Source organism: Acomys minous (assembly GCF_964271855.1).
Source record: "Acomys minous genome assembly, chromosome: 9".
Classification (NCBI taxonomy): domain Eukaryota; kingdom Metazoa; phylum Chordata; class Mammalia; order Rodentia; family Muridae; genus Acomys; species Acomys minous.
In genome coordinates, this window is record NC_140490.1 from 78,433,506 (window position 1) to 78,505,594 (window position 72,089).

Sequence of the window (72,089 nt, forward strand, 5' to 3'; positions counted from 1 at the left end):
GCACTTTTCTCCCAGAAATACACTGTTTCTAAGGAAATGGCAACACACTGAGGAGACACTTGTGGGAGTTACAGTGACTAAAACTGAGCTTCCCTACGCATAGGGAAGCAAGAGAAATGCTGATTTCATCAAGCCCAGTTACATACTCAGAATCTGTACTACTGCGCAAATAGGCATGTCTCTTTAGGCAAAAAACTCATTTCTGACAAAGTTGTCCAAATGCATCTCAGAAGTGTGCAACGTGTTCCCTGAGTTAGAACACGCCGAGAAACGTTCGTTTCCGCTAGCGCTGTGCTTCTACACATGTATTTGCTGAACGGTGAAAGCGCACAGCAATGCACTTTTCTCCCAGCAAATACACTGTTTCTAAGGAAATGGGAACACACAGAGGAGACACTTGTGGGAGCTACAGTGACTAAAACTGAGCTTCCCTACGCACAGGGAAGCAAGAGAAATGCTGATTTCATCAAGCCCAGTTACATACTCAGAATCTGTACTACTGCGCAAATAGGCATGTCTCTGTAGGCAAAAAACTCATTTTTGACAAAGTTGCCCAAATGCATCTCAGAAGTGTGCAACTTGTTCCCTGAGTTAGAAAACGTCGAGAAACGTTCGTTTCTGCTAGGGCTGTGCTTCTACACATGTATTTGCTGAACGGTGAAAGCGCAGAGTAATGCACTTTTCTCCCAGCAAATACACTGTTTCTAAGGAAATGGGAACACACTGAGGAGACACTTGTGGGAGCTACAGTGACTAAAACTGAGCTTCCCTACGCACAGGGAAGCAAGAGAAATGCTGATTTCATCAAGCCCAGTTACATACTCAGAATCTGTACTACTGCGCAAATAGGCATATCTCTTTAGGCAAAAAACTCATTTCTGACAAAGTTGCCCAAATGCATCTCAGAAGTGTGCAACTTGTTCCCTGAGTTAGAAAACGTCGAGAAACGTTCGTTTCTGCTAGCGCTGTGCTTCTACACCTGTATTTGCTGAACGGTGAAAATGCACAGTAATGCACTTTTCTCCCAGCAAATACACTGTTTCTAAGGAAATGGGAACACACTGAGGAGACACTTGTGGGAGCTACAGTGACTAAAACTGAGCTTCCCTACGCACAGGGAAGCAAGAGAAATGCTGATTTCATCAAGCCCAGTTACATACTCAGAATCTGTACTACTGCGCAAATAGGCATGTCTCTTTAGGCAAAAAACTCATTTCTGACAAAGTTGTCCAAATGCATCTCAGAAGTGTGCAACTTGTTCCCTGAGTTAGAACACGCCGAGAAACGTTCGTTTCCGCTAGCGCTGTGCTTCTACACATGTATTTGCTGAACGGTGAAAGCGCACAGTAATGCACTTTTCTCCCAGCAAATACACTGTTTCTAAGGAAATGGGAACACACTGAGGAGACACTTGTGGGAGCTACTGTGACTAAAACTGAGCTTCCCTACGCACAGGGAAGCAAGAGAAATGCTGATTTCATCAAACTCAGTTACATACTCAGAATCTGTACTACTGCGCAAATAGGCATGTCTCTTTAGGCAAAAAACTCATTTCTGACAAAGTTGCCCAAATGCATCTCAGAAGTGTGCAACTTGTTCCCTGAGTTAGAAAATGTCGAGAAACGTTCGTTTCTGCTAGCGCTGTGCTTCTACACATGTATTTGCTGAACGGTGAAAGCGCACAGCAATGCACTTTTCTCCCAGCAAATACACTGTTTCTAAGGAAATGGCAACACACTGAGGAGACACTTGTGGGAGCTACAGTGACTAAAACTGAGCTTCCCTACGCACAGGGAAGCAAGAGAAATGCTGATTTCATCAAGCCCAGTTACATACTCAGAATCTGTACTACTGCGCAAATAGGCATGTCTCTGTAGGGAAAAAACTCATATCTGACAACGTTGCCCAAATGCATCTCAGAAGTGTGCAACTTGTTCCCTGAGTTAGAAAACGTCGAGAAACGTTCGTTTCTGCTAGCGCTGTGCTTCTACACATGTATTTGCTGAACGGTGAAAGCGCACAGTAATGCACTTTTCTCCCAGCAAATACACTGTTTCTAAGGAAATGGGAACACACTGAGGAGACACTTGTGGGAGCTACAGTGACTAAAACTGAGCTTCCCTACGCACAGGGAAGCAAGAGAAATGCTGATTTCATCAAACTCAGTTACATACTCAGAATCTGTACTACTGGGCAAATAGGCATGTCTCTTTAGGCAAAAAACTCATTTCTGACAAAGTTGCCCAAATGCATCTCAGAAGTGTGCAACTTGTTCCCTGAGTTAGAAAATGTCGAGAAACGTTCGTTTCTGCTAGCGCTGTGCTTCTACACATGTATTTGCTGAACGGTGAAAGCGCACAGTAATGCACTTTTCTCCCAGCAAATACACTGTTTCTAAGGAAATGGGAACACACTGAGGAGACACTTGTGGGAGCTACTATGACTAAAACTGAGCTTCTCTACGAACAGGGAAGCAAGAGAAATGCTGATTTCATCAAGCCCAGTTACATACTCAGAATCTGTACTACTGCGCAAATAGGCATGTCTCTTTAGGCAAAAAACTGATTTCTGACAAAGTTGTCCAAATGCATCTCAGAAGTGTGCAACGTGTTCCCTGAGTTAGAACACGCCGAGAAACGTTCGTTTCCGCTAGCGCTGTGCTTCTACACATGTATTTGCTGAACGGTGAAAGCGCACAGCAATGCACTTTTCTCCCAGCAAATACACTGTTTCTAAGGAAATGGGAACACACAGAGGAGACACTTGTGGGAGCTACAGTGACTAAAACTGAGCTTCCCTACGCACAGGGAAGCAAGAGAAATGCTGATTTCATCAAGCCCAGTTACATACTCAGAATCTGTACTACTGCGCAAATAGGCATGTCTCTGTAGGCAAAAAACTCATTTTTGACAAAGTTGCCCAAATGCATCTCAGAAGTGTGCAACTTGTTCCCTGAGTTAGAAAACGTCGAGAAACGTTCGTTTCTGCTAGGGCTGTGCTTCTACACATGTATTTGCTGAACGGTGAAAGCGCAGAGTAATGCACTTTTCTCCCAGCAAATACACTGTTTCTAAGGAAATGGGAACACACTGAGGAGACACTTGTGGGAGCTACTGTGACTAAAACTGAGCTTCCCTACGCACAGGGAAGCAAGAGAAATGCTGATTTCATCAAGCCCAGTTACATACTCAGAATCTGTACTACTGCGCAAATAGGCATATCTCTTTAGGCAAAAAACTCATTTCTGACAAAGTTGCCCAAATGCATCTCAGAAGTGTGCAACTTGTTCCCTGAGTTAGAAAACGTCGAGAAACGTTCGTTTCTGCTAGCGCTGTGCTTCTACACCTGTATTTGCTGAACGGTGAAAATGCACAGTAATGCACTTTTCTCCCAGCAAATACACTGTTTCTAAGGAAATGGGAACACACTGAGGAGACACTTGTGGGAGCTACAGTGACTAAAACTGAGCTTCCCTACGCACAGGGAAGCAAGAGAAATGCTGATTTCATCAAGCCCAGTTACATACTCAGAATCTGTACTACTGCGCAAATAGGCATATCTCTTTAGGCAAAAAACTCATTTCTGACAAAGTTGCCCAAATGCATCTCAGAAGTGTGCAACTTGTTCCCTGAGTTAGAAAACGTCGAGAAACGTTCGTTTCTGCTAGCGCTGTGCTTCTACACCTGTATTTGCTGAACGGTGAAAATGCACAGTAATGCACTTTTCTCCCAGCAAATACACTGTTTCTAAGGAAATGGGAACACACTGAGGAGACACTTGTGGGAGCTACAGTGACTAAAACTGAGCTTCCCTACGCACAGGGAAGCAAGAGAAATGCTGATTTCATCAAGCCCAGTTACATACTCAGAATCTGTACTACTGCGCAAATAGGCATGTCTCTTTAGGCAAAAAACTCATTTCTGACAAAGTTGTCCAAATGCATCTCAGAAGTGTGCAACTTGTTCCCTGAGTTAGAACACGCCGAGAAACGTTCGTTTCCGCTAGCGCTGTGCTTCTACACATGTATTTGCTGAACGGTGAAAGCGCACAGTAATGCACTTTTCTCCCAGCAAATACACTGTTTCTAAGGAAATGGGAACACACTGAGGAGACACTTGTGGGAGCTACTGTGACTAAAACTGAGCTTCCCTACGCACAGGGAAGCAAGAGAAATGCTGATTTCATCAAACTCAGTTACATACTCAGAATCTGTACTACTGGGCAAATAGGCATGTCTCTTTAGGCAAAAAACTCATATCTGACAACGTTGCCCAAATGCATCTCAGAAGTGTGCAACTTGTTCCCTGAGTTAGAAAATGTCGAGAAACGTTTGTTTCTGCTAGCGCTGTGCTTCTACACATGTATTTGCTGAACGGTGAAAGCGCACAGTAATGCACTTTTCTCCCAGCAAATACACTGTTTCTAAGGAAATGGGAACACACTGAGGAGACACTTGTGGGAGCTACTATGACTAAAACTGAGATTCTCTACGAACAGGGAAGCAAGAGAAATGCTGATTTCATCAAGCCCAGTTACATACTCAGAATCTGTACTACTGCGCAAATAGGCATGTCTCTTTAGGCAAAAAACTGATTTCTGACAAAGTTGTCCAAATGCATCTCAGAAGTGTGCAACGTGTTCCCTGAGTTAGAACACGCCGAGAAACGTTCGTTTCCGCTAGCGCTGTGCTTCTACACATGTATTTGCTGAACGGTGAAAGCGCACAGCAATGCACTTTTCTCCCAGCAAATACACTGTTTCTAAGGAAATGGGAACACACTGAGGAGACACTTGTGGGAGCTACAGTGACTAAAACTGAGCTTCCCTACGCACAGGGAAGCAAGAGAAATGCTGATTTCATCAAGCCCAGTTACATACTCAGAATCTGTACTACTGCGCAAATAGGCATGTCTCTGTAGGGAAAAAACTCATATCTGACAACGTTGCCCAAATGCATCTCAGAAGTGTGCAACTTGTTCCCTGAGTTAGAAAACGTCGAGAAACGTTCGTTTCTGCTAGCGCTGTGCTTCTACACATGTATTTGCTGAACGGTGAAAGCGCACAGTAATGCACTTTTCTCCCAGCAAATACACTGTTTCTAAGGAAATGGGAACACACTGAGGAGACACTTGTGGGAGCTACTGTGACTAAAACTGAGCTTCCCTACGCACAGGGAAGCAAGAGAAATGCTGATTTCATCAAACTCAGTTACATACTCAGAATCTGTACTACTGGGCAAATAGGCATGTCTCTTTAGGCAAAAAACTCATTTCTGACAAAGTTGCCCAAATGCATCTCAGAAGTGTGCAACTTGTTCCCTGAGTTAGAAAATGTCGAGAAACGTTCGTTTCTGCTAGCGCTGTGCTTCTACACATGTATTTGCTGAACGGTGAAAGCGCACAGTAATGCACTTTTCTCCCAGCAAATACACTGTTTCTAAGGAAATGGGAACACACTGAGGAGACACTTGTGGGAGCTACTATGACTAAAACTGAGCTTCTCTACGAACAGGGAAGCAAGAGAAATGCTGATTTCATCAAGCCCAGTTACATACTCAGAATCTGTACTACTGCGCAAATAGGCATGTCTCTTTAGGCAAAAAACTCATTTCTGACAAAGTTGTCCAAATGCATCTCAGAAGTGTGCAACGTGTTCCCTGAGTTAGAACACGCCGAGAAACGTTCGTTTCCGCTAGCGCTGTGCTTCTACACATGTATTTGCTGAACGGTGAAAGCGCACAGCAATGCACTTTTCTCCCAGCAAATACACTGTTTCTAAGGAAATGGGAACACACAGAGGAGACACTTGTGGGAGCTACAGTGACTAAAACTGAGCTTCCCTACGCACAGGGAAGCAAGAGAAATGCTGATTTCATCAAGCCCAGTTACATACTCAGAATCTGTACTACTGCGCAAATAGGCATGTCTCTGTAGGCAAAAAACTCATTTTTGACAAAGTTGCCCAAATGCATCTCAGAAGTGTGCAACTTGTTCCCTGAGTTAGAAAACGTCGAGAAACGTTCGTTTCTGCTAGGGCTGTGCTTCTACACATGTATTTGCTGAACGGTGAAAGCGCAGAGTAATGCACTTTTCTCCCAGCAAATACACTGTTTCTAAGGAAATGGGAACACACTGAGGAGACACTTGTGGGAGCTACTGTGACTAAAACTGAGCTTCCCTACGCACAGGGAAGCAAGAGAAATGCTGATTTCATCAAGCCCAGTTACATACTCAGAATCTGTACTACTGCGCAAATAGGCATATCTCTTTAGGCAAAAAACTCATTTCTGACAAAGTTGCCCAAATGCATCTCAGAAGTGTGCAACTTGTTCCCTGAGTTAGAAAACGTCGAGAAACGTTCGTTTCTGCTAGCGCTGTGCTTCTACACCTGTATTTGCTGAACGGTGAAAATGCACAGTAATGCACTTTTCTCCCAGCAAATACACTGTTTCTAAGGAAATGGGAACACACTGAGGAGACACTTGTGGGAGCTACAGTGACTAAAACTGAGCTTCCCTACGCACAGGGAAGCAAGAGAAATGCTGATTTCATCAAGCCCAGTTACATACTCAGAATCTGTACTACTGCGCAAATAGGCATGTCTCTTTAGGCAAAAGACTCATTTCTGACAAAGTTGTCCAAATGCATCTCAGAAGTGTGCAACTTGTTCCCTGAGTTAGAACACGCCGAAAACGTTCGTTTCCGCTAGCGCTGTGCTTCTACACATGTATTTGCTGAACGGTGAAAGCGCACAGTAATGCACTTTTCTCCCAGCAAATACACTGTTTCTAAGGAAATGGGAACACACTGAGGAGACACTTGTGGGAGCTACAGTGACTAAAACTGAGCTTCCCTACGCACAGGGAAGCAAGAGAAATGCTGATTTCATCAAGCCCAGTTACATACTCAGAATCTGTACTACTGCGCAAATAGGCATGTCTCTTTAGGCAAAAAACTCGTTTCTGACAAAGTTGCCCAAATGCATCTCAGAAGCGTGCAACTTGTTCCCTGAGTTAGAAAACGTCGAGAAACGTTCGTTTCTGCTAGCGCTGTGCTTCTACACATGTATTTGCTGAACGGTGAAAGCGCAGAGTAATGCACTTTTCTCCCAGCAAATACACTGTTTCTAAGGAAATGGGAACACACTGAGGAGACACTTGTGGGAGCTACAGTGACTAAAACTGAGCTTCCCTACGCACAGGGAAGCAAGAGAAATGCTGATTTCATCAAGCCCAGTTACATACTCAGAATCTGTACTACTGCGCAAATAGGCATGTCTCTTTAGGCAAAAAACTCATTTCTGACAAAGTTGTCCAAATGCATCTCAGAAGTGTGCAACGTGTTCCCTGAGTTAGAACACGCCGAGAAACGTTCGTTTCCGCTAGCGCTGTGCTTCTACACATGTATTTGCTGAACGGTGAAAGCGCACAGCAATGCACTTTTCTCCCAGCAAATACACTGTTTCTAAGGAAATGGGAACACACTGAGGAGACACTTGTGGGAGCTACAGTGACTAAAACTGAGCTTCCCTACGCACAGGGAAGCAAGAGAAATGCTGATTTCATCAAGCCCAGTTACATACTCAGAATCTGTACTACTGCGCAAATAGGCATGTGTCTGTAGGGAAAAAACTCATATCTGACAACGTTGCCCAAATGCATCTCAGAAGTGTGCAACTTGTTCCCTGAGTTAGAAAACGTCGAGAAACGTTCGTTTCTGCTAGCGCTGTGCTTCTACACATGTATTTGCTGAACGGTGAAAGCGCACAGTAATGCACTTTTCTCCCAGCAAATACACTGTTTCTAAGGAAATGGGAACACACTGAGGAGACACTTGTGGGAGCTACTGTGACTAAAACTGAGCTTCCCTTCGCACAGGGAAGCAAGAGAAATGCTGATTTCATCAAGCCCAGTTACATACTCAGAATCTGTACTACTGCGCAAAGAGGCATGTCTCTGTAGGCAAAAAACTCATTTTTGACAAAGTTGCCCAAATGCATCTCAGAAGTGTGCAACTTGTTCCCTGAGTTAGAAAACGTCGAGAAACGTTCGTTTCTGCTAGCGCTGTGCTTCTACACATGTATTTGCTGAATGGTGAAAGCGCACAGTAATGCACTTTTCTCCCAGCAAATACACTGTTTCTAAGGAAATGGCAACACACTGAGGAGACACTTGTGGGAGTTACAGTGACTAAAACTGAGCTTCCCTACGCACAGGGAAGCAAGAGAAATGCTGATTTCATCAAGCCCAGTTACATACTCAGAATCTGTACTACTGCGCAAATAGGCATGTCTCTTTAGGCAAAAAACTCATTTCTGACAAAGTTGTCCAAATGCATCTCAGAAGTGTGCAACGTGTTCCCTGAGTTAGAACACGCCGAGAAACGTTCGTTTCCGCTAGCGCTGTGCTTCTACACATGTATTTGCTGAACGGTGAAAGCGCACAGCAATGCACTTTTCTCCCAGCAAATACACTGTTTCTAAGGAAATGGGAACACACTGAGGAGACACTTGTGGGAGCTACAGTGACTAAAACTGAGCTTCCCTACGCACAGGGAAGCAAGAGAAATGCTGATTTCATCAAGCCCAGTTACATACTCAGAATCTGTACTACTGCGCAAATAGGCATGTGTCTGTAGGGAAAAAACTCATATCTGACAACGTTGCCCAAATGCATCTCAGAAGTGTGCAACTTGTTCCCTGAGTTAGAAAACGTCGAGAAACGTTCGTTTCTGCTAGCGCTGTGCTTCTACACATGTATTTGCTGAACGGTGAAAGCGCACAGTAATGCACTTTTCTCCCAGCAAATACACTGTTTCTAAGGAAATGGGAACACACTGAGGAGACACTTGTGGGAGCTACAGTGACTAAAACTGAGCTTCCCTACGCACAGGGAAGCAAGAGAAATGCTGATTTCATCAAGCCCAGTTACATACTCAGAATCTGTACTACTGCGCAAATAGGCATGTCTCTTTAGGCAAAAAACTCATTTCTGACAAAGTTGTCCAAATGCATCTCAGAAGTGTGCAACTTGTTCCCTGAGTTAGAACACGCCGAGAAACGTTCGTTCCCGCTAGCGCTGTGCTTCTACACATGTATTTGCTGAACGGTGAAAGCGCACAGTAATGCACTTTTCTCCCAGCAAATACACTGTTTCTAAGGAAATGGGAACACACTGAGGAGACACTTGTGGGAGCTACTGTGACTAAAACTGAGCTTCCCTACGCACAGGGAAGCAAGAGAAATGCTGATTTCATCAAACTCAGTTACATACTCAGAATCTGTACTACTGGGCAAATAGGCATGTCTCTTTAGGCAAAAAACTCATTTCTGACAAAGTTGCCCAAATGCATCTCAGAAGTGTGCAACTTGTTCCCTGAGTTAGAAAATGTCGAGAAACGTTCGTTTCTGCTAGCGCTGTGCTTCTACACATGTATTTGCTGAACGGTGAAAGCGCACAGTAATGCACTTTTCTCCCAGCAAATACACTGTTTCTAAGGAAATGGGAACACACTGAGGAGACACTTGTGGGAGCTACTATTACTAAAACTGAGATTCTCTACGAACAGGGAAGCAAGAGAAATGCTGATTTCATCAAGCCCAGTTACATACTCAGAATCTGTACTACTGCGCAAATAGGCATGTCTCTTTAGGCAAAAAACTGATTTCTGACAAAGTTGTCCAAATGCATCTCAGAAGTGTGCAACGTGTTCCCTGAGTTAGAACACGCCGAGAAACGTTTGTTTCCGCTAGCGCTGTGCTTCTACACATGTATTTGCTGAACGGTGAAAGCGCACAGCAATGCACTTTTCTCCCAGCAAATACACTGTTTCTAAGGAAATGGGAACACACTGAGGAGACACTTGTGGGAGCTACAGTGACTAAAACTGAGCTTCCCTACGCACAGGGAAGCAAGAGAAATGCTGATTTCATCAAGCCCAGTTACATACTCAGAATCTGTACTACTGCGCAAATAGGCATGTCTCTTTAGGCAAAAAACTCATTTCGGACAAAGTTGTCCAAATGCATCTCAGAAGTGTGCAACGTGTTCCCTGAGTTAGAACACGCCGAGAAACGTTCGTTTCTGCTAGCGCTGTGCTTCTACACATGTATTTGCTGAACGGTGAAAGCGCACAGCAATGCACTTTTCTCCCAGCAAATACACTGTTTCTAAGGAAATGGGAACACACTGAGGAGACACTTGTGGGAGCTACAGTGACTAAAACTGAGCTTCCCTACGCACAGGGAAGCAAGAGAAATGCTGATTTCATCAAGCCCAGTTACATACTCAGAATCTGTACTACTGCGCAAATAGGCATGTCTCTGTAGGGAAAAAACTCATATCTGAAAACGTTGCCCAAATGCATCTCAGAAGTGTGCAACTTGTTCCCTGAGTTAGAAAACATCGAGAAACGTTCGTTTCTGCTAGCGCTGTGCTTCTACACATGTATTTGCTGAACGGTGAAAGCGCACAGTAATGCACTTTTCTCCCAGCAAATACACTGTTTCTAAGGAAATGGGAACACACTGAGGAGACACTTGTGGGAGCTACTGTGACTAAAACTGAGCTTCCCTACGCACAGGGAAGCAAGAGAAATGCTGATTTCATCAAACTCAGTTACATACTCAGAATCTGTACTACTGGGCAAATAGGCATGTCTCTTTAGGCAAAAAACTCATTTCTGACAAAGTTGCCCAAATGCATCTCAGAAGTGTGCAACTTGTTCCCTGAGTTAGAAAATGTCGAGAAACGTTCGTTTCTGCTAGCGCTGTGCTTCTACACATGTATTTGCTGAACGGTGAAAGCGCACAGTAATGCACTTTTCTCCCAGCAAATACACTGTTTCTAAGGAAATGGGAACACACTGAGGAGACACTTGTGGGAGCTACTATGACTAAAACTGAGCTTCTCTACGAACAGGGAAGCAAGACAAATGCTGATTTCATCAAGCCCAGTTACATACTCAGAATCTGTACTACTGCGCAAATAGGCATGTCTCTTTAGGCAAAAAACTGATTTCTGACAAAGTTGTCCAAATGCATCTCAGAAGTGTGCAACGTGTTCCCTGAGTTAGAACACGCCGAGAAACGTTCGTTTCCGCTAGCGCTGTGCTTCTACACATGTATTTGCTGAACGGTGAAAGCGCACAGCAATGCACTTTTCTCCCAGCAAATACACTGTTTCTAAGGAAATGGGAACACACTGAGGAGACACTTGTGGGAGCTACAGTGACTAAAACTGAGCTTCCCTACGCACAGGGAAGCAAGAGAAATGCTGATTTCATCAAGCCCAGTTACATACTCAGAATCTGTACTACTGCGCAAATAGGCATGTCTCTGTAGGCAAAAAACTCATTTTTGACAAAGTTGCCCAAATGCATCTCAGAAGTGTGCAACTTGTTCCCTGAGTTAGAAAACGTCGAGAAACGTTCGTTTCTGCTAGCGCTGTGCTTCTACACATGTATTTGCTGAACGGTGAAAGCGCAGAGTAATGCACTTTTCTCCCAGCAAATACACTGTTTCTAAGGAAATGGGAACACACTGAGGAGACACTTGTGGGAGCTACAGTGACTAAAACTGAGCTTCCCTACGCACAGGGAAGCAAGAGAAATGCTGATTTCATCAAGCCCAGTTACATACTCAGAATCTGTACTACTGCGCAAATAGGCATATCTCTTTAGGCAAAAAACTCATTTCTGACAAAGTTGCCCAAATGCATCTCAGAAGTGTGCAACGTGTTCCCTGAGTTAGAAAACGTCGAGAAACGTTCGTTTCTGCTAGCGCTGTGCTTCTACACCTGTATTTGCTGAACGGTGAAAATGCACAGTAATGCACTTTTCTCCCAGCAAATACACTGTTTCTAAGGAAATGGGAACACACTGAGGAGACACTTGTGGGAGCTACAGTGACTAAAACTGAGCTTCCCTACGCACAGGGAAGCAAGAGAAATGCTGATTTCATCAAGCCCAGTTACATACTCAGAATCTGTACTACTGCGCAAATAGGCATGTCTCTTTAGGCAAAAGACTCATTTCTGACAAAGTTGTCCAAATGCATCTCAGAAGTGTGCAACTTGTTCCCTGAGTTAGAACACGCCGAAAACGTTCGTTTCCGCTAGCGCTGTGCTTCTACACATGTATTTGCTGAACGGTGAAAGCGCACAGTAATGCACTTTTCTCCCAGCAAATACACTGTTTCTAAGGAAATGGGAACACACTGAGGAGACACTTGTGGGAGCTACAGTGACTAAAACTGAGCTTCCCTACGCACAGGGAAGCAAGAGAAATGCTGATTTCATCAAGCCCAGTTACATACTCAGAATCTGTACTACTGCGCAAATAGGCATGTCTCTTTAGGCAAAAAACTCGTTTCTGACAAAGTTGCCCAAATGCATCTCAGAAGTGTGCAACTTGTTCCCTGAGTTAGAAAACGTCGAGAAACGTTCGTTTCTGCTAGCGCTGTGCTTCTACACATGTATTTGCTGAACGGTGAAAGCGCAGAGTAATGCACTTTTCTCCCAGCAAATACACTGTTTCTAAGGAAATGGGAACACACTGAGGAGACACTTGTGGGAGCTACAGTGACTAAAACTGAGCTTCCCTACGCACAGGGAAGCAAGAGAAATGCTGATTTCATCAAGCCCAGTTACATACTCAGAATCTGTACTACTGCGCAAAGAGGCATGTCTCTGTAGGCAAAAAACTCATTTTTGACAAAGTTGCCCAAATGCATCTCAGAAGTGTGCAACTTGTTCCCTGAGTTAGAAAACGTCGAGAAACGTTCGTTTCTGCTAGCGCTGTGCTTCTACACATGTATTTGCTGAATGGTGAAAGCGCACAGTAATGCACTTTTCTCCCAGCAAATACACTGTTTCTAAGGAAATGGCAACACACTGAGGAGACACTTGTGGGAGTTACAGTGACTAAAACTGAGCTTCCCTACGCACAGGGAAGCAAGAGAAATGCTGATTTCATCAAGCCCAGTTACATACTCAGAATCTGTACTACTGCGCAAATAGGCATGTCTCTTTAGGCAAAAAACTCATTTCTGACAAAGTTGTCCAAATGCATCTCAGAAGTGTGCAACGTGTTCCCTGAGTTAGAACACGCCGAGAAACGTTCGTTTCCGCTAGCGCTGTGCTTCTACACATGTATTTGCTGAACGGTGAAAGCGCACAGCAATGCACTTTTCTCCCAGCAAATACACTGTTTCTAAGGAAATGGGAACACACTGAGGAGACACTTGTGGGAGCTACAGTGACTAAAACTGAGCTTCCCTACGCACAGGGAAGCAAGAGAAATGCTGATTTCATCAAGCCCAGTTACATACTCAGAATCTGTACTACTGCGCAAATAGGCATGTGTCTGTAGGGAAAAAACTCATATCTGACAACGTTGCCCAAATGCATCTCAGAAGTGTGCAACTTGTTCCCTGAGTTAGAAAACGTCGAGAAACGGTCGTTTCTGCTAGCGCTGTGCTTCTACACATGTATTTGCTGAACGGTGAAAGCGCACAGTAATGCACTTTTCTCCCAGCAAATACACTGTTTCTAAGGAAATGGGAACACACTGAGGAGACACTTGTGGGAGCTACTATTACTAAAACTGAGATTCTCTACGAACAGGGAAGCAAGAGAAATGCTGATTTCATCAAGCCCAGTTACATACTCAGAATCTGTACTACTGCGCAAATAGGCATGTCTCTTTAGGCAAAAAACTGATTTCTGACAAAGTTGTCCAAATGCATCTCAGAAGTGTGCAACGTGTTCCCTGAGTTAGAACACGCCGAGAAACGTTTGTTTCCGCTAGCGCTGTGCTTCTACACATGTATTTGCTGAACGGTGAAAGCGCACAGCAATGCACTTTTCTCCCAGCAAATACACTGTTTCTAAGGAAATGGGAACACACTGAGGAGACACTTGTGGGAGCTACAGTGACTAAAACTGAGCTTCCCTACGCACAGGGAAGCAAGAGAAATGCTGATTTCATCAAGCCCAGTTACATACTCAGAATCTGTACTACTGCGCAAATAGGCATGTCTCTTTAGGCAAAAAACTCATTTCGGACAAAGTTGTCCAAATGCATCTCAGAAGTGTGCAACGTGTTCCCTGAGTTAGAACACGCCGAGAAACGTTCGTTTCTGCTAGCGCTGTGCTTCTACACATGTATTTGCTGAACGGTGAAAGCGCACAGCAATGCACTTTTCTCCCAGCAAATACACTGTTTCTAAGGAAATGGGAACACACTGAGGAGACACTTGTGGGAGCTACAGTGACTAAAACTGAGCTTCCCTACGCACAGGGAAGCAAGAGAAATGCTGATTTCATCAAGCCCAGTTACATACTCAGAATCTGTACTACTGCGCAAATAGGCATGTCTCTGTAGGGAAAAAACTCATATCTGAAAACGTTGCCCAAATGCATCTCAGAAGTGTGCAACTTGTTCCCTGAGTTAGAAAACATCGAGAAACGTTCGTTTCTGCTAGCGCTGTGCTTCTACACATGTATTTGCTGAACGGTGAAAGCGCACAGTAATGCACTTTTCTCCCAGCAAATACACTGTTTCTAAGGAAATGGGAACACACTGAGGAGACACTTGTGGGAGCTACTGTGACTAAAACTGAGCTTCCCTACGCACAGGGAAGCAAGAGAAATGCTGATTTCATCAAACTCAGTTACATACTCAGAATCTGTACTACTGGGCAAATAGGCATGTCTCTTTAGGCAAAAAACTCATTTCTGACAAAGTTGCCCAAATGCATCTCAGAAGTGTGCAACTTGTTCCCTGAGTTAGAAAATGTCGAGAAACGTTCGTTTCTGCTAGCGCTGTGCTTCTACACATGTATTTGCTGAACGGTGAAAGCGCACAGTAATGCACTTTTCTCCCAGCAAATACACTGTTTCTAAGGAAATGGGAACACACTGAGGAGACACTTGTGGGAGCTACTATGACTAAAACTGAGCTTCTCTACGAACAGGGAAGCAAGACAAATGCTGATTTCATCAAGCCCAGTTACATACTCAGAATCTGTACTACTGCGCAAATAGGCATGTCTCTTTAGGCAAAAAACTGATTTCTGACAAAGTTGTCCAAATGCATCTCAGAAGTGTGCAACGTGTTCCCTGAGTTAGAACACGCCGAGAAACGTTCGTTTCCGCTAGCGCTGTGCTTCTACACATGTATTTGCTGAACGGTGAAAGCGCACAGCAATGCACTTTTCTCCCAGCAAATACACTGTTTCTAAGGAAATGGGAACACACTGAGGAGACACTTGTGGGAGCTACAGTGACTAAAACTGAGCTTCCCTACGCACAGGGAAGCAAGAGAAATGCTGATTTCATCAAGCCCAGTTACATACTCAGAATCTGTACTACTGCGCAAATAGGCATGTCTCTGTAGGCAAAAAACTCATTTTTGACAAAGTTGCCCAAATGCATCTCAGAAGTGTGCAACTTGTTCCCTGAGTTAGAAAACGTCGAGAAACGTTCGTTTCTGCTAGCGCTGTGCTTCTACACATGTATTTGCTGAACGGTGAAAGCGCAGAGTAATGCACTTTTCTCCCAGCAAATACACTGTTTCTAAGGAAATGGGAACACACTGAGGAGACACTTGTGGGAGCTACAGTGACTAAAACTGAGCTTCCCTACGCACAGGGAAGCAAGAGAAATGCTGATTTCATCAAGCCCAGTTACATACTCAGAATCTGTACTACTGCGCAAATAGGCATATCTCTTTAGGCAAAAAACTCATTTCTGACAAAGTTGCCCAAATGCATCTCAGAAGTGTGCAACGTGTTCCCTGAGTTAGAAAACGTCGAGAAACGTTCGTTTCTGCTAGCGCTGTGCTTCTACACCTGTATTTGCTGAACGGTGAAAATGCACAGTAATGCACTTTTCTCCCAGCAAATACACTGTTTCTAAGGAAATGGGAACACACTGAGGAGACACTTGTGGGAGCTACAGTGACTAAAACTGAGCTTCCCTACGCACAGGGAAGCAAGAGAAATGCTGATTTCATCAAGCCCAGTTACATACTCAGAATCTGTACTACTGCGCAAATAGGCATGTCTCTTTAGGCAAAAGACTCATTTCTGACAAAGTTGTCCAAATGCATCTCAGAAGTGTGCAACTTGTTCCCTGAGTTAGAACACGCCGAAAACGTTCGTTTCCGCTAGCGCTGTGCTTCTACACATGTATTTGCTGAACGGTGAAAGCGCACAGTAATGCACTTTTCTCCCAGCAAATACACTGTTTCTAAGGAAATGGGAACACACTGAGGAGACACTTGTGGGAGCTACAGTGACTAAAACTGAGCTTCCCTACGCACAGGGAAGCAAGAGAAATGCTGATTTCATCAAGCCCAGTTACATACTCAGAATCTGTACTACTGCGCAAATAGGCATGTCTCTTTAGGCAAAAAACTCGTTTCTGACAAAGTTGCCCAAATGCATCTCAGAAGTGTGCAACTTGTTCCCTGAGTTAGAAAACGTCGAGAAACGTTCGTTTCTGCTAGCGCTGTGCTTCTACACATGTATTTGCTGAACGGTGAAAGCGCAGAGTAATGCACTTTTCTCCCAGCAAATACACTGTTTCTAAGGAAATGGGAACACACTGAGGAGACACTTGTGGGAGCTACAGTGACTAAAACTGAGCTTCCCTACGCACAGGGAAGCAAGAGAAATGCTGATTTCATCAAGCCCAGTTACATACTCAGAATCTGTACTACTGCGCAAAGAGGCATGTCTCTGTAGGCAAAAAACTCATTTTTGACAAAGTTGCCCAAATGCATCTCAGAAGTGTGCAACTTGTTCCCTGAGTTAGAAAACGTCGAGAAACGTTCGTTTCTGCTAGCGCTGTGCTTCTACACATGTATTTGCTGAATGGTGAAAGCGCACAGTAATGCACTTTTCTCCCAGCAAATACACTGTTTCTAAGGAAATGGCAACACACTGAGGAGACACTTGTGGGAGTTACAGTGACTAAAACTGAGCTTCCCTACGCACAGGGAAGCAAGAGAAATGCTGATTTCATCAAGCCCAGTTACATACTCAGAATCTGTACTACTGCGCAAATAGGCATGTCTCTTTAGGCAAAAAACTCATTTCTGACAAAGTTGTCCAAATGCATCTCAGAAGTGTGCAACGTGTTCCCTGAGTTAGAACACGCCGAGAAACGTTCGTTTCCGCTAGCGCTGTGCTTCTACACATGTATTTGCTGAACGGTGAAAGCGCACAGCAATGCACTTTTCTCCCAGCAAATACACTGTTTCTAAGGAAATGGGAACACACTGAGGAGACACTTGTGGGAGCTACAGTGACTAAAACTGAGCTTCCCTACGCACAGGGAAGCAAGAGAAATGCTGATTTCATCAAGCCCAGTTACATACTCAGAATCTGTACTACTGCGCAAATAGGCATGTGTCTGTAGGGAAAAAACTCATATCTGACAACGTTGCCCAAATGCATCTCAGAAGTGTGCAACTTGTTCCCTGAGTTAGAAAACGTCGAGAAACGTTCGTTTCTGCTAGCGCTGTGCTTCTACACATGTATTTGCTGAACGGTGAAAGCGCACAGTAATGCACTTTTCTCCCAGCAAATACACTGTTTCTAAGGAAATGGGAACACACTGAGGAGACACTTGTGGGAGCTACTGTGACTAAAACTGAGCTTCCCTACGCACAGGGAAGCAAGAGAAATGCTGATTTCATCAAGCCCAGTTACATACTCAGAATCTGTACTACTGCGCAAAGAGGCATGTCTCTGTAGGCAAAAAACTCATTTTTGACAAAGTTGCCCAAATGCATCTCAGAAGTGTGCAACTTGTTCCCTGAGTTAGAAAACGTCGAGAAACGTTCGTTTCTGCTAGCGCTGTGCTTCTACACATGTATTTGCTGAATGGTGAAAGCGCACAGTAATGCACTTTTCTCCCAGCAAATACACTGTTTCTAAGGAAATGGCAACACACTGAGGAGACACTTGTGGGAGTTACAGTGACTAAAACTGAGCTTCCCTACGCACAGGGAAGCAAGAGAAATGCTGATTTCATCAAGCCCAGTTACATACTCAGAATCTGTACTACTGCGCAAATAGGCATGTCTCTTTAGGCAAAAAACTCATTTCTGACAAAGTTGTCCAAATGCATCTCAGAAGTGTGCAACGTGTTCCCTGAGTTAGAACACGCCGAGAAACGTTCGTTTCCGCTAGCGCTGTGCTTCTACACATGTATTTGCTGAACGGTGAAAGCGCACAGCAATGCACTTTTCTCCCAGCAAATACACTGTTTCTAAGGAAATGGGAACACACTGAGGAGACACTTGTGGGAGCTACAGTGACTAAAACTGAGCTTCCCTACGCACAGGGAAGCAAGAGAAATGCTGATTTCATCAAGCCCAGTTACATACTCAGAATCTGTACTACTGCGCAAATAGGCATGTGTCTGTAGGGAAAAAACTCATATCTGACAACGTTGCCCAAATGCATCTCAGAAGTGTGCAACTTGTTCCCTGAGTTAGAAAACGTCGAGAAACGTTCGTTTCTGCTAGCGCTGTGCTTCTACACATGTATTTGCTGAACGGTGAAAGCGCACAGTAATGCACTTTTCTCCCAGCAAATACACTGTTTCTAAGGAAATGGGAACACACTGAGGAGACACTTGTGGGAGCTACTGTGACTAAAACTGAGCTTCCCTACGCACAGGGAAGCAAGAGAAATGCTGATTTCATCAAACTCAGTTACATACTCAGAATCTGTACTACTGGGCAAATAGGCATGTCTCTTTAGGCAAAAAACTCATTTCTGACAAAGTTGCCCAAATGCATCTCAGAAGTGTGCAACTTGTTCCCTGAGTTAGAAAATGTCGAGAAACGTTCGTTTCTGCTAGCGCTGTGCTTCTACACATGTATTGGCTGAACGGTGAAAGCGCAGAGTAATGCACTTTTCTCCCAGCAAATACACTGTTTCTAAGGAAATGGGAACACACTGAGGAGACACTTGTGGGAGCTACTATGACTAAAACTGAGCTTCTCTACGAACAGGGAAGCAAGAGAAATGCTGATTTCATCAAGCCCAGTTACATACTCAGAATCTGTACTACTGCGCAAATAGGCATGTCTCTTTAGGCAAAAAACTCATTTCTGACAAAGTTGTCCAAATGCATCTCAGAAGTGTGCAACGTGTTCCCTGAGTTAGAAAACGTCGAGAAACGTTCGTTTCTGCTAGCGCTGTGCTTCTACACATGTATTTGCTGAACGGTGAAAGCGCACAGTAATGCACTTTTCTCCCAGCAAATACACTGTTTCTAAGGAAATGGGAACACACTGAGGAGACACTTGTGGGAGCTACTGTGACTAAAACTGAGCTTCCCTACGCACAGGGAAGCAAGAGAAATGCTGATTTCATCAAACTCAGTTACATACTCAGAATCTGTACTACTGGGCAAATAGGCATGTCTCTTTAGGCAAAAAACTCATTTCTGACAAAGTTGCCCAAATGCATCTCAGAAGTGTGCAACTTGTTCCCTGAGTTAGAAAATGTCGAGAAACGTTCGTTTCTGCTAGCGCTGTGCTTCTACACATGTATTGGCTGAACGGTGAAAGCGCAGAGTAATGCACTTTTCTCCCAGCAAATACACTGTTTCTAAGGAAATGGGAACACACTGAGGAGACACTTGTGGGAGCTACTATGACTAAAACTGAGCTTCTCTACGAACAGGGAAGCAAGAGAAATGCTGATTTCATCAAGCCCAATTACATACTCAGAATCTGTACTACTGCGCAAATAGGCATGTCTCTTTAGGCAAAAAACTGATTTCTGACAAAGTTGTCCAAATGCATCTCAGAAGTGTGCAACGTGTTCCCTGAGTTAGAACACGCCGAGAAACGTTCGTTTCCGCTAGCGCTGTGCTTCTACACATGTATTTGCTGAACGGTGAAAGCGCACAGCAATGCACTTTTCTCCCAGCAAATACACTGTTTCTAAGGAAATGGGAACACACTGAGGAGACACTTGTGGGAGCTACAGTGACTAAAACTGAGCTTCCCTACGAACAGGGAAGCAAGAGAAATGCTGATTTCATCAAGCCCAGTTACATACTCAGAATCTGTACTACTGCGCAAATAGGCATGTCTCTGTAGGGAAAAAACTCATATCTGAAAACGTTGCCCAAATGCATCTCAGAAGTGTGCAACTTGTTCCCTGAGTTAGAAAACATCGAGAAACGTTCGTTTCTGCTAGCGCTGTGCTTCTACACATGTATTTGCTGAACGGTGAAAGCGCACAGTAATGCACTTTTCTCCCAGCAAATACACTGTTTCTAAGGAAATGGGAACACACTGAGGAGACACTTGTGGCAGCTACTGTGACTAAAACTGAGCTTCCCTACGCACAGGGAAGCAAGAGAAATGCTGATTTCATCAAACTCAGTTACATACTCAGAATCTGTACTACTGGGCAAATAGGCATGTCTCTTTAGGCAAAAAACTCATTTCTGACAAAGTTGCCCAAATGCATCTCAGAAGTGTGCAACTTGTTCCCTGAGTTAGAAAATGTCGAGAAACGTTCGTTTCTGCTAGCGCTGTGCTTCTACACATGTATTTGCTGAACGGTGAAAGCGCACAGTAATGCACTTTTCTCCCAGCAAATACACTGTTTCTAAGGAAATGGGAACACACTGAGGAGACACTTGTGGGAGCTACTATGACTAAAACTGAGCTTCTCTACGAACAGGGAAGCAAGACAAATGCTGATTTCATCAAGCCCAGTTACATACTCAGAATCTGTACTACTGCGCAAATAGGCATGTCTCTGTAGGCAAAAAACTGATTTCTGACAAAGTTGTCCAAATGCATCTCAGAAGTGTGCAACGTGTTCCCTGAGTTAGAACACGCCGAGAAACGTTCGTTTCCACTAGCGCTGTGCTTCTACACATGTATTTGCTGAACGGTGAAAGCGCACAGCAATGCACTTTTCTCCCAGCAAATACACTGTTTCTAAGGAAATGGGAACACACTGAGGAGACACTTGTGGGAGCTACAGTGACTAAAACTGAGCTTCCCTACGCACAGGGAAGCAAGAGAAATGCTGATTTCATCAAGCCCAGTTACATACTCAGAATCTGTACTACTGCGCAAATAGGCATGTCTCTGTAGGCAAAAAACTCATTTTTGACAAAGTTGCCCAAATGCATCTCAGAAGTGTGCAACTTGTTCCCTGAGTTAGAAAACGTCGAGAAACGTTCGTTTCTGCTAGCGCTGTGCTTCTACACATGTATTTGCTGAACGGTGAAAGCGCAGAGTAATGCACTTTTCTCCCAGCAAATACACTGTTTCTAAGGAAATGGGAACACACTGAGGAGACACTTGTGGGAGCTACAGTGACTAAAACTGAGCTTCCCTACGCACAGGGAAGCAAGAGAAATGCTGATTTCATCAAGCCCAGTTACATACTCAGAATCTGTACTACTGCGCAAATAGGCATATCTCTTTAGGCAAAAAACTCATTTCTGACAAAGTTGCCCAAATGCATCTCAGAAGTGTGCAACTTGTTCCCTGAGTTAGAAAACGTCGAGAAACGTTCGTTTCTGCTAGCGCTGTGCTTCTACACCTGTATTTGCTGAGCGGTGAAAATGCACAGTAATGCACTTTTCTCCCAGCAAATACACTGTTTCTAAGGAAATGGGAACACACTGAGGAGACACTTGTGGGAGCTACAGTGACTAAAACTGAGCTTCCCTACGCACAGGGAAGCAAGAGAAATGCTGATTTCATCAAGCCCAGTTACATACTCAGAATCTGTACTACTGCGCAAATAGGCATGTCTCTTTAGGCAAAAAACTCATTTCTGACAAAGTTGTCCAAATGCATCTCAGAAGTGTGCAACTTGTTCCCTGAGTTAGAACACGCCGAAAACGTTCGTTTCCGCTAGCGCTGTGCTTCTACACATGTATTTGCTGAACGGTGAAAGCGCACAGTAATGCACTTTTCTCCCAGCAAATACACTGTTTCTAAGGAAATGGGAACACACTGAGGAGACACTTGTGGGAGCTACTGTGACTAAAACTGAGCTTCCCTACGCACAGGGAAGCAAGAGAAATGCTGATTTCATCAAACTCAGTTACATACTCAGAATCTGTACTACTGGGCAAATAGGCATGTCTCTTTAGGCAAAAAACTCATTTCTGACAAAGTTGCCCAAATGCATCTCAGAAGTGTGCAACTTGTTCCCTGAGTTAGAAAATGTCGAGAAACGTTCGTTTCTGCTAGCGCTGTGCTTCTACACATGTATTTGCTGAACGGTGAAAGCGCACAGTAATGCACTTTTCTCCCAGCAAATACACTGTTTCTAAGGAAATGGGAACACACTGAGGAGACACTTGTGGGAGCTACAGTGACTAAAACTGAGCTTCCCTACGCACAGGGAAGCAAGAGAAATGCTGATTTCATCAAGCCCAGTTACATACTCAGAATCTGTACTACTGCGCAAATAGGCATGTCTCTGTAGGGAAAAAACTCATATCTGACAACGTTGCCCAAATGCATCTCAGAAGTGTGCAACTTGTTTCCTGAGTTTGAAAACGTCGAGAAACGTTCGTTTCTGCTAGCGCTGTGCTTCTACACATGTATTTGCTGAACGGTGAAAGCGCACAGTAATGCACTTTTCTCCCAGCAAATACACTGTTTCTAAGGAAATGGGAACACACTGAGGAGACACTTGTGGGAGCTACTGTGACTAAAACTGAGCTTCCCTACGCACAGGGAAGCAAGAGAAATGCTGATTTCATCAAACTCATTTACATACTCAGAATCTGTACTACTGGGCAAATAGGCATGTCTCTTTAGGCAAAAAACTCATTTCTGACAAAGTTGCCCAAATGCATCTCAGAAGTGTGCAACTTGTTCCCTGAGTTAGAAAACGTCGAGAAACGTTCGTTTCTGCTAGCGCTGTGCTTCTACACCTGTATTTGCTGAACGGTGAAAGCGCACAGTAATGCACTTTTCTCCCAGCAAATACACTGTTTCTAAGGAAATGGGAACACACTGAGGAGACACTTGTGGGAGCTACTGTGACTAAAACTGAGCTTCCCTACGCACAGGGAAGCAAGAGAAATGCTGATTTCATCAAACTCAGTTACATACTCAGAATCTGTACTACTGGGCAAATAGGCATGTCTCTTTAGGCAAAAAACTCATTTCTGACAAAGTTGCCCAAATGCATCTCAGAAGTGTGCAACTTGTTCCCTGAGTTAGAAAATGTCGAGAAACGTTCGTTTCTGCTAGCGCTGTGCTTCTACACATGTATTGGCTGAACGGTGAAAGCGCAGAGTAATGCACTTTTCTCCCAGCAAATACACTGTTTCTAAGGAAATGGGAACACACTGAGGAGACACTTGTGGGAGCTACTATGACTAAAACTGAGCTTCTCTACGAACAGGGAAGCAAGAGAAATGCTGATTTCATCAAGCCCAATTACATACTCAGAATCTGTACTACTGCGCAAATAGGCATGTCTCTTTAGGCAAAAAACTGATTTCTGACAAAGTTGTCCAAATGCATCTCAGAAGTGTGCAAGGTGTTCCCTGAGTTAGAACACGCCGAGAAACGTTCGTTTCCGCTAGCGCTGTGCTTCTACACATGTATTTGCTGAACGGTGAAAGCGCACAGCAATGCACTTTTCTCCCAGCAAATACACTGTTTCTAAGGAAATGGGAACACACTGAGGAGACACTTGTGGGAGCTACAGTGACTAAAACTGAGCTTCCCTACGCACAGGGAAGCAAGAGAAATGCTGATTTCATCAAGCCCAGTTACATACTCAGAATCTGTACTACTGCGCAAATAGGCATGTCTCTTTAGGCAAAAAACTCATTTCTGACAAAGTTGTCCAAATGCATCTCAGAAGTGTGCAACGTGTTCCCTGAGTTAGAACACGCCGAGAAACGTTCGTTTCCGCTAGCGCTGTGCTTCTACACATGTATTTGCTGAACGGTGAAAGCGCACAGCAATGCACTTTTCTCCCAGCAAATACACTGTTTCTAAGGAAATGGGAACACACTGAGGAGACACTTGTGGGAGCTACAGTGACTAAAACTGAGCTTCCCTACGAACAGGGAAGCAAGAGAAATGCTGATTTCATCAAGCCCAGTTACATACTCAGAATCTGTACTACTGCGCAAATAGGCATGTCTCTGTAGGGAAAAAACTCATATCTGAAAACGTTGCCCAAATGCATCTCAGAAGTGTGCAACTTGTTCCCTGAGTTAGAAAACATCGAGAAACGTTCGTTTCTGCTAGCGCTGTGCTTCTACACATGTATTTGCTGAACGGTGAAAGCGCACAGTAATGCACTTTTCTCCCAGCAAATACACTGTTTCTAAGGAAATGGGAACACACTGAGGAGACACTTGTGGGAGCTACTGTGACTAAAACTGAGCTTCCCTACGCACAGGGAAGCAAGAGAAATGCTGATTTCATCAAACTCAGTTACATACTCAGAATCTGTACTACTGGGCAAATAGGCATGTCTCTTTAGGCAAAAAACTCATTTCTGACAAAGTTGCCCAAATGCATCTCAGAAGTGTGCAACTTGTTCCCTGAGTTAGAAAATGTCGAGAAACGTTCGTTTCTGCTAGCGCTGTGCTTCTACACATGTATTTGCTGAACGGTGAAAGCGCACAGTAATGCACTTTTCTCCCAGCAAATACACTGTTTCTAAGGAAATGGGAACACACTGAGGAGACACTTGTGGGAGCTACTATGACTAAAACTGAGCTTCTCTACGAACAGGGAAGCAAGACAAATGCTGATTTCATCAAGCCCAGTTACATACTCAGAATCTGTACTACTGCGCAAATAGGCATGTCTCTTTAGGCAAAAAACTGATTTCTGACAAAGTTGTCCAAATGCATCTCAGAAGTGTGCAACGTGTTCCCTGAGTTAGAACACGCCGAGAAACGTTCGTTTCCGCTAGCGCTGTGCTTCTACACATGTATTTGCTGAACGGTGAAAGCGCACAGCAATGCACTTTTCTCCCAGCAAATACACTGTTTCTAAGGAAATGGGAACACACTGAGGAGACACTTGTGGGAGCTACAGTGACTAAAACTGAGCTTCCCTACGCACAGGGAAGCAAGAGAAATGCTGATTTCATCAAGCCCAGTTACATACTCAGAATCTGTACTACTGCGCAAATAGGCATGTCTCTGTAGGCAAAAAACTCATTTTTGACAAAGTTGCCCAAATGCATCTCAGAAGTGTGCAACTTGTTCCCTGAGTTAGAAAACGTCGAGAAACGTTCGTTTCTGCTAGCGCTGTGCTTCTACACATGTATTTGCTGAACGGTGAAAGCGCAGAGTAATGCACTTTTCTCCCAGCAAATACACTGTTTCTAAGGAAATGGGAACACACTGAGGAGACACTTGTGGGAGCTACAGTGACTAAAACTGAGCTTCCCTACGCACAGGGAAGCAAGAGAAATGCTGATTTCATCAAGCCCAGTTACATACTCAGAATCTGTACTACTGCGCAAATAGGCATATCTCTTTAGGCAAAAAACTCATTTCTGACAAAGTTGCCCAAATGCATCTCAGAAGTGTGCAACTTGTTCCCTGAGTTAGAAAACGTCGAGAAACGTTCGTTTCTGCTAGCGCTGTGCTTCTACACCTGTATTTGCTGAGCGGTGAAAATGCACAGTAATGCACTTTTCTCCCAGCAAATACACTGTTTCTAAGGAAATGGGAACACACTGAGGAGAAACTTGTGGGAGCTACAGTGACTAAAACTGAGCTTCCCTACGCACAGGGAAGCAAGAGAAATGCTGATTTCATCAAGCCCAGTTACATACTCAGAATCTGTACTACTGCGCAAATAGGCATGTCTCTTTAGGCAAAAAACTCATTTCTGACAAAGTTGTCCAAATGCATCTCAGAAGTGTGCAACTTGTTCCCTGAGTTAGAACACGCCGAAAACGTTCGTTTCCGCTAGCGCTGTGCTTCTACACATGTATTTGCTGAACGGTGAAAGCGCACAGTAATGCACTTTTCTCCCAGCAAATACACTGTTTCTAAGGAAATGGGAACACACTGAGGAGACACTTGTGGGAGCTACTGTGACTAAAACTGAGCTTCCCTACGCACAGGGAAGCAAGAGAAATGCTGATTTCATCAAACTCAGTTACATACTCAGAATCTGTACTACTGGGCAAATAGGCATGTCTCTTTAGGCAAAAAACTCATTTCTGACAAAGTTGCCCAAATGCATCTCAGAAGTGTGCAACTTGTTCCCTGAGTTAGAAAATGTCGAGAAACGTTCGTTTCTGCTAGCGCTGTGCTTCTACACATGTATTTGCTGAACGGTGAAAGCGCACAGTAATGCACTTTTCTCCCAGCAAATACACTGTTTCTAAGGAAATGGGAACACACTGAGGAGACACTTGTGGGAGCTACAGTGACTAAAACTGAGCTTCCCTACGCACAGGGAAGCAAGAGAAATGCTGATTTCATCAAGCCCAGTTACATACTCAGAATCTGTACTACTGCGCAAATAGGCATGTCTCTGTAGGGAAAAAACTCATATCTGACAACGTTGCCCAAATGCATCTCAGAAGTGTGCAACTTGTTTCCTGAGTTAGAAAACGTCGAGAAACGTTCGTTTCTGCTAGCGCTGTGCTTCTACACATGTATTTGCTGAACGGTGAAAGCGCACAGTAATGCACTTTTCTCCCAGCAAATACACTGTTTCTAAGGAAATGGGAACACACTGAGGAGACACTTGTGGGAGCTACTGTGACTAAAACTGAGCTTCCCTACGCACAGGGAAGCAAGAGAAATGCTGATTTCATCAAACTCAGTTACATACTCAGAATCTGTACTACTGGGCAAATAGGCATGTCTCTTTAGGCAAAAAACTCATTTCTGACAAAGTTGCCCAAATGCATCTCAGAAGTGTGCAACTTGTTCCCTGAGTTAGAAAACGTCGAGAAACGTTCGTTTCTGCTAGCGCTGTGCTTCTACACCTGTATTTGCTGAACGGTGAAAATGCACAGTAATGCACTTTTCTCCCAGCAAATACACTGTTTCTAAGGAAATGGGAACACACTGAGGAGACACTTGTGGGAGCTACAGTGACTAAAACTGAGCTTCCCTACGCACAGGGAAGCAAGAGAAATGCTGATTTCATCAAGCCCAGTTACATACTCAGAATCTGTACTACTGCGCAAATAGGCATGTCTCTTTAGGCAAAAAACTCATTTCTGACAAAGTTGTCCAAATGCATCTCAGAAGTGTGCAACTTGTTCCCTGAGTTAGAACACGCCGAGAAACGTTCGTTTCCACTAGCGCTGTGCTTCTACACATGTATTTGCTGAACGGTGAAAGCGCACAGCAATGCACTTTTCTCCCAGCAAATACACTGTTTCTAAGGAAATGGGAACACACTGAGGAGACACTTGTGGGAGCTACAGTGACTAAAACTGAGCTTCCCTACGCACAGGGAAGCAAGAGAAATGCTGATTTCATCAAGCCCAGTTACATACTCAGAATCTGTACTACTGCGCAAATAGGCATGTCTCTGTAGGCAAAAAACTCATTTCTGACAAAGTTGCCCAAATGCATCTCAGAAGTGTGCAACTTGTTCCCTGAGTTAGAAAACGTCGAGAAACGTTCGTTTCTGCTAGCGCTGTGCTTCTACACATGTATTTGCTGAACGGTGAAAGCGCACAGTAATGCACTTTTCTCCCAGCAAATACACTGTTTCTAAGGAAATGGGAACACACTGAGGAGACACTTGTGGGAGCTACTATGACTAAAACTGAGATTCTCTACGAACAGGGAAGCAAGAGAAATGCTGATTTCATCAAGCCCAGTTACATACTCAGAATCTGTACTACTGCGCAAATAGGCATGTCTCTTTAGGCAAAAAACTGATTTCTGACAAAGTTGTCCAAATGCATCTCAGAAGTGTGCAACGTGTTCCCTGAGTTAGAACACGGCGAGAAACGTTCGTTTCCGCTAGCGCTGTGCTTCTACACATGTATTTGCTGAACGGTGAAAGCGCACAGCAATGCACTTTTCTCCCAGCAAATACACTGTTTCTAAGGAAATGGGAACACACTGAGGAGACACTTGTGGGAGCTACAGTGACTAAAACTGAGCTTCCCTACGCACAGGGAAGCAAGAGAAATGCTGATTTCATCAAGCCCAGTTACATACTCAGAATCTGTACTACTGCGCAAATAGGCATATCTCTTTAGGCAAAAAACTCATTTTTGACAAAGTTGCCCAAATGCATCTCAGAAGTGTGCAACTTGTTCCCTGATTTAGAAAACGTCGAGAAACGTTCGTTTCTGCTAGCGCTGTGCTTCTACACCTGTATTTGCTGAACGGTGAAAATGCACAGTAATGCACTTTTCTCCCAGCAAATACACTGTTTCTAAGGAAATGGGAACACACTGAGGAGACACTTGTGGGAGCTACAGTGACTAAAACTGAGCTTCCCTACGCACAGGGAAGCAAGAGAAATGCTGATTTCATCAAGCCCAGTTACATACTCAGAATCTGTACTACTGCGCAAATAGGCATGTCTCTTTAGGCAAAAAACTCATTTCTGACAAAGTTGTCCAAATGCATCTCAGAAGTGTGCAACTTGTTCCCTGAGTTAGAACACGCCGAGAAACGTTCGTTTCCGCTAGCGCTGTGCTTCTACACATGTATTTGCTGAACGGTGAAAGCGCACAGCAATGCACTTTTCTCCCAGCAAATACACTGTTTCTAAGGAAATGGGAACACACTGAGGAGACACTTGTGGGAGCTACAGTGACTAAAACTGAGCTTCCCTACGCACAGGGAAGCAAGAGAAATGCTGATTTCATCAAGCCCAGTTACATACTCAGAATCTGTACTACTGCGCAAATAGGCATGTCTCTTTAGGCAAAAAACTCATTTCTGACAAAGTTGTCCAAATGCATCTCAGAAGTGTGCAACGTGTTCCCTGAGTTAGAACACGCCGAGAAACGTTCGTTTCCGCTAGCGCTGTGCTTCTACACATGTATTTGCTGAACGGTGAAAGCGCACAGCAATGCACTTTTCTCCCAGCAAATACACTGTTTCTAAGGAAATGGGAACACACTGAGGAGACACTTGTGGGAGCTACAGTGACTAAAACTGAGCTTCCCTACGCACAGGGAAGCAAGAGAAATGCTGATTTCATCAAGCCCAGTTACATACTCAGAATCTGTACTACTGCGCAAATAGGCATGTCTCTGTAGGGAAAAAACTCATATCTGAAAACGTTGCCCAAATGCATCTCAGAAGTGTGCAACTTGTTCCCTGAGTTAGAAAACGTCGAGAAACGTTAGTTTCTGCTAGCGCTGTGCTTCTACACATGTATTTGCTGAACGGTGAAAGCGCACAGTAATGCACTTTTCTCCCAGCAAATACACTGTTTCTAAGGAAATGGGAACACACTGAGGAGACACTTGTGGGAGCTACTATGACTAAAACTGAGCTTCTCTACGAACAGGGAAGCAAGACAAATGCTGATTTCATCAAGCCCAGTTACATACTCAGAATCTGTACTACTGCGCAAATAGGCATGTCTCTTTAGGCAAAAAACTGATTTCTGACAAAGTTGTCCAAATGCATCTCAGAAGTGTGCAACGTGTTCACTGAGTTAGAACACGCCGAGAAACGTTCGTTTCCGCTAGCGCTGTGCTTCTACACATGTATTTGCTGAACGGTGAAAGCGCACAGCAATGCACTTTTCTCCCAGCAAATACACTGTTTCTAAGGAAATGGGAACACACTGAGGAGGCACTTGTGGGAGCTACAGTGACTAAAACTGAGCTTCCCTACGCACAGGGAAGCAAGAGAAATGCTGATTTCATCAAGCCCAGTTACATACTCAGAATCTGTACTACTGCGCAAATAGGCATGTCTCTTTACGCAAAAAACTCATTTCTGACAAAGTTGCCCAAATGCATCTCAGAAGTGTGCAACTTGTTCCCTGAGTTAGAAAATGTCGAGAAACGTTCGTTTCTGCTAGCGCTGTGCTTCTACACATGTATTTGCTGAACGGTGAAAGCGCACAGCAATGCACTTTTCTCCCAGCAAATACACTGTTTCTAAGGAAATGGGAACACACTGAGGAGACACTTGTGGGAGCTACAGTGACTAAAACTGAGCTTCCCTACGCACAGGGAAGCAAGAGAAATGCTGATTTCATCAAGCCCAGTTACATACTCAGAATCTGTACTACTGCGCAAATAGGCATGTCTCTGTAGGCAAAAAATTCATTTTTGACAAAGTTGCCCAAATGCATCTCAGAAGTGTGCAACTTGTTCCCTGAGTTAGAAAACGTCGAGAAACGTTCGTTTCTGCTAGCGCTGTGCTTCTACACATGTATTTGCTGAACGGTGAAAGCGCAGAGTAATGCACTTTTCTCCCAGCAAATAAACTGTTTCTAAGGAAATGGGAACACACTGAGGAGACACTTGTGGGAGCTACAGTGACTAAAACTGAGCTTCCCTACGCACAGGGAAGCAAGAGAAATGCTGATTTCATCAAGCCCAGTTACATACTCAGAATCTGTACTACTGCGCAAATAGGCATATCTCTTTAGGCAAAAAACTCATTTCTGACAAAGTTGCCCAAATGCATCTCAGAAGTGTGCAACTTGTTCCCTGAGTTAGAAAACGTCGAGAAACGTTCGTTTCTGCTAGCGCTGTGCTTCTACACCTGTATTTGCTGAACGGTGAAAATGCACAGTAATGCACTTTTCTCCCAGCAAATACACTGTTTATAAGGAAATGGGAACACACTGAGGAGACACTTGTGGGAGCTACAGTGACTAAAACTGAGCTTCCCTACGCACAGGGAAGCAAGAGAAATGCTGATTTCATCAAGCCCAGTTACATACTCAGAATCTGTACTACTGCGCAAATAGGCATGTCTCTTTAGGCAAAAAACTCATTTCTGACAAAGTTGTCCAAATGCATCTCAGAAGTGTGCAACTTGTTCCCTGAGTTAGAACACGCCGAGAAACGTTCGTTTCCGCTAGCGCTGTGCTTCTACACATGTATTTGCTGAACGGTGAAAGCGCACAGCAATGCACTTTTCTCCCAGCAAATACACTGTTTCTAAGGAAATGGGAACACACTGAGGAGACACTTGTGGGAGCTACAGTGACTAAAACTGAGCTTCCCTACGCACAGGGAAGCAAGAGAAATGCTGATTTCATCAAGCCCAGTTACATACTCAGAATCTGTACTACTGCGCAAATAGGCATATCTCTTTAGGCAAAAAACTCATTTCTGACAAAGTTGCCCAAATGCATCTCAGAAGTGTGCAACTTGTTCCCTGATTTAGAAAACGTCGAGAAACGTTCGTTTCTGCTAGCGCTGTGCTTCTACACCTGTATTTGCTGAACGGTGAAAATGCACAGTAATGCACTTTTCTCCCAGCAAATACACTGTTTCTAAGGAAATGGGAACACACTGAGGAGACACTTGTGGGAGCTACAGTGACTAAAACTGAGCTTCCCTACGCACAGGGAAGCAAGAGAAATGCTGATTTCATCAAGCCCAGTTACATACTCAGAATCTGTACTACTGCGCAAATAGGCATGTCTCTTTAGGCAAAAAACTCATTTCTGACAAAGTTGTCCAAATGCATCTCAGAAGTGTGCAACTTGTTCCCTGAGTTAGAACACGCCGAGAAACGTTCGTTTCCGCTAGCGCTGTGCTTCTACACATGTATTTGCTGAACGGTGAAAGCGCACAGCAATGCACTTTTCTCCCAGCAAATACACTGTTTCTAAGGAAATGGGAACACACTGAGGAGACACTTGTGGGAGCTACAGTGACTAAAACTGAGCTTCCCTACGCACAGGGAAGCAAGAGAAATGCTGATTTCATCAAGCCCAGTTACATACTCAGAATCTGTACTACTGCGCAAATAGGCATGTCTCTTTAGGCAAAAAACTCATTTCTGACAAAGTTGTCCAAATGCATCTCAGAAGTGTGCAACGTGTTCCCTGAGTTAGAACACGCCGAGAAACGTTCGTTTCCGCTAGCGCTGTGCTTCTACACATGTATTTGCTGAACGGTGAAAGCGCACAGCAATGCACTTTTCTCCCAGCAAATACACTGTTTCTAAGGAAATGGGAACACACTGAGGAGACACTTGTGGGAGCTACAGTGACTAAAACTGAGCTTCCCTACGCACAGGGAAGCAAGAGAAATGCTGATTTCATCAAGCCCAGTTACATACTCAGCATCTGTACTACTGCGCAAATAGGCATGTCTCTGTAGGGAAAAAACTCATATCTGAAAACGTTGCCCAAATGCATCTCAGAAGTGTGCAACTTGTTCCCTGAGTTAGAAAACGTCGAGAAACGTTCGTTTCTGCTAGCGCTGTGCTTCTACACATGTATTTGCTGAACGGTGAAAGCGCACAGTAATGCACTTTTCTCCCAGCAAATACACTGTTTCTAAGGAAATGGGAACACACTGAGGAGACACTTGTGGGAGCTACTATGACTAAAACTGAGCTTCTCTACGAACAGGGAAGCAAGACAAATGCTGATTTCATCAAGCCCAGTTACATACTCAGAATCTGTACTACTGCGCAAATAGGCATGTCTCTTTAGGCAAAAAACTGATTTCTGACAAAGTTGTCCAAATGCATCTCAGAAGTGTGCAACGTGTTCACTGAGTTAGAACACGCCGAGAAACGTTCGTTTCCGCTAGCGCTGTGCTTCTACACATGTATTTGCTGAACGGTGAAAGCGCACAGCAATGCACTTTTCTCCCAGCAAATACACTGTTTCTAAGGAAATGGGAACACACTGAGGAGACACTTGTGGGAGCTACAGTGACTAAAACTGAGCTTCCCTACGCACAGGGAAGCAAGAGAAATGCTGATTTCATCAAGCCCAGTTACATACTCAGAATCTGTACTACTGCGCAAATAGGCATGTCTCTTTACGCAAAAAACTCATTTCTGACAAAGTTGCCCAAATGCATCTCAGAAGTGTGCAACTTGTTCCCTGAGTTAGAAAATGTCGAGAAACGTTCGTTTCTGCTAGCGCTGTGCTTCTACACATGTATTTGCTGAACGGTGAAAGCGCACAGTAATGCACTTTTCTCCCAGCAAATACACTGTTTCTAAGGAAATGGGAACACACTGAGGAGACACTTGTGGGAGCTACTATGACTAAAACTGAGATTCTCTACGAACAGGGAAGCAGGAGAAATGCTGATTTCATCAAGCCCAGTTACATACTCAGAATCTGTACTACTGCGCAAATAGGCATGTCTCTTTAGGCAAAAAACTGATTTCTGACAAAGTTGTCCAAATGCATCTCAGAAGTGTGCAACGTGTTCCCTGAGTTAGAACACGACGAGAAACGTTCGTTTCTGCTAGCGCTGTGCTTCTACACATGTATTTGCTGAACGGTGAAAGCGCACAGCAATGCACTTTTCTCCCAGCAAATACACTGTTTCTAAGGAAATGGGAACACACTGAGGAGACACTTGTGGGAGCTACAGTGACTAAAACTGAGCTTCCCTACGCACAGGGAAGCAAGAGAAATGCTGATTTCATCAAGCCCAGTTACATACTCAGAATCTGTACTACTGCGCAAATAGGCATGTCTCTGTAGGCAAAAAATTCATTTTTGAGAAAGTTGCCCAAATGCATCTCAGAAGTGTGCAACTTGTTCCCTGAGTTAGAAAACGTCGAGAAACGTTCGTTTCTGCTAGCGCTGTGCTTCTACACATGTATTTGCTGAACGGTGAAAGCGCAGAGTAATGCACTTTTCTCCCAGCAAATAAACTGTTTCTAAGGAAATGGGAACACACTGAGGAGACACTTGTGGGAGCTACAGTGACTAAAACTGAGCTTCCCTACGCACAGGGAAGCAAGAGAAATGCTGATTTCATCAAGCCCAGTTACATACTCAGAATCTGTACTACTGCGCAAATAGGCATATCTCTTTAGGCAAAAAACTCATTTCTGACAAAGTTGCCCAAATGCATCTCAGAAGTGTGCAACTTGTTCCCTGAGTTAGAAAACGTCGAGAAACGTTCGTTTCTGCTAGCGCTGTGCTTCTACACCTGTATTTGCTGAACGGTGAAAATGCACAGTAATGCACTTTTCTCCCAGCAAATACACTGTTTCTAAGGAAATGGGAACACACTGAGGAGACACTTGTGGGAGCTACAGTGACTAAAACTGAGCTTCCCTATGCACAGGGAAGCAAGAGAAATGCTGATTTCATCAAGCCCAGTTACATACTCAGAATCTGTACTACTGCGCAAATAGGCATGTCTCTTTAGGCAAAAAACTCATTTCTGACAAAGTTGTCCAAATGCATCTCAGAAGTGTGCAACGTGTTCCCTGAGTTAAAACACGCCGAGAAACGTTCGTTTCCGCTAGCGCTGTGCTTCTACACATGTATTTGCTGAACGGTGAAAGCGCACAGCAATGCACTTTTCTCCCAGCAAATACACTGTTTCTAAGGAAATGGGAACACACTGAGGAGACACTTGTGGGAGCTACAGTGACTAAAACTGAGCTTCCCTACGCACAGGGAAGCAAGAGAAATGCTGATTTCATCAAGCCCAGTTACATACTCAGAATCTGTACTACTGCGCAAATAGGCATGTCTCTGTAGGGAAAAAACTCATATCTGAAAACGTTGCCCAAATGCATCTCAGAAGTGTGCAACTTGTTCCCTGAGTTAGAAAACGTCGAGAAACGTTCGTTTCTGCTAGCGCTGTGCTTCTACACATGTATTTGCTGAACGGTGAAAGCGCACAGTAATGCACTTTTCTCCCAGCAAATACACTGTTTCTAAGGAAATGGGAACACACTGAGGAGACACTTGTGGGAGCTACTATGACTAAAACTGAGCTTCTCTACGAACAGGGAAGCAAGACAAATGCTGATTTCATCAAGCCCAGTTACATACTCAGAATCTGTACTACTGCGCAAATAGGCATGTCTCTTTAGGCAAAAAACTGATTTCTGACAAAGTTGTCCAAATGCATCTCAGAAGTGTGCAACGTGTTCACTGAGTTAGAACACGCCGAGAAACGTTCGTTTCCGCTAGCGCTGTGCTTCTACACATGTATTTGCTGAACGGTGAAAGCGCACAGCAATGCACTTTTCTCCCAGCAAATACACTGTTTCTAAGGAAATGGGAACACACTGAGGAGACACTTGTGGGAGCTACAGTGACTAAAACTGAGCTTCCCTACGCACAGGGAAGCAAGAGAAATGCTGATTTCATCAAGCCCAGTAACATACTCAGAATCTGTACTACTGCGCAAATAGGCATGTCTCTTTACGCAAAAAACTCATTTCTGACAAAGTTGCCCAAATGCATCTCAGAAGTGTGCAACTTGTTCCCTGAGTTAGAAAATGTCGAGAAACGTTCGTTTCTGCTAGCGCTGTGCTTCTACACATGTATTTGCTGAACGGTGAAAGCGCACAGTAATGCACTTTTCTCCCAGCAAATACACTGTTTCTAAGGAAATGGGAACACACTGAGGAGACACTTGTGGGAGCTACTATGACTAAAACTGAGATTCTCTACGAACAGGGAAGCAGGAGAAATGCTGATTTCATCAAGCCCAGTTACATACTCAGAATCTGTACTACTGCGCAAATAGGCATGTCTCTTTAGGCAAAAAACTGATTTCTGACAAAGTTGTCCAAATGCATCTCAGAAGTGTGCAACGTGTTCCCTGAGTTAGAACACGCCGAGAAACGTTCGTTTCTGCTAGCGCTGTGCTTCTACACATGTATTTGCTGAACGGTGAAAGCGCACAGCAATGCACTTTTCTCCCAGCAAATACACTGTTTCTAAGGAAATGGGAACACACTGAGGAGACACTTGTGGGAGCTACAGTGACTAAAACTGAGCTTCCCTACGCACAGGGAAGCAAGAGAAATGCTGATTTCATCAAGCCCAGTTACATACTCAGAATCTGTACTACTGCGCAAATAGGCATGTCTCTGTAGGCAAAAAATTCATTTTTGAGAAAGTTGCCCAAATGCATCTCAGAAGTGTGCAACTTGTTCCCTGAGTTAGAAAACGTCGAGAAACGTTCGTTTCTGCTAGCGCTGTGCTTCTACACATGTATTTGCTGAACGGTGAAAGCGCAGAGTAATGCACTTTTCTCCCAGCAAATAAACTGTTTCTAAGGAAATGGGAACACACTGAGGAGACACTTGTGGGAGCTACAGTGACTAAAACTGAGCTTCCCTACGCACAGGGAAGCAAGAGAAATGCTGATTTCATCAAGCCCAGTTACATACTCAGAATCTGTACTACTGCGCAAATAGGCATATCTCTTTAGGCAAAAAACTCATTTCTGACAAAGTTGCCCAAATGCATCTCAGAAGTGTGCAACTTGTTCCCTGAGTTAGAAAACGTCGAGAAACGTTCGTTTCTGCTAGCGCTGTGCTTCTACACCTGTATTTGCTGAACGGTGAAAATGCACAGTAATGCACTTTTCTCCCAGCAAATACACTGTTTCTAAGGAAATGGGAACACACTGAGGAGACACTTGTGGGAGCTACAGTGACTAAAACTGAGCTTCCCTATGCACAGGGAAGCAAGAGAAATGCTGATTTCATCAAGCCCAGTTACATACTCAGAATCTGTACTACTGCGCAAATAGGCATGTCTCTTTAGGCAAAAAACTCATTTCTGACAAAGTTGTCCAAATGCATCTCAGAAGTGTGCAACTTGTTCCCTGAGTTAGAACACGCCGAGAAACGTTCGTTTCCGCTAGCGCTGTGCTTCTACACATGTATTTGCTGAACGGTGAAAGCGCACAGCAATGCACTTTTCTCCCAGCAAAAACACTGTTTCTAAGGAAATGGGAACACACTGAGGAGACACTTGTGGGAGCTACAGTGACTAAAACTGAGCTTCCCTACGCACAGGGAAGCAAGAGAAATGCTGATTTCATCAAGCCCAGTTACATACTCAGAATCTGTACTACTGCGCAAATAGGCATGTCTCTTTAGGCAAAAAACTCATTTCTGACAAAGTTGTCCAAATGCATCTCAGAAGTGTGCAACGTGTTCCCTGAGTTAGAACACGCCGAGAAACGTTCGTTTCCGCTAGCGCTGTGCTTCTACACATGTATTTGCTGAACGGTGAAAGCGCACAGCAATGCACTTTTCTCCCAGCAAATACACTGTTTCTAAGGAACTGGGAACACACTGAGGAGACACTTGTGGGAGCTACAGTGACTACAACTGAGCTTCCCTAGGCACAGGGAAGCAAGAGAAATGCTGATTTCATCAAGCCCAGTTACATACTCAGAATCTGTACTACTGCGCAAATAGGCATGTCTCTGTAGGGAAAAAACTCATATCTGAAAACGTTGCCCAAATGCATCTCAGAAGTGTGCAACTTGTTCCCTGAGTTAGAAAACGTCGAGAAACGTTCGTTTCTGCTAGCGCTGTGCTTCTACACATGTATTTGCTGAACGGTGAAAGCGCACAGTAATGCACTTTTCTCCCAGCAAATACACTGTTTCTAAGGAAATGGGAACACACTGAGGAGACACTTGTGGCAGCTACTGTGACTAAAACTGAGCTTCCCTACGCACAGGGAAGCAAGAGAAATGCTGATTTCATCAAACTCAGTTACATACTCAGAATCTGTACTACTGGGCAAATAGGCATGTCTCTTTAGGCAAAAAACTCATTTCTGACAAAGTTGCCCAAATGCATCTCAGAAGTGTGCAACTTGTTCCCTGAGTTAGAAAATGTCGAGAAACGTTCGTTTCTGCTAGCGCTTTGCTTCTACACATGTATTTGCTGAACGGTGAAAGCGCACAGTAATGCACTTTTCTCCCAGCAAATACACTGTTTCTAAGGAAATGGGAACACACTGAGGAGACACTTGTGGGAGCTACTATGACTAAAACTGAGCTTCTCTACGAACAGGGAAGCAAGAGAAATGCTGATTTCATCAAGCCCAGTTACATACTCAGAATCTGTACTACTGCGCAAATAGGCATGTCTCTTTAGGCAAAAAACTGATTTCTGACAAAGTTGTCCAAATGCATCTCAGAAGTGTGCAACGTGTTCCCTGAGTTAGAACACGCCGAGAAACGTTCGTTTCCGCTAGCGCTGTGCTTCTACACATGTATTTGCTGAACGGTGAAAGCGCACAGCAATGCACTTTTCTCCCAGCAAATACACTGTTTCTAAGGAAATGGGAACACACTGAGGAGACACTTGTGGGAGCTACAGTGACTAAAACTGAGCTTCCCTACGCACAGGGAAGCAAGAGAAATGCTGATTTCATCAAGCCCAGTTACATACTCAGAATCTGTACTACTGCGCAAATAGGCATGTCTCTGTAGGCAAAAAACTCATTTTTGACAAAGTTGCCCAAATGCATCTCAGAAGTGTGCAACTTGTTCCCTGAGTTAGAAAACGTCGAGAAACGGTCGTTTCTGCTAGCGCTGTGCTTCTACACATGTATTTGCTGAACGGTGAAAGCGCAGAGTAATGCACTTTTCTCCCAGCAAATACACTGTTTCTAAGGAAATGGGAACACACTGAGGAGACACTTGTGGGAGCTACAGTGACTAAAACTGAGCTTCCCTACGCACAGGGAAGCAAGAGAAATGCTGATTTCATCAAGCCCAGTTACATACTCAGAATCTGTACTACTGCGCAAATAGGCATATCTCTTTAGGCAAAAAACTCATTTCTGACAAAGTTGCCCAAATGCATCTCAGAAGTGTGCAACTTGTTCCCTGAGTTAGAAAACGTCGAGAAACGTTCGTTTCTGCTAGCGCTGTGCTTCTACACCTGTATTTGCTGAACGGTGAAAATGCACAGTAATGCACTTTTCTCCCAGCAAATACACTGTTTCTAAGGAAATGGGAACACACTGAGGAGACACTTGTGGGAGCTACAGTGACTAAAACTGAGCTTCCCTACGCACAGGGAAGCAAGAGAAATGCTGATTTCATCAAGCCCAGTTACATACTCAGAATCTGTACTACTGCGCAAATAGGCATGTCTCTTTAGGCAAAAAACTCATTTCTGACAAAGTTGTCCAAATGCATCTCAGAAGTGTGCAACTTGTTCCCTGAGTTAGAACACGCCGAAAACGTTCGTTTCCGCTAGCGCTGTGCTTCTACACATGTATTTGCTGAACGGTGAAAGCGCACAGTAATGCACTTTTCTCCCAGCAAATACACTGTTTCTAAGGAAATGGGAACACACTGAGGAGACACTTGTGGGAGCTACTGTGACTAAAACTGAGCTTCCCTACGCACAGGGAAGCAAGAGAAATGCTGATTTCATCAAACTCAGTTACATACTCAGAATCTGTACTACTGGGCAAATAGGCATGTCTCTTTAGGCAAAAAACTCATTTCTGACAAAGTTGCCCAAATGCATCTCAGAAGTGTGCAACTTGTTCCCTGAGTTAGAAAATGTCGAGAAACGTTCGTTTCTGCTAGCGCTGTGCTTCTACACATGTATTTGCTGAACGGTGAAAGCGCACAGTAATGCACTTTTCTCCCAGCAAATACACTGTTTCTAAGGAAATGGGAACACACTGAGGAGACACTTGTGGGAGCTACAGTGACTAAAACTGAGCTTCCCTACGCACAGGGAAGCAAGAGAAATGCTGATTTCATCAAGCCCAGTTACATACTCAGAATCTGTACTACTGCGCAAATAGGCATGTCTCTGTAGGGAAAAAACTCATATCTGACAACGTTGCCCAAATGCATCTCAGAAGTGTGCAACTTGTTCCCTGAGTTAGAAAACGTCGAGAAACGTTCGTTTCTGCTAGCGCTGTGCTTCTACACATGTATTTGCTGAACGGTGAAAGCGCACAGTAATGCACTTTTCTCCCAGCAAATACACTGTTTCTAAGGAAATGGGAACACACTGAGGAGACACTTGTGGGAGCTACAGTGACTAAAACTGAGCTTCCCTACGCACAGGGAAGCAAGAGAAATGCTGATTTCATCAAGCCCAGTTACATACTCAGAATCTGTACTACTGCGCAAATAGGCATATCTCTTTAGGCAAAAAACTCATTTCTGACAAAGTTGCCCAAATGCATCTCAGAAGTGTGCAACTTGTTCCCTGAGTTAGAAAACGTCGAGAAACGTTCGTTTCTGCTAGCGCTGTGCTTCTACACATGTATTTGCTGAACGGTGAAAATGCACAGTAATGCACTTTTCTCCCAGCAAATACACTGTTTCTAAGGAAATGGGAACACACTGAGGAGACACTTGTGGGAGCTACAGTGACTAAAACTGAGCTTCCCTACGCACAGGGAAGCAAGAGAAATGCTGATTTCATCAAGCCCAGTTACATACTCAGAATCTGTACTACTGCGCAAATAGGCATGTCTCTTTAGGCAAAAAACTCATTTCTGACAAAGTTGTCCAAATGCATCTCAGAAGTGTGCAACTGGTTCCCTGAGTTAGAACACGCCGAAAACGTTCGTTTCCGCTAGCGCTGTGCTTCTACACATGTATTTGCTGAACGGTGAAAGCGCACAGTAATGCACTTTTCTCCCAGCAAATACACTGTTTCTAAGGAAATGGGAACACACTGAGGAGACACTTGTGGGAGCTACTGTGACTAAAACTGAGCTTCCCTACGCACAGGGAAGCAAGAGAAATGCTGATTTCATCAAACTCAGTTACATACTCAGAATCTGTACTACTGGGCAAATAGGCATGTCTCTTTAGGCAAAAAACTCATTTCTGACAAAGTTTCCCAAATGCATCTCAGAAGTGTGCAACTTGTTCCCTGAGTTAGAAAATGTCGAGAAACGTTCGTTTCTGCTAGCGCTGTGCTTCTACACATGTATTTGCTGAACGGTGAAAGCGCACAGTAATGCACTTTTCTCCCAGCAAATACACTGTTTCTAAGGAAATGGGAACACACTGAGGAGACACTTGTGGGAGCTACAGTGACTAAAACTGAGCTTCCCTACGCACAGGGAAGCAAGAGAAATGCTGATTTCATCAAGCCCAGTTACATACTCAGAATCTGTACTACTGCGCAAATAGGCATGTCTCTGTAGGGAAAAAACTCATATCTGACAACGTTGCCCAAATGCATCTCAGAAGTGTGCAACTTGTTTCCTGAGTTAGAAAACATCGAGAAACGTTCGTTTCTGCTAGCGCTGTGCTTCTACACATGTATTTGCTGAACGGTGAAAGCGCACAGTAATACACTTTTCTCCCAGCAAATACACTGTTTCTAAGGAAATGGGAACACACTGAGGAGACACTTGTGGGAGCTACTGTGACTAAAACTGAGCTTCCCTACGCACAGGGAAGCAAGAGAAATGCTGATTTCATCAAACTCAGTTACATACTCAGAATCTGTACTACTGGGCAAATAGGCATGTCTCTTTAGGCAAAAAACTCATTTCTGACAAAGTTGCCCAAATGCATCTCAGAAGTGTGCAACTTGTTCCCTGAGTTAGAAAACGTCGAGAAACGTTCGTTTCTGCTAGCGCTGTGCTTCTACACATGTATTTGCTGAACGGTGAAAGCGCAGAGTAATGCACTTTTCTCCCAGCAAATACACTGTTTCTAAGGAAATGGCAACACACTGAGGAGACACTTGTGGGAGTTACAGTGACTAAAACTGAGCTTCCCTACGCACAGGGAAGCAAGAGAAATGCTGATTTCATCAAGCCCAGTTACATACTCAGAATCTGTACTACTGCGCAAATAGGCATATCTCTTTAGGCAAAAAACTCATTTCTGACAAAGTTGCCCAAATGCATCTCAGAAGTGTGCAACTTGTTCCCTGAGTTAGAAAACGTCGAGAAACGTTCGTTTCTGCTAGCGCTGTGCTTCTACACCTGTATTTGCTGAACGGTGAAAATGCACAGTAATGCACTTTTCTCCCAGCAAATACACTGTTTCTAAGGAAATGGGAACACACTGAGGAGACACTTGTGGGAGCTACAGTGACTAAAACTGAGCTTCCCTACGCACAGGGAAGCAAGAGAAATGCTGATTTCATCAAGCCCAGTTACATACTCAGAATCTGTACTACTGCGCAAATAGGCATGTCTCTTTAGGCAAAAAACTCATTTCTGACAAAGTTGTCCAAATGAATCTCAGAAGTGTGCAACTTGTTCCCTGAGTTAGAACACGCCGAGAAACGTTCGTTTCCACTAGCGCTGTGCTTCTACACATGTATTTGCTGAACGGTGAAAGCGCACAGCAATGCACTTTTCTCCCAGCAAATACACTGTTTCTAAGGAAATGGGAACACACTGAGGAGACACTTGTGGGAGCTACAGTGACTAAAACTGAGCTTCCCTACGCACAGGGAAGCAAGAGAAATGCTGATTTCATCAAGCCCAGTTACATACTCAGAATCTGTACTACTGCGCAAATAGGCATGTCTCTTTAGGCAAAAAACTCATTTTTGACAAAGTTGCCCAAATGCATCTCAGAAGTGTGCAACTTGTTCCCTGAGTTAGAAAACGTCGAGAAACGTTCGTTTCTGCTAGCGCTGTGCTTCTACACATGTATTTGCTGAACGGTGAAAATGCACAGTAATGCACTTTTCTCCCAGCAAATACACTGTTTCTAAGGAAATGGGAACACACTAAGGAGACACTTGTGGGAGCTACAGTGACTAAAACTGAGCTTCCCTACGCACAGGGAAGCAAGAGAAATGCTGATTTCATCAAGCCCAGTTACATACTCAGAATGTGTACTACTGCGCAAATAGGCATGTCTCTTTAGGCAAAAAACTCATTTCTGACAACGTTGCCCAAATGCATCTCAGAAGTGTGCAACTTGTTCCCTGAGTTAGAAAACGTCGAGAAACGTTCGTTTCTGCTAGCGCTGTGCTTCTACACATGTATTTGCTGAACGGTGAAAGCGCACAGTAATGCACTTTTCTCCCAGCAAATACACTGTTTCTAAGGAAATGGGAACACACTGAGGAGACACTTGTGGGAGCTACTGTGACTAAAACTGAGCTTCCCTACGCACAGGGAAGCAAGAGAAATGCTGATTTCATCAAACCCAGTTACATACTCAGAATCTGTACTACTGCGCAAATAGGCATGTCTCTGTAGGCAAAAAACTCATATCTGACAACGTTGCCCAAATGCATCTCAGAAGTGTGCAACTTGTTCCCTGAGTTAGAAAATGTCGAGAAACGTTCGTTTCTGCTAGCGCTGTGCTTCTACACATGTATTTGCTGAACGGTGAAAGCGCACAGTAATGCACTTTTCTCCTAGCAAATACACTGTTTCTAAGGAAATGGGAACACACTGAGGAGACACTTGTGGGAGCTACTGTGACTAAAACTGAGCTTCCCTACGCACAGGGAAGCAAGAGAAATGCTGATTTCATCAAGCTCAGTTACATACTCAGAATCTGTACTACTGGGCAAATAGGCATGTCTCTTTAGGCAAAAAACTCATTTCTGACAAAGTTGCCCAAATGCATCTCAGAAGTGTGCAACTCGTTCCCTGAGTTAGAAAATGTCGAGAAACGTTCATTTCTACTAGCACTGTGCTTCTACACATGTATTTGCTGAACGGTGAAAGCGCACAGTAATGCACTTTTCTCCCAGCAAATACACTGTTTCTAAGGAAATGGGAACACACTGAGGAGACACTTGTGGGAGCTACTATGACTAAAACTGAGCTTCCCTACGCACAGGGAAGCAAGAGAAATGCTGATTTCATCAAGCCCAGTTACATACTCAGAATCTGTACTACTGCGCAAATAGGCATGTCTCTGTTGGCAAAAAACTCATATCTGACAACGTTGCCCAAATGCATCTCAGAAGTGTGCAACTTGTTCCCTGAGTTAGAAAACGTCGAGAAATGTTCTTTTCTGCTAGCGCTGTGCTTCTACACATGTATTTGCTGAACGGTGAAAGCGCACAGTAATGCACTTTTCTCCCAGCAAATACACTGTTTCTAAGGAAATGGGAACACACTGAGGAGACACTTGTGGGAGCTACTGTGACTAAAACTGAGCTTCCCTACGCACAGGGAAGCAAGAGAAATGCTGATTTCATCAAACTCAGTTACATACTCAGGATCTGTACTACTGGGCAAATAGGCATGTATCTTTAGGCAAAAAACTCATTTCTGACAAAGTTGCCCAAATGCATCTCAGAAGTGTGCAACTTGTTCCCTGAGTTAGAAAATGTCGAGAAACGTTCGTTTCTGCTAGCGCTGTGCTTCTACACATGTATTTGCTGAACGGTGAAAGCACACAGTAATGCACTTTTCTCCCAGCAAATACACTGTTTCTAAGGAAATGGGAACACACTGAGGAGACACTTGTGGGAGCTACTATGACTAAAACTGAGCTTCTCTACGAACAGGGAAGCAAGAGAAATGCTGATTTCATCAAGCCCAGTTACATACTCAGAATCTGTACTACTGCGCAAATAGGCATGTCTCTTTAGGCAAAAAACTCATTTCTGACAAAGTTGCCCAAATGCATCTCAGAAGTGTGCAACTTGTTCCCTGAGTTAGAAAACGTCGAGAAACGTTCGTTTCTGCTAGCGCTGTGCTTCTACACATGTATTTGCTGAACGGTGAAAGCGCACAGTATTGCACTTTTCTCCCAGAAATACACTGTTTCTAAGGAAATGGCAACACATTGAGGAGACACTTGTGGGAGTTACAGTGACTAAAACTGAGCTTCCCTACGCACAGGGAAGCAAGAGAAATGCTGATTTCATCAAGCCCAGTTACATACTCAGAATCTGTACTACTGCGCAAATAGGCATGTCTCTTTAGGCAAAAAACTCATTTCTGACAAAGTTGTCCAAATGCATCTCAGAAGTGTGCAACGTGTTCCCTGAGTTAGAACACGCCGAGAAACGTTCGTTTCCGCTAGCGCTGTGCTTCTACACATGTATTTGCTGAACGGTGAAAGCGCACAGCAATGCACTTTTCTCCCAGCAAATACACTGTTTCTAAGGAAATGGGAACACACTGAGGAGACACTTGTGGGAGCTACAGTGACTAAAACTGAGCTTCCCTACGCACAGGGAAGCAAGAGAAATGCTGATTTCATCAAGCCCAGTTACATACTCAGAATCTGTACTACTGCGCAAATAGGCATGTCTCTTTAGGCAAAAAACTCATTTTTGACAAAGTTGCCCAAATGCATCTCAGAAGTGTGCAACTTGTTCCCTGAGTTAGAAAACGTCGAGAAACGTTCGTTTCTGCTAGCGCTGTGCTTCTACACATGTATTTGCTGAACGGTGAAAATGCACAGTAATGCACTTTTCTCCCAGCAAATACACTGTTTCTAAGGAAATGGGAACACACTGAGGAGACACTTGTGGGAGCTACAGTGACTAAAACTGAGCTTCCCTACGCACAGGGAAGCAAGAGAAATGCTGATTTCATCAAGCCCAGTTACATACTCAGAATGTGTACTACTGCGCAAATAGGCATGTCTCTTTAGGCAAAAAACTCATTTCTGACAAAGTTGCCCAAATGCATCTCAGAAGTGTGCAACTTGTTCCCTGAGTTAGAAAACATCGAGAAACATTCGTTTCTGCTAGCGTTGTGCTTCTACACATGTATTTGCTGAACGGTGAAAGCGCACAGTAATGCACTTTTCTCCTAGCAAATACACTGTTTCTAAGGAAATGGGAACACACTGAGGAGACACTTGTGGGAGCTACTGTGACTAAAACTGAGCTTCCCTACGCACAGGGAAGCAAGAGAAATGCTGATTTCATCAAGCTCAGTTACATACTCAGAATCTGTACTACTGGGCAAATAGGCATGTCTCTTTAGGCAAAAAACTCATTTCTGACAAAGTTGCCCAAATGCACCTCAGAAGTGTGCAACTCGTTCCCTGAGTTAGAAAATGTCGAGAAACGTTCATTTCTACTAGCACTGTGCTTCTACACATGTATTTGCTGAACGGTGAAAGCGCACAGTAATGCACTTTTCTCCCAGCAAATACACTGTTTCTAAGGAAATGGGAACACACTGAGGAGACACTTGTGGGAGCTACTATGACTAAAACTGAGCTTCCCTACGCACAGGGAAGCAAGAGAAATGCTGATTTCATCAAGCCCAGTTACATACTCAGAATCTGTACTACTGTGCAAATAGGCATATCTCTTTAGGCAAAAAACTCATTTCTGACAAAGTTGCCCAAATGCATCTCAGAAGTGTGCAACTTGTTCCCTGAGTTAGAAAACGTCGAGAAACGTTCGTTTCTGCTAGCGCTGTGCTTCTACACATGTATTTGCTGAACGGTGAAAGCGCAGAGTAATGCACTTTTCTCCCAGCAAATACACTGTTTCTAAGGAAATGGGAACACACTATGGAGACACTTGTGGGAGCTACTATGACTAAAACTGAGCTTCTCCACGCACAGGGAAGCAAGAGAAATGCTGATTTCATCAAGCCCAGTTACATACTCAGAATCTGTACTACTGCGCAAATAGGCATGTCTCTTTAGGCAAAAAACTCGTTTCTGACAAAGTTGCCCAAATGCATCTCAGAAGTGTGCAACTTGTTCCCTGAGTTAGAAAACGTTGAGAAACGTTCGTTTCTGCTAGCGCTGTGCTTCTACACATGTATTTGCTGAACGGTGAAAGCGCACAGTAATGCACTTTTCTCCCAGCAAATACACTGTTTCTAAGGAAATGGGAACACACTGAGGAGACACTTGTGGGAGCTACTGTGACTAAAACTGAGCTTCCCTACGCACAGGAAAGCAAGAGAAATGCTGATTTCATCAAACTCAGTTACATACTCAGAATCTGTACTACTGGGCAAATAGGCATGTCTCTTTAGGCAAAAAACTCATTTCTGACAAAGTTGCCCAAATGCATCTCAGAAGTGTGCAACTTGTTCCCTGAGTTAGAAAATGTCGAGAAACGTTCGTTTCTGCTAGCGCTGTGCTTCTACACATGTATTTGCTGAACGGTGAAAGCGCAGAGTAATGCATTTTTCTCCCAGCAAATACACTGTTTCTAAGGAAATGGGAACATACTGAGGAGACACTTGTGGGAGCTACTATGACTAAAACTGAGCTTCTCTACGAACAGGGAAGCAAGAGAAATGCTGATTTCATCAAGCCCAGTTACATACTCAGAATCTGTACTACTGCGCAAATAGGCATGTCTCTTTAGGCAAAAAACTCATTTCTGACAAAGTTGCCCAAATGCATCTCAGAAGTGTGCAACTTGTTCCCTGAGTTAGAAAACGTCGAGAAACGTTCGTTTCTGCTAGCGCTGTGCTTCTACACATGTATTTGCTGAACGGTGAAAGCGCACAGTATTGCACTTTTCTCCCAAAAATACACTGTTTCTAAGGAAATGGCAACACACTGAGGAGACACTTGTGGGAGTTACAGTGACTAAAACTGAGCTTCCCTACGCACAGGGAAGCAAGAGAAATGCTGATTTCATCAAGCCCAGTTACATACTCAGAATCTGTACTACTGCGCAAATAGGCATGTCTCTTTAGGCAAAAAACTCATTTCTGACAAAGTTGTCCAAATGCATCTCAGAAGTGTGCAACGTGTTCCCTGAGTTAGAACACGCCGAGAAACGTTCGTTTCCGCTAGCGCTGTGCTTCTACACATGTATTTGCTGAACGGTGAAAGCGCACAGCAATGCACTTTTCTCCCAGCAAATACACTGTTTCTAAGGAAATGGGAACACACTGAGGAGACACTTGTGGGAGCTACAGTGACAAAAACTGAGCTTCCCTACGCACAGGGAAGCAAGAGAAATGCTGATTTCATCAAGCTCAGTTACATACTCAGAATCTGTACTACTGGGCAAATAGGCATGTCTCTTTAGGCAAAAAACTCATTTCTGTCAAAGTTGCCCAAATGCATCTCAGAAGTGTGCAACTTGTTCCCTGAGTTAGAAAATGTCGAGAAACGTTCATTTCTGCTAGCACTGTGCTTCTAAACATGTATTTGCTGAACGGTGAAAGCGCACAGTAATGCACTTTTCTCCCAGAAATACACTGTTTCTAAGGAAATGGGAACACACTGAGGAGACACTTGTGGGAGCTACAGTGACTAAAACTGAGCTTCCCTACGCACAGGGAAGCAAGAGAAATGCTGATTTCATCAAGCCCAGTTACATACTCAGAATCTGTACTACTGCGCAAATAGGCATGTCTCTTTAGGCAAAAAACTCATTTCTGACAAAGTTGCCCAAATGCATCTCAGAAGTGTGCAACTTGTTCCCTGAGTTAGAAAACGTCTAGAAATGGTCTTTTCTGCTAGCGCTGTGCTTCTACACATGTATTTTCTGAACGGTGAAAGCGCACAGTAATGCACTTTTCTCCCAGCAAATACACTGTTTCTAAGGAAATGGGAACACACTGAGGAGACACTTGTGGGAGCTACAGTGACTAAAACTGAGCTTCCCTACGCACAGGGAAGCAAGAGAAATGCTGATTTCATCAAGCCCAGTTACATACTCAGAATCTGTACTACTGCGCAAATAGGCATGTCTCTTTAGGCAAAAAACTCATTTCTGACAAAGTTGCCCAAATGCATCTCAGAAGTGTGCAACTTGTTCCCTGAGTTAGAAAACGTCTAGAAATGGTCTTTTCTGCTAGCGCTGTGCTTCTACACATGTATTTGCTGAACGGTGAAATCGCACAGTAATGCACTTTTCTCCCAGCAAATACACTGTTTCTAAGGAAATGGGAACACACTGAGGAGACACTTGTGGGAGCTACAGTGACTAAAACTGAGCTTCCCTACGCACAGGGAAGCAAGAGAAATGCTGATTTCATCAAGCCCAGTTACATACTCAGAATCTGTACTACTGCGCAAATAGGCATGTCTCTTTAGGCAAAAAACTCATTTCTGACAAAGTTGCCCAAATGCATCTCAGAAGTGTGCAACTTGTTCCCTGAGTTAGAAAACGTCTAGAAATGGTCTTTTCTGCTAGCGCTGTGCTTCTACACATGTATTTGCTGAACGGTGAAAGCGCACAGTAATGCACTTTTCTCCCAGCAAATACACTGTTTCTAAGGAAATGGGAACACACTGAGGAGACACTTGTGGGAGCTACAGTGACTAAAACTGAGCTTCCCTACGCACAGGGAAGCAAGAGAAATGCTGATTTCATCAAGCCCAGTTACATACTCAGAATCTGTACTACTGCGCAAATAGGCATGTCTCTTTAGGCAAAAAACTCATTTCTGACAAAGTTGCCCAAATGCATCTCAGAAGTGTGCAACTTGTTCCCTGAGTTAGAAAACGTCTAGAAATGGTCTTTTCTGCTAGCGCTGTGCTTCTACACATGTATTTGCTGAACGGTGAAATCGCACAGTAATGCAATTTTCTCCCAGCAAATACACTGTTTCTAAGGAAATGGGAACACACTGAGGAGACACTTGTGGGAGCTACAGTGACTAAAACTGAGCTTCCCTACGCACAGGGAAGCAAGAGAAATGCTGATTTCATCAAGCCCAGTTACATACTCAGAATCTGTACTACTGCGCAAATAGGCATGTCTCTTTAGGCAAAAAACTCATTTCTGACAACGTTGCCCAAATGCATCTCAGAAGTGTGCAACTTGTTCCCTGAGTTAGGAAACGTCGAAAAACGGTCTTTTCTGCTAGCGCTGTGCTTCTACACATGTATTTGCTGAACGGTGAAAGCGCACAGTAATGCACTTTTCTCCCAGCAAATACACTGTTTCTAAGGAAATGGGAACACACTGAGGAGACACTTGTGGGAGCTACTGTGACTAAAACTAAGCTTCCCTACGCACAGGGAAGCAAGAGAAATGCTGATTTCATCAAGCCCAGTTACATACTCAGAATCTGTACTACTGCGCAAATAGGCATGTCTCTTTAGGCAAAAAACTCATTTCTGACAAAGTTGCCCAAATGCATCTCAGAAGTGTGCAACTTGTTCCCTGAGTTAGAAAACGTCGAGAAACATTCGTTTTTGCTAGCGCTGTGCTTCTACACATGTATTTGCTGAACGGTGAAAGCGCACAGTAATGCACTTTTCTCCTAGCAAATACACTGTTTCTAAGGAAATGGGAACACACTGAGGAGACACTTGTGGGAGCTACAGTGACTAAAACTGAGCTTCCCTACGCACAGGGAAGCAAGAGAAATGCTGATTTCATCAAGCCCAGTTACATACTCAGAATCTGTACTACTGCGCAAATAGGCATGTCTCTTTAGGCAAAAAACTCATTTCTGACAAAGCTGCCCAAATTCATCTCAGAAGTGTGCAACTTGTTCCATGAGTTAGAAAACGTCGTGAAACGGTCGTATCTGCTAGCGCTGTGCTTCTACACATGTATTTGCTGAACGGTGAAAGCGCACAGTAATGCACTTTTCTCCCAGCAAATACACTGTTTCTAAGGAAATGGGAACACACTGAGGAGACACTTGTGGGAGCTACTGTGACTAAAACTGAGCTTCCCTACGCACAGGGAAGCAAGAGAAATGCTGATTTCATCAAACTCAGTTACATACTCAGAATCTGTACTACTGGGCAAATAGGCATGTCTCTTTAGGCAAAAAACTCATTTCTGACAAAGTTGCCCAAATGCATCTCAGAAGTGTGCAACTTGTTCCCTGAGTTAGAAAATGTCGAGAAACGTTCGTTTCTGCTAGCGCTGTGCTTCTACACATGTATTTGCTGAACGGTGAAAGCGCACAATAATGCACTTTTCTCCCAGCAAATACACTGTTTCTAAGGAAATGGGAACACACTGAGGAGACACTTGTGGGAGCTACTATGACTAAAACTGAGCTTCTCTACGAACAGGGAAGCAAGAGAAATGCTGATTTCATCAAGCCCAGTTACATACTCAGAATCTGTACTACTGCGCAAATAGGCATGTCTCTTTAGGCAAAAAACTCATTTCTGACAAAGTTGTCCAAATGCATCTCAGAAGTGTGCAACGTGTTCCCTGAGTTAGAACACGCCGAGAAACGTTCGTTTCCGCTAGCGCTGTGCTTCTACACATGTATTTGCTGAACGGTGAAAGCGCACAGCAATGCACTTTTCTCCCAGCAAATACACTGTTTCTAAGGAAATGGGAACACACTGAGGAGACACTTGTGGGAGCTACAGTGACTAAAACTGAGCTTCCCTACGTACAGGGAAGCAAGAGAAATGCTGATTTCATCAAACTCAGTTACATACTCAGAATCTGTACTACTGGGCAAATAGGCATGTCTCTTTAGGCAAAAAACTCATTTCTGACAAAGTTGCCCAAATGCATCTCAGAAGTGTGCAACATGTTCCCTGAGTTAGAACACGCCGAGAAACGTTCGTTTCCGCTAGCGCTGTGCTTCTACACATGTATTTGCTGAACGGTGAAAGCGCACAGCAATGCACTTTTCTCCCAGCAAATACACTGTTTCTAAGGAAATGGGAACACACTGAGGAGACACTTGTGGGAGCTACAGTGACTAAAACTGATCTTCCCTACGCACAGGGAAGCAAGAGAAATGCTGATTTCATCAAGCCCAGTTACATACTCAGAATCTGTACTACTGCGCAAATAGGCATGTCTCTGTAGGCAAAAAACTCATTTTTGACAAAGTTGCCCAAATGCATCTCAGAAGTGTGCAACTTGTTCCCTGAGTTAGAAAACGTCGAGAAACGTTCGTTTCTGCTAGCGCTGTGCTTCTACACATGTATTTGCTGAACGGTGAAAGCGCAGAGTAATGCACTTTTCTCCCAGCAAATACACTGTTTCTAAGGAAATGGGAACACACTAAGGAGACACTTGTGGGAGCTACAGTGACTAAAACTGAGCTTCCCTACGCACAGGGAAGCAAGAGAAATGCTGATTTCATCAAGCCCAGTTACATACTCAGAATCTGTACTACTGCGCAAATAGGCATATCTCTTTAGGCAAAAAACTCATTTCTGACAAAGTTGCCCAAATGCATCTCAGAAGTGTGCAACTTGTTCCCTGAGTTAGAAAACGTCGAGAAACGTTCGTTTCTGCTAGCGGTGTGCTTCTACACCTGTATTTGCTGAACGGTGAAAATGCACAGTAATGCACTTTTCTCCCAGCAAATACACTGTTTCTAAGGAAATGGGAACACACTGAGGAGACACTTGTGGGAGCTACAGTGACTAAAACTGAGCTTCCCTACGCACAGGGAAGCAAGAGAAATGCTGATTTCATCAAGCCCAGTTACATACTCAGAATCTGTACTACTGCGCAAATAGGCATGTCTCTTTAGGCAAAAAACTCATTTCTGACAAAGTTGCCCAAATGCATCTCAGAAGTGTGCAACTTGTTCCCTGAGTTAGAAAACGTCGAGAAACGTTCGTTTCCGCTAGCGCTGTGCTTCTACACATGTATTTGCTGAACGGTGAAAGCACACAATAATGCACTTTTCTCCCAGCAAATACACTGTTTCTAAGGAACTGGGAACACACTGAGGAAACACTTGTGGGAGCTACAGTGACTAAAACTGAGCTTCCCTACGCACACGGAAGCAAGAGAAATGCTGATTTCATCAAGCCCAGCTACATACTCAGAATCTGTACTACTGCGCAAATAGGCATATCTCTTTACGCAAAAAACTCATTTCTGACAAAGTTGCCCAAATGCATCTCAGAAGTGTGCAACTTGTTCCCTGAGTTAGAAAATGTCGAGAAACGTTCGTTTCTGCTAGCGCTGTGCTTCTACACCTGTATTTGCTGAACGGTGAAAATGCACAGTAATGCACTTTTCTCCCAGCAAATACACTGTTCCTAAGGAAATGGGAACACACTGAGGAGACACTTGTGGAAGCTACAGTGACTAAAACTGAGCTTCCCTACGCACAGGGAAGCAAGAGAAATGCTGATTTCATCAAACTCAGTTACATACTCAGAATCTGTACTACTGGGCAAATAGGCATGTCTCTTTAGGCAAAAAACTCATTTCTGACAAAGTTGCCCAAATGCATCTCAGAAGTGTGCAACTTGTTCCCTGAGTTAGAAAATGTCGAGAAACGTTCGTTTCTGCTAGCGCTGTGCTTCTACACATGTATTTGCTGAACGGTGAAAGCGCACAATAATGCACTTTTCTCCCAGCAAATACACTGTTTCTAAGGAAATGGGAACACACTGAGGAGACACTTGTGGGAGCTACAGTGACAAAAACTGAGCTTCCCTACGCACAGGGAAGCAAGAGAAATGCTGATTTCATCAAGCTCAGTTAAATACTCAGAATCTGTACTACTGGGCAAATAGGCATGTCTCTTTAGGCAAAAAACTCATTTCTGACAAAGTTGCCCAAATGCATCTCAGAAGTGTGCAACTTGTTCCCTGAGTTAGAAAATGTCGAGAAACGTTCATTTCCGCTAGCACTGTGCTTCTAAACATGTATTTGCTGAACGGTGAAAGCGCACAGTAATGCACTTTTCTCCCAGAAATACACTGTTTCTAAGGAAATGGGAACACACTGAGGAGACACTTGTGGGAGCTACAGTGAGTAAAACTGAGCTTCCCTACGCAAAGGGAAGCAAGAGAAATGCTGATTTCATCAAGCCCAGTTACATACTCAGAATCTGTACTACTGCTCAAATAGGCATGTCTCTTTAGGCAAAAAACTCATTTCTGACAAAGTTGCCCAAATGCATCTCAGAAGTGTGCAACTTGTTCCCTGAGTTAGAAAACGTCGAGAAACGGTCTTTTCTGATAGCGCTGTGCTTCTACACATGTATTTGCTGAACGGTGAAAGCGCACAGTAATGCACTTTTCTCCCAGCAAATACACTGTTTCTAAGGAAATGGGAACACACTGAGGAGACACTTGTGGGAGCTACTGTGACTAAAACTGAGCTTCCCTACGCACAGGGAAGCAAGAGAAATGCTGATTTCATCAAGCCCAGTTACATACTCAGAATCTGTACTACTGCGCAAATAGGCATGTCTCTTTAGGCAAAAAAATCATTTCTGACAACGTTGCCCAAATGCATCTCAGAAGTGTGCAACTTGTTCCCTGAGTTAGAAAACGTCGAAAAACGGTCTTTTCTGCTAGCGCTGTGCTTCTACACATGTATTTGCTGAACGGTGAAAGCGCACAGTAATGCACTTTTCTCCCAGCAAATACACTGTTTCTAAGGAAATGGGAACACACTGAGGAGACACTTGTGGGAGCTACTGTGACTAAAACTGAGCTTCCCTACGCACAGGGAAGCAAGAGAAATGCTGATTTCATCAAGCCCAGTTACATACTCAGAATCTGTACTACTGCGCAAATAGGCATGTCTCTTTAGGCAAAAAACTCATTTCTGACAAAGTTGTCCAAATGCATCTCAGAAGTGTGCAACGTGTTCCCTGAGTTAGAACACGCCGAGAAACGTTCGTTTCCGCTAGCGCTGTGCTTCTACACATGTATTTGCTGAACGGTGAAAGCGCACAGCAATGCACTTTTCTCCCAGCAAATACACTGTTTCTAAGGAAATGGGAACACACTGAGGAGACACTTGTGGGAGCTACAGTGACTAAAACTGAGCTTCCCTACGTACAGGGAAGCAAGAGAAATGCTGATTTCATCAAACTCAGTTACATACTCAGAATCTGTACTACTGGGCAAATAGGCATGTCTCTTTAGGCAAAAAACTCATTTCTGACAAAGTTGCCCAAATGCATCTCAGAAGTGTGCAACGTGTTCCCTGAGTTAGAACACGCCGAGAAACGTTCGTTTCCGCTAGCGCTGTGCTTCTACACATGTATTTGCTGAACGGTGAAAGCGCACAGCAATGCACTTTTCTCCCAGCAAATACACTGTTTCTAAGGAAATGGGAACACACTGAGGAGACACTTGTGGGAGCTACAGTGACTAAAACTGATCTTCCCTACGCACAGGGAAGCAAGAGAAATGCTGATTTCATCAAGCCCAGTTACATACTCAGAATCTGTACTACTGCGCAAATAGGCATGTCTCTGTAGGCAAAAAACTCATTTTTGACAAAGTTGCCCAAATGCATCTCAGAAGTGTGCAACTTGTTCCCTGAGTTAGAAAACGTCGAGAAACGTTCGTTTCTGCTAGGGGTGTGCTTCTACACCTGTATTTGCTGAACGGTGAAAATGCACAGTAATGCACTTTTCTCCCAGCAAATACACTGTTTCTAAGGAAATGGGAACACACTGAGGAGACACTTGTGGGAGCTACAGTGACTAAAACTGAGCTTCCCTACGCACAGGGAAGCAAGAGAAATGCTGATTTCATCAAGCCCAGTTACATACTCAGAATCTGTACTACTGCGCAAATAGGCATGTCTCTTTAGGCAAAAAACTCATTTCTGACAAAGTTGCCCAAATGCATCTCAGAAGTGTGCAACTTGTTCCCTGAGTTAGAAAACGTCGAGAAACGTTCGTTTCCGCTAGCGCTGTGCTTCTACACATGTATTTGCTGAACGGTGAAAGCACACAATAATGCACTTTTCTCCCAGCAAATACACTGTTTCTAAGGAACTGGGAACACACTGAGGAAACACTTGTGGGAGCTACAGTGACGAAAACTGAGCTTCCCTACGCACACGGAAGCAAGAGAAATGCTGATTTCATCAAGCCCAGCTACATACTCAGAATCTGTACTACTGCGCAAATAGGCATATCTCTTTACGCAAAAAACTCATTTCTGACAAAGTTGCCCAAATGCATCTCAGAAGTGTGCAACTTGTTCCCTGAGTTAGAAAATGTCGAGAAACGTTCGTTTCTGCTAGCGCTGTGCTTCTACACCTGTATTTGCTGAACGGTGAAAATGCACAGTAATGCACTTTTCTCCCAGCAAATACACTGTTCCTAAGGAAATGGGAACACACTGAGGAGACACTTGTGGAAGCTACAGTGACTAAAACTGAGCTTCCCTACGCACAGGGAAGCAAGAGAAATGCTGATTTCATCAAACTCAGTTACATACTCAGAATCTGTACTACTGGGCAAATAGGCATGTCTCTTTAGGCAAAAAACTCATTTCTGACAAAGTTGCCCAAATGCATCTCAGAAGTGTGCAACTTGTTCCCTGAGTTAGAAAGTGTCGAGAAACGTTCGTTTCTGCTAGCGCTGTGCTTCTACACATGTATTTGCTGAACGGTGAAAGCGCACAATAATGCACTTTTCTCCCAGCAAATACACTGTTTCTAAGGAAATGGGAACACACTGAGGAGACACTTGTGGGAGCTACAGTGACAAAAACTGAGCTTCCCTACGCACAGGGAAGCAAGAGAAATGCTGATTTCATCAAGCTCAGTTACATACTCAGAATCTGTACTACTGGGCAAATAGGCATGTCTCTTTAGGCAAAAAACTCATTTCTGACAAAGTTGCCCAAATGCATCTCAGAAGTGTGCAACTTGTTCCCTGAGTTAGAAAATGTCGAGAAACGTTCATTTCCGCTAGCACTGTGCTTCTAAACATGTATTTGCTGAACGGTGAAAGCGCACAGTAATGCACTTTTCTCCCAGAAATACACTGTTTCTAAGGAAATGGGAACACACTGAGGAGACACTTGTGGGAGCTACAGTGAGTAAAACTGAGCTTCCCTACGCAAAGGGAAGCAAGAGAAATGCTGATTTCATCAAGCCCAGTTACATACTCAGAATCTGTACTACTGCTCAAATAGGCATGTCTCTTTAGGCAAAAAACTCATTTCTGACAAAGTTGCCCAAATGCATCTCAGAAGTGTGCAACTTGTTCCCTGAGTTAGAAAACGTCGAGAAACGGTCTTTTCTGATAGCGCTGTGCTTCTACACATGTGTTTGCTGAACGGTGAAAGCGCACAGTAATGCACTTTTCTCCCCGCAAATACACTGTTTCTAAGGAAATGGGAACACACTGAGGAGACACTTGTGGGAGCTACTGTGACTAAAACTGAGCTTCCCTACGCACAGGGAAGCAAGAGAAATGCTGATTTCATCAAGCCCAGTTACATACTCAGAATCTGTACTACTGCGCAAATAGGCATGTCTCTTTAGGCAAAAAAATCATTTCTGACAACGTTGCCCAAATGCATCTCAGAAGTGTGCAACTTGTTCCCTGAGTTAGAAAACGTCGAAAAACGGTCTTTTCTGCTAGCGCTGTGCTTCTACACATGTATTTGCTGAACGGTGAAAGCGCACAGTAATGCACTTTTCTCCCAGCAAATACACTGTTTCTAAGGAAATGGGAACACACTGAGGAGACACTTGTGGGAGCTACTGTGACTAAAACTAAGCTTCCCTACGCACAGGGAAGCAAGAGAAATGCTGATTTCATCAAGCCCAGTTACATACTCAGAATCTGTACTACTGCGCAAATAGGCATGTCTCTTTAGGCAAAAAACTCATTTCTGACAAAGTTGCCCAAATGCATCTCAGAAGTGTGCAACTTGTTCCCTGAGTTAGAAAACGTCGAGAAACATTCGTTTTTGCTAGCGCTGTGCTTCTACACATGTATTTGCTGAACGGTGAAAGCGCACAGTAATGCACTTTTCTCCTAGCAAATACACTGTTTCTAAGGAAATGGGAACACACTGAGGAGACACTTGTGGGAGCTACAGTGACTAAAACTGAGCTTCCCTACGCACAGGGAAGCAAGAGAAATGCTGATTTCATCAAGCTCAGTTACATACTCAGAATCTGTACTACTGGGCAAATAGGCATGTCTCTTTAGGCAAAAAACTCATTTCTGACAAAGTTGCCCAAATGCATCTCAGAAGTGTGCAACTTGTTCCCTGAGTTAGAAAATGTCGAGAAACGTTCATTTCCGCTAGCACTGTGCTTCTAAACATGTATTTGCTGAACGGTGAAAGCGCACAGTAATGCACTTTTCTCCCAGAAATACACTGTTTCTAAGGAAATGGGAACAAACTGAGGAGACACTTGTGGGAGCTACAGTGAGTAAAACTGAGCTTCCCTACGCAAAGGGAAGCAAGAGAAATGCTGATTTCATCAAGCCCAGTTACATACTCAGAATCTGTACTACTGCTCAAATAGGCATGTCTCTTTAGGCAAAAAACTCATTTCTGACAAAGTTGCCCAAATGCATCTCAGAAGTGTGCAACTTGTTCCCTGAGTTAGAAAACGTCGAGAAACGGTCTTTTCTGATAGCGCTGTGCTTCTACACATGTGTTTGCTGAACGGTGAAAGCGCACAGTAATGCACTTTTCTCCCAGCAAATACACTGTTTCTAAGGAAATGGGAACACACTGAGGAGACACTTGTGGGAGCTACTGTGACTAAAACTGAGCTTCCCTACGCACAGGGAAGCAAGAGAAATGCTGATTTCATCAAGCCCAGTTACATACTCAGAATCTGTACTACTGCGCAAATAGGCATGTCTCTTTAGGCAAAAAAATCATTTCTGACAACGTTGCCCAAATGCATCTCAGAAGTGTGCAACTTGTTCCCTGAGTTAGAAAACGTCGAAAAACGGTCTTTTCTGCTAGCGCTGTGCTTCTACACATGTATTTGCTGAACGGTGAAAGCGCACAGTAATGCACTTTTCTCCCAGCAAATACACTGTTTCTAAGGAAATGGGAACACACTGAGGAGACACTTGTGGGAGCTACTGTGACTAAAACTAAGCTTCCCTACGCACAGGGAAGCAAGAGAAATGCTGATTTCATCAAGCCCAGTTACATACTCAGAATCTGTACTACTGCGCAAATAGGCATGTCTCTTTAGGCAAAAAACTCATTTCTGACAAAGTTGCCCAAATGCATCTCAGAAGTGTGCAACTTGTTCCCTGAGTTAGAAAACGTCGAGAAACATTCGTTTTTGCTAGCGCTGTGCTTCTACACATGTATTTGCTGAACGGTGAAAGCACACAGTAATGCACTTTTCTCCTAGCAAATACACTGTTTCTAAGGAAATGGGAACACACTGAGGAGACACTTGTGGGAGCTACAGTGACTAAAACTGAGCTTCCCTATGCACAGGGAAGCAAGAGAAATGCTGATTTCATCAAGCCCAGTTACATACTCAGAATCTGTACTACTGCGCAAACAGGCATATCTCTGTAGGCAATAAACTCATTTCTGACAAAGTTGCCCAAATGCATCTCAGAAGTGTGCAACTTGTTCCCTGAGTTAGAAAATGTCGAGAAACGTTTGTTTCTGCTAGCGCTGTGCTTCTACACATGTATTTGCTGAACGGTGAAAGCGCACAATAATGCACTTTTCTCCCAGCAAATACACTGTTTCTAAGGAAATGGGAACACACTGAGGAGACACTTGTGGGAGCTACAGTGACAAAAACTGAGCTTCCCTACGCACAGGGAAGCAAGAGAAATGCTGATTTCATCAAGCTCAGTTACATACTCAGAATCTGTACTACTGGGCAAATAGGCATGTCTCTTTAGGCAAAAAACTCATTTCTGACAAAGTTGCCCAAATGCATCTCAGAAGTGTGCAACTTGTTCCCTGAGTTAGAAAATGTCGAGAAACGTTCATTTCTGCTAGCACTGTGCTTCTAAACATGTATTTGCTGAACGGTGAAAGCGCACAGTAATGCACTTTTCTCCCAGAAATACACTGTTTCTAAGGAAATGGGAACACACTGAGGAGACACTTGTGGGAGCTACAGTGAGTAAAACTGAGCTTCCCTACGCAAAGGGAAGCAAGAGAAATGCTGATTTCATCAAGCCCAGTTACATACTCAGAATCTGTACTACTGCGCAAATAGGCATGTCTCTTTAGGCAAAAAACTCATTTCTGACAAAGTTGCCCAAATGCATCTCAGAAGTGTGCAACTTGTTCCCTGAGTTAGAAAACGTCGAGAAACGGTCTTTTCTGCTAGCGCTGTGCTTCTACACATGTATTTGCTGAACGGTGAAAGCGCACAGTAATGCACTTTTCTCCCAGCAAATACACTGTTTCTAAGGAAATGGGAACACACTGAGGAGACACTTGTGGGAGCTACAGTGACTAAAACTGAGCTTCCCTACGCACAGGGAAGCAAGAGAAATGCTGATTTCATCAAGCCCAGTTACATACTCAGAATCTGTACTACTGCGCAAATAGGCATGTCTCTTTAGGCAAAAAACTCATTTCTGACAAAGTTGCCCAAATGCATCTCAGAAGTGTGCAACTTGTTCTCTGAGTTAGAAAACGTCGAGAAACATTCGTTTTTGCTAGCGCTGTGCTTCTACACATGTATTTGCTGAACGGTGAAAGCGCACAGTAATGCACTTTTCTCCTAGCAAATACACTGTTTCTAAGGAAATGGGAACACACTGAGGAGACACTTGTGGGAGCTACAGTGACTAAAACTGAGCTTCCCTACGCACAGGGAAGCAAGAGAAATGCTGATTTCATCAAGCCCAGTTACATACTCAGAATCTGTACTACTGCGCAAATAGGCATATCTCTGTAGGCAAAAAACTCATTTCTGACAAAGTTCCCCAAATGCATCTCAGAAGTGTGCAACTTGTTCCCTGAGTTAGAAAACGTCGAGAAACGTTCGTTTCTGCTAGCGCTGTGCTTCTACACCTGTATTTGCTGAACGGTGAAAATGCACAGTAATGCACTTTTCTCCCAGCAAATACACTGTTTCTAAGGAAATGGGAACACACTGAGGAGACACTTGTGGGAGCTACAGTGACTAAAACAGAGCTTCCCTACGCACAGGGAAGCAAGAGAAATGCTGATTTCATCAAGCCCAGTTACATACTCAGAATCTGTACTACTGCGCAAATAGGCATGTCTCTTTAGGCAAAAAACTCATTTCTGACAAAGCTGCCCAAATTCATCTCAGAAGTGTGCAACTTGTTCCATGAGTTAGAAAACGTCGTGAAAGGGTCGTATCTGCTAGCGCTGTGCTTCTACACATGTATTTGCTGAACGGTGAAAGCGCACAGTAATGCACTTTTCTCCCAGCAAATACACTGTTTCTAAGGAAATGGGAACACACTGAGGAGACACTTGTGGGAGCTACTGTGACTAAAACTGAGCTTCCCTACACACAGGGAAGCAAGAGAAATGCTGATTTCATCAAACTCAGTTACATACTCAGAATCTGTACTACTGGGCAAATAGGCATGTCTCTTTAGGCAAAAAACTCATTTCTGACAAAGTTGCCCAAATGCATCTCAGAAGTGTGCAACTTGTTCCCTGAGTTAGAAAATGTCGAGAAACGTTCGTTTCTGCTAGCGCTGTGCTACTACACATGTATTTGCTGAACGGTGAAAGCGCACAATAATGCACTTTTCTCCCAGCAAATACACTGTTTCTAAGGAAATGGGAACACACTGAGGAGACACTTGTGGGAGCTACTATGACTAAAACTGAGCTTCTCTACGAACAGGGAAGCAAGAGAAATGCTGATTTCATCAAGCCCAGTTACATACTCAGAATCTGTACTACTGCGCAAATAGGCAGGTCTCTTTAGGCAAAAAACTCATTTCTGACAAAGTTGCCCAAATGCATCTCAGAAGTGTGCAACTTGTTCCCTGAGTTAGAAAACGTCGAGAAACGTTCGTTTCTGCTAGCGCTGTGCTTCTACACATGTATTTGCTGAACGGTGAAAGCGCACAGTAATGCACTTTTCTCCCAGAAATACACTGTTTCTAAGGAAATGGCAACACACTGAGGAGACACTTGTGGGAGTTACAGTGACTAAAACTGAGCTTCCCTACGCACAGGGAAGCAAGAGAAATGCTGATTTCATCAAGCCCAGTTACATACTCAGAATCTGTACTACTGCGCAAATAGGCATGTCTCTGTAGGGAAAAAACTCATTTCTGACAAAGTTGTCCAAATGCATCTCAGAAGTGTGCAACGTGTTCCCTGAGTTAGAACACGCCGAGAAACGTTCGTTTCCGCTAGCGCTGTGCTTCTACACATGTATTTGCTGAACGGTGAAAGCGCACAGCAATGCACTTTTCTCCCAGCAAATACACTGTTTCTAAGGAAATGGGAACACACTGAGGAGACACTTGTGGGAGCTACAGTGACTAAAACTGAGCTTCCCTACGTACAGGGAAGCAAGAGAAATGCTGATTTCATCAAACTCAGTTACATACTCAGAATCTGTACTACTGGGCAAATAGGCATGTCTCTTTAGGCAAAAAACTCATTTCTGACAAAGTTGCCCAAATGCATCTCAGAAGTGTGCAACGTGTTCCCTGAGTTAGAACACGCCGAGAAACGGTCGTTTCCGCTAGCGCTGTGCTTCTACACATGTATTTGCTGAACAGTAAAAGCGCAGAGTAATGCACTTTTCTCCCAGCAAATACACTGTTTCTAAGGAAATGGGAACACACTGAGGAGACACTTGTGGGAGCTACTGTGACTAAAACTGAGCTTCCCTACGCACAGGGAAGCAAGAGAAATGCTGATTTCATCAAGCCCAGTTACATACTCAGAATCTGTACTACTGCGCAAATAGGCATGTCTCTTTAGGCAAAAAACTCATTTCTGATAACGTTGCCCAAATGCATCTCAGAAGTGTGCAACTAGTTCCCTAAGTTAGAAAACGTCGAGAAACGGTCTTTTCTGCTAGCGCTGTGCTTCTACACCTGTATTTGCTGAACGGTGAAAATGCACAGTAATGCACTTTTCTCCCAGCAAATACACTGTTTCTAAGGAAATGGGAACACACTGAGGAGACACTTGTGGGAGCTACAGTGACTAAAACAGAGCTTCCCTACGCACAGGGAAGCAAGAGAAATGCTGATTTCATCAAGCCCAGTTACATACTCAGAATCTGTACTACTGCGCAAATAGGCATGTCTCTTTAGGCAAAAAACTCATTTCTGACAAAGCTGCCCAAATTCATCTCAGAAGTGTGCAACTTGTTCCATGAGTTAGAAAACGTCGTGAAACGGTCGTATCTGCTAGCGCTGTGCTTCTACACATGTATTTGCTGAACGGTGAAAGCGCACAGTAATGCACTTTTCTCCCAGCAAATACACTGTTTCTAAGGAAATGGGAACACACTGAGGAGACACTTGTGGGAGCTACTGTGACTAAAACTGAGCTTCCCTACGCACAGGGAAGCAAGAGAAATGCTGATTTCATCAAACTCAGTTACATACTCAGAATCTGTACTACTGGGCAAATAGGCATGTCTCTTTAGGCAAAAAACTCATTTCTGACAAAGTTGCCCAAATGCATCTCAGAAGTGTGCAACTTGTTCCCTGAGTTAGAAAATGTCGAGAAACGTTCGTTTCTGCTAGCGCTGTGCTACTACACATGTATTTGCTGAACGGTGAAAGCGCACAATAATGCACTTTTCTCCCAGCAAATACACTGTTTCTAAGGAAATGGGAACACACTGAGGAGACACTTGTGGGAGCTACTATGACTAAAACTGAGCTTCTCTACGAACAGGGAAGCAAGAGAAATGCTGATTTCATCAAGCCCAGTTACATACTCAGAATCTGTACTACTGCGCAAATAGGCAGGTCTCTTTAGGCAAAAAACTCATTTCTGACAAAGTTGCCCAAATGCATCTCAGAAGTGTGCAACTTGTTCCCTGAGTTAGAAAACGTCGAGAAACGTTCGTTTCTGCTAGCGCTGTGCTTCTACACATGTATTTGCTGAACGGTGAAAGCGCAGAGTAATGCACTTTTCTCCCAGAAATACACTGTTTCTAAGGAAATGGCAACACACTGAGGAGACACTTGTGGGAGTTACAGTGACTAAAACTGAGCTTCCCTACGCACAGGGAAGCAAGAGAAATGCTGATTTCATCAAGCCCAGTTACATACTCAGAATCTGTACTACTGCGCAAATAGGCATGTCTCTGTAGGGAAAAAACTCATTTCTGACAAAGTTGTCCAAATGCATCTCAGAAGTGTGCAACGTGTTCCCTGAGTTAGAACACGCCGAGAAACGTTCGTTTCCGCTAGCGCTGTGCTTCTACACATGTATTTGCTGAACGGTGAAAGCGCACAGCAATGCACTTTTCTCCCAGCAAATACACTGTTTCTAAGGAAATGGGAACACACTGAGGAGACACTTGTGGGAGCTACAGTGACTAAAACTGAGCTTCCCTACGTACAGGGAAGCAAGAGAAATGCTGATTTCATCAAACTCAGTTACATACTCAGAATCTGTACTACTGGGCAAATAGGCATGTCTCTTTAGGCAAAAAACTCATTTCTGACAAAGTTGCCCAAATGCATCTCAGAAGTGTGCAACGTGTTCCCTGAGTTAGAACACGCCGAGAAACGGTCGTTTCCGCTAGCGCTGTGCTTCTACACATGTATTTGCTGAACAGTAAAAGCGCAGAGTAATGCACTTTTCTCCCAGCAAATACACTGTTTCTAAGGAAATGGGAACACACTGAGGAGACACTTGTGGGAGCTACTGTGACTAAAACTGAGCTTCCCTACGCACAGGGAAGCAAGAGAAATGCTGATTTCATCAAGCCCAGTTACATACTCAGAATCTGTACTACTGCGCAAATAGGCATGTCTCTTTAGGCAAAAAACTCATTTCTGATAACGTTGCCCAAATGCATCTCAGAAGTGTGCAACTAGTTCCCTAAGTTAGAAAACGTCGAGAAACGGTCTTTTCTGCTAGCGCTGTGCTTGTACACATGTATTTGCTGAACGGTGAAAGCGCACAGTAATGCACTTTTCTCCCAGCAAATACACTGTTTCTAAGGAAATGGGAACACACTGAGGAGACACTTGTGGGAGCTACTGTGACTAAAACTAAGCTTCCCTACGCACAGGGAAGCAAGAGAAATGCTGATTTCATCAAGCTCAGTTACATACTCAGAATCTGTACTACTGGGCAAATAGGCATGTCTCTTTAGGCAAAAAACTCATTTCTGACAAAGTTGCCCAAATGCATCTGAGAAGTGTGCAACTCGTTCCCTGAGTTAGAAAATGTCGAGAAACGTTCATTTCTGCTAGCACTGTGCTTCTACACATGTATTTGCTGAACGGTGAAAGCGCACAGTAATGCACTTTTCTCCCAGCAAATACACTGTTTCTAAGGAAATGGGAACACACTGAGGAGACACTTGTGGGCGTTACAGTGACTAAAACTGAGCTTCCCTACGCACAGGGAAGCAAGAGAAATGCTGATTTCATCAAGCCCATTTATGTGGGAAAGATTAAACTTTGTCGCAGGTGGAAGCAGTCTTGGCGGGCTTTACCCTTGGTGCACACCTTGAATACCTTCTTAGAGACTCTTTGGAGCCTTCCTGGGCTTGAAATTCAGGAAGCCTACCTAGGAACCCCACCCTGGCTATTGTTTTCCTAATTGACCCTCGAAGGGAGAAGGGACCGCCCTTTGCATATGACTGGGAGGTGGGGGAGAGAAAAACAAGAGGTAGAAGGAGAGAAGGAGAAGGTGCGGAGAGGGAGGAAGGGACGTGACCAGCTCGTGGGACAGAGACACCTAAGGACCCGTCCTGCCTACGGATTCCAGGAGGTTTTAATCTTCTGTCCCTTTAACCTTTTTTTCCTTCTTGTATATGCTAGTTGGGTTGTATAATAAAGTTTAATTGTTAATAAACTGAGCCAACACAGTTACATACTCAGAATCTGTACTACTGCGCAAATAGGCATGTCTCTTTAGGCAAAAAACTCATTTCTGACAAAGTTGCCCAAATGCATCTCAGAAGTGTGCAACTTGTTCCCTGAGTTAGAAAACGTCGAGAAACGTTCGTTTTTGCTAGCGCTGTGCTTCTACACATGTATTTGCTGCACGGTGAAAGCGCACAGTAATGCACTTTTCTCCTAGCAAATACACTGTTTCTAAGGAAATGGGAACCCACTGAGGAGACACTTGTGGGAGCTACTGTGACTAAAACTGAGCTTCCCTACGCACAGGGAAGCAAGAGAAATGCTGATTTCATCAAGCTCAGTTACAAACTCAGAATCTGTACTACTGGGCAAATAGGCATGTCTCTTTAGGCAAAAAACTCATTTCTGACAAAGTTGCCCAAATGCATCTGAGAAGTGTGCAACTCGTTCCCTGAGTTAGAAAATGTCGAGAAACGTTCATTTCTGCTAGCACTGTGCTTCTACACATGTATTTGCTGAACAGTGAAAGCGCACAGTAATGCACTTTTCTCCCAGCAAATACACTGTTTCTAAGGAAATGGGAACACACTGAGGAGACACTTGTGGGCGTTACAGTGACTAAAACTGAGCCTCCCTACGCACAGGGAAGCAAGAGAAATGCTGATTTCATCAAGCTCAGTTACATACTCAGAATCTGTACTACTGGGCAAATAGGCATGTCTCTTTAGGCAAAAAACTCATTTCTGACAAAGTTGCCCAAATGCATCTGAGAAGTGTGCAACTCGTTCCCTGAGTTAGAAAATGTCGAGAAACGTTCATTTCTGCTAGCACTGTGCTTCTACACATGTATTTGCTGAACGGTGAAAGCGCACAGTAATGCACTTTTCTCCCAGCAAATACACTGTTTCTAAGGAAATGGGAACACACTGAGGAGACACTTGTGGGCGTTACAGTGACTAAAACTGAGCTTCCCTACGCACAGGGAAGCAAGAGAAATGCTGATTTCATCAAGCCCATTTATGTGGGAAAGATTAAACTTTGTCGCAGGTGGAAGCAGTCTTGGCGGGCTTTACCCTTGGTGCACACCTTGAATACCTTCTTAGAGACTCTTTGGAGCCTTCCTGGGCTTGAAATTCAGGAAGCCTACCTAGGAACCCCACCCTGGCTATTGTTTTCCTAATTGACCCTCGAAGGGAGAAGGGACCGCCCTTTGCATATGACTGGGAGGTGGGGGAGAGAAAAACAAGAGGTAGAAGGAGAGAAGGAGAAGGTGCGGAGAGGGAGGAAGGGACGTGACCAGCTCGTGGGACAGAGACACCTAAGGACCCGTCCTGCCTACGGATTCCAGGAGGTTTTAATCTTCTGTCCCTTTAACCTTTTTTTCCTTCTTGTATATGCTAGTTGGGTTGTATAATAAAGTTTAATTGTTAATAAACTGAGCCAACACAGTTACATACTCAGAATCTGTACTACTGCGCAAATAGGCATGTCTCTTTAGGCAAAAAACTCATTTCTGACAAAGTTGCCCAAATGCATCTCAGAAGTGTGCAACTTGTTCCCTGAGTTAGAAAACGTCGAGAAACGTTCGTTTTTGCTAGCGCTGTGCTTCTACACATGTATTTGCTGCACGGTGAAAGCGCACAGTAATGCACTTTTCTCCTAGCAAATACACTGTTTCTAAGGAAATGGGAACCCACTGAGGAGACACTTGTGGGAGCTACTGTGACTAAAACTGAGCTTCCCTACGCACAGGGAAGCAAGAGAAATGCTGATTTCATCAAGCTCAGTTACAAACTCAGAATCTGTACTACTGGGCAAATAGGCATGTCTCTTTAGGCAAAAAACTCATTTCTGACAAAGTTGCCCAAATGCATCTGAGAAGTGTGCAACTCGTTCCCTGAGTTAGAAAATGTCGAGAAACGTTCATTTCTGCTAGCACTGTGCTTCTACACATGTATTTGCTGAACAGTGAAAGCGCACAGTAATGCACTTTTCTCCCAGCAAATACACTGTTTCTAAGGAAATGGGAACACACTGAGGAGACACTTGTGGGCGTTACAGTGACTAAAACTGAGCCTCCCTACGCACAGGGAAGCAAGAGAAATGCTGATTTCATCAAGCTCAGTTACATACTCAGAATCTGTACTACTGGGCAAATAGGCATGTCTCTTTAGGCAAAAAACTCATTTCTGACAAAGTTGCCCAAATGCATCTCAGAAGTGTGCAACTTGTTCCCTGAGTTAGAAAATGTCGAGAAACGTTCATTTCTGCTAGCACTGTGCTTCTACACATGTATTTGCTGAACGGTGAAAGCGCACAGTAATGCACTTTTCTCCCAGCAAATACACTGTTTCTAAGGAAATGGGAACACACTGAGGAGACACTTGTGGGAGCTACTATGACTAAAACTGAGCTTCTCTACGCACAGGGAAGCAAGAGAAATGCTGATTTCATCAAGCCCAGTTACATACTCAGAATCTGTACTACTGTGCAAATAGGCATGTCTCTTTAGGCAAAAAACTCATATCTGACAACGTTGCCCAAATGCATCTCAGAAGTGTGCAACTTGTTCCCTGAGTTAGAAAACGTCGAGAAACGGTCGTTTCTGCTAGCGCTGTGCTTCTACACATGTATTTGCTGAACGGTGAAAGCGCACAGTAATGCACTTTTCTCCCAGCAAATACACTGTTTCTAAGGAAATGGGAACACACTGAGGAGACACTTGTGGGAGCTACTGTGACTAAAACTGAGCTTCCCTACGCACAGGGAAGCAAGAGAAATGCTGATTTCATCAAACTCAGTTACATACTCAGAATCTGTACGACTGGGCAAATAGGCATGTCTCTTTAGGCAAAAAACTCATTTCTTTCAAAGTTGCCCAAATGCATCTCAGAAGTGTGCAACTTGTTCCCTGAGTTAGAAAACGTCGAGAAACGGTCTTTTCTGCTAGCGCTGTGCTTCTACACATGTATTTGCTGAACGGTGAAAGCGCACAGTAATGCACTTTTCTCCCAGCAAATACACTGTTTCTAAGGAACTGGGAACACACTGAGGAGACACTTGTGGGAGCTAGAGTGACTACAACTGAGCTTCCCTACGCACAGGGAAGCAAGAGAAATGCTACTTTCATCAAGCCCAGTTACATACTCAGAATCTGTACTACTGCGCAAATAGGCGTGTCTCTGTAGGGAAAAAACTCATTTCTGACAAAGTTGCCCAAATGCATCTCAGAAGTGTGCAACTTGTTCTCTGAGTTAGAAAACATCGAGAAACGTTCGTTTCTGCTAGCGCTGTGCTTCTACACATGTATTTGCTGAACGGTGAAAGCGCATAGTAATGCACTTTACTCCCAGCGAATACACTGTTTCTAAGGAAATGGGAACACACTGAGGAGACACTTGTGGGAGCTACAGTGACTAAAACTGAGCTTCCCTACGCACAGGGAAGCAAGAGAAATGCTGATTTCATCAAGCCCAGTTACATACTCAGAATCTGTACTACTGCGCAAATAAGCATGTCTCTGTAGGGAAAAAACTCATTTCTGACAAAGTTGCCCAAATGCATCTCAGAAGTGTGCAACTTGTTCCCTGAGTTAGAAAACGTCGAGAAACGTTCGTTTCTGCTAGCGCTGTACTTCTACACATGTATTTGCTGAACGGTGAAAGCGCACAGTAATGCACTTTTCTCCCAGCGAATACACTGTTTCTAAGGAAATGGGAACACACTGAGGAGACTCTTGTGGGAGCTACTGTGACTAAAACTGAGCTTCCCTACGCACAGGGAAGCAAGAGAAATGCTGATTTCATCAAACTCAGTTACATACTCAGAATCTGTACTACTGCGCAAATAGGCATGTCTCTTTAGGTAAAAAAACTCATTTCTGACAAAGTTGCCCAAATGCATCTCAGAAGTGTGCAACTTGTTCCCTGAGTTAGAAAACGTCGAGAAATGTTCGTTTCTGCTAGCGCTGTGCTTCTACACATGTATTTGCTGAACGGTGAAAGCGCACAGTAATGCACTTTTCTCCCAGCAAATACACTGTTTCTAAGGAAATGGGAACACACTGAGGAGACACTTGTGGGAGCTACAGTGACAAAAACTGAGCTTCCCTACGCACAGGGAAGCAATTGAAATGCTGATTTCATCAAGCCCAGTTACATACTCAGAATCTGTACTACTGCGCAAATAGGCATGTCTCTTTAGGCAAAAAACTCATTTCTGACAAAGTTGCCCAAATGCATCTCAGAAGTGTGCAACTTGTTCCCTGAGTTTGAAAACATCGAGAAATGTTCGTTTCTGCTTACGCTGTGCTTGTACACATGTATTTGCTGAACGGTGAAAGCGCACAGTAATGCAATTTTCTCCCAGCAAATACACTGTTTCTAAGGAACTGGGAACACACTGAGGAGACACTTGTGGGAGCTAGAGTGACTACAACTGAGCTTCCCTACGCACAGGGAAGCAAGAGAAATGCTGATTTCATCAAGCACAGCTACATACTCAGAATCTGTACTACTGCGCAAATAGGCATATCTGTTTACGCAAAAAACTCATTTCTGACAAAGTTGCCCAAATGCATCTCAGAAGTGTGCAACTTGTTCCCTGAGTTAGAAAACGTCGAGAAACGTTCGTTTCTGCTAGCGCTGTGCTTCTGCACCTGTATTTGTTGAACGGTGAAAATGCACAGTAATGCACTTTTCTCCCAGCAAATACACTGTTTCTAAGGAAATGGGAACACACTGAGGAGACACTTGTGGGAGCTACAGTGACTAAAACTGAGCTTCCCTACGCACAGGGAAGCAAGAGAAATGCTGATTTCATCAAGTCCAGTTACATACTCAGAATCTGTACTACTGCGCAACTAGGCATGTCTCTTTAGGCAAAAAACTCGTTTCTGACAAAGTTGCCCAAATGCATCTCAGAAGTGTGCAACTTGTTCCCTGAGTTAGAAAACGTCGAGAAATGTTCGTCTCTGCTAGCGCTGTGCTTCTACACATGTATTTGCTGAACGGTGAAAGCGCACAGTAATGCACTTTTCTCCCAGCAAATACACTGTTTCTAAGGAAATGGGAACACACTGAGGAGACACTTGTGGGAGCTACAGTGACAAAAACTGAGCTTCCCTACGCACAGGGAAGCAATTGAAATGCTGATTTCGTCAAGCCCAGTTACATACTCAGAATCTGTACTACTGCGCAAATAGGCATGTCTCTTTAGGCAAAAAACTCGTTTCTGACAAAGTTGCCCAAATGCATCTCAGAAGTGTGCAACTAGTTCCCTGAGTTAGAAAACGTCGAGAAACGTTCGTTTCTGCTAGCGCTGTGCTTCTACACATGTATTTGCTGAACGGTGAAAGCGCACAGTAATGCACTTTTCTCCCAGCAAATACACTGTTTCTAAGGAAATGGGAACACACTGAGGAGACACTTGTGGGAGCTACAGTGACTAAAACTGAGCTTCCTACGCACAGGGAAGCAAGAGAAATGCTGATTTCATCAAGCCCAGTTACATACTCAGAATCTGTACTACTGCGCAAATAGGCATGTCTCTTAAGGCAAAAAACTCATTTCTGACAAAGTTGCCCAAATGCATCTGAGAAGTGTGCAACTTGTTCTCTGAGTTAGAAAACGTCGAGAAACGTTCGTTTCTGCTAGCGCTGTGCTTCTACACATGTATTTGCTGAACGGTGAAAGCGCACAGTAATGCACTTTTCTCCCAGCAAATACACTGTTTCTAAGGAAATGGGAACACACTGAGGAGACACTTGTGGGAGCTACAGTGACTAAAACTGAGCTTCCCTACGCACAGGGAAGCAAGAGAAATGCTGATTTCATCAAGTCCAGTTACATACTCAGAATCTGTACTACTGCGCAACTAGGCATGTCTCTTTAGGCAAAAAACTCGTTTCTGACAAAGTTGCCCAAATGCATCTCAGAAGTGTGCAACTTGTTCCCTGAGTTAGAAAACGTCGAGAAACGTTCGTTTCTGCTAGCGCTGTGCTTCTACACATGTATTTGCTGAACGGTGAAAGCGCATAGTAATGCACTTTACTCCCAGCGAATACACTGTTTCTAAGGAAATGGGAACACACTGAGGAGACGCTTGTGGGAGCTACAGTGACTAAAACTGAGCTTCCCTACGCACAGGGAAGCAAGAGAAATGCTGATTTCATCAAGCCCAGTTACATACTCAGAATCTGTACTACTGCGCAAATAAGCATGTCTCTGTAGGGAAAAAACTCATTTCTGACAAAGTTGCCCAAATGCATCTCAGAAGTGTGCAACTTGTTCCCTGAGTTAGAAAACGTCGAGAAACGTTCGTTTCTGCTAGCGCTGTGCTTCTACACATGTATTTGCTGAACGGTGAAAGCGCACAGTAATGCACTTTTCTCCCAGCGAATACACTGTTTCTAAGGAAATGGGAACAGACTGAGGAGACACTTGTGGGAGCTACTGTGACTAAAACTGAGCTTCCCTACGCACAGGGAAGCAAGAGAAATGCTGATTTCATCAAGCCCAGTTACATACTCAGAATCTGTACTACTGCGCAAATAGGCATGTCTCTTTAGGCAAAAAAACTCATTTCTGACAAAGTTGCCCAAATGCATCTCAGAAGTGTGCAACTTGTTCCCTGAGTTAGAAA